At 43.2% G+C, this 71,489-nt stretch overlaps 3 protein-coding genes, 1 long non-coding RNA gene and 2 pseudogenes across 5 annotated transcripts; 5 read left to right on the plus strand and 1 right to left on the minus strand.

Annotated features, from left to right (window-relative positions):
- Positions 1–6,825: 6,825 nt before the first annotated feature.
- LOC136486442 (protein TRANSPARENT TESTA 9-like) lies at positions 6,826–10,618 on the plus strand (annotated as a pseudogene).
- A 3,628-nt stretch (positions 10,619–14,246) lies between these two features.
- On the plus strand, positions 14,247–18,345 carry LOC136489930 (fatty acyl-CoA reductase 1-like). The gene is made up of 9 exons (XM_066486443.1): positions 14,247–14,393; positions 14,521–14,624; positions 15,693–15,892; positions 15,978–16,078; positions 16,224–16,416; positions 16,676–16,837; positions 17,268–17,349; positions 17,456–17,862; positions 18,000–18,345. The coding sequence occupies exons 1-9, from the start codon at positions 14,303–14,305 to the stop codon at positions 18,169–18,171; spliced, it is 1,512 nt and encodes a 503-aa protein (XP_066342540.1). The 5' UTR covers positions 14,247–14,302; the 3' UTR covers positions 18,172–18,345.
- Positions 18,346–19,839: 1,494 nt separating this feature from the next.
- LOC136490140 (cysteine-rich receptor-like protein kinase 10) lies at positions 19,840–22,223 on the plus strand. The gene is made up of 6 exons (XM_066486622.1): positions 19,840–19,891; positions 20,126–20,367; positions 20,467–20,722; positions 20,871–21,093; positions 21,199–21,319; positions 21,845–22,223. Exons 3-6 carry the CDS (start codon positions 20,521–20,523, stop codon positions 22,061–22,063), a joined length of 765 nt encoding a protein of 254 aa, XP_066342719.1. The 5' UTR covers positions 19,840–19,891; positions 20,126–20,367; positions 20,467–20,520; the 3' UTR covers positions 22,064–22,223.
- Positions 22,224–25,232: 3,009 nt separating this feature from the next.
- On the plus strand, positions 25,233–47,167 carry LOC136486444 (uncharacterized; annotated as a pseudogene).
- On the plus strand, positions 41,877–42,327 carry LOC136487451 (uncharacterized). Its single transcript, XR_010767261.1, has 3 exons — positions 41,877–41,957; positions 42,052–42,132; positions 42,214–42,327. It is a non-coding gene; the product is annotated as an uncharacterized lncRNA (long non-coding RNA).
- A 410-nt stretch (positions 47,168–47,577) lies between the features above and the next one.
- On the minus strand, positions 47,578–52,853 carry LOC136486443 (F-box/WD-40 repeat-containing protein At3g52030-like). Of its 2 annotated transcripts, XM_066483336.1 has the most exons (9): positions 52,560–52,853; positions 51,574–51,759; positions 51,326–51,380; positions 50,822–50,920; positions 50,365–50,468; positions 50,044–50,133; positions 49,601–49,743; positions 48,798–48,882; positions 47,587–48,190 (listed from the first exon to the last, which is right to left on the minus strand). In XM_066483336.1, the coding sequence occupies exons 1-9, from the start codon at positions 52,742–52,744 to the stop codon at positions 47,818–47,820; spliced, it is 1,320 nt and encodes a 439-aa protein (XP_066339433.1). In that variant the 5' UTR covers positions 52,745–52,853; the 3' UTR covers positions 47,587–47,817. The 2 variants fall into 2 exon arrangements, with proteins under 2 accessions (XP_066339434.1, XP_066339433.1); XM_066483337.1 differs by lacking the exon at positions 50,044–50,133 and having other exon boundaries at positions 47,578–48,190.
- Positions 52,854–71,489: the final 18,636 nt, after the last annotated feature.

A 71,489-nucleotide genomic window follows, 5' to 3' on the forward strand; every position in this document is an offset into this window, starting at 1 on the left:
AAATGTAAATCCAATGATCTCATACCATTGGTACTTAAGCAATGTACTCTAAGGTCCCTTGGCTAAGATATCCAGTTGATTACCCAATATTGTTCCAATCAAGTGGTATCGCAACCAGCTGACAAATTCCTCATGTTTTTTTTATCAAGACAAGCCTACAACCTGTTCGGATACAATGTTTGCAGTGATTGCCTATGCTCATCAATGTATGACATGACATCCTCTACTTGCTGGAGAACAGCGTACTGTGCCTGTCTGAAAGAAACGGGGTCATCTACTATGATAGATTTCTCCCCGATCATTCCTTTGCCACCTAGTCTTCCCTCGTGACGAGATTCTAGAACTCCAACCCTATTGATGTCCAAATAATATGTGCAGAACTCAATGGCCTCCTTCATTGACCATCCTTCAACCATGGCCCCTTCTGGCATGAATCTGTTCCTAACATACCTCCTGAAAACATTCATCAACCTTTCAAAATGGGACATATAATGCAGGTACATTAGGCTAAGGGCTCTAATTTGGTCAACAAGATGAACGAGTAGATGCACTGAGATATCAAAGTAACTCGGCGAGAAATGTATCTCAAGTCTAACGAGAGTTTTGGCTATGTCCCGCTGCAGCTAGTCCAGCGTGGACACATTAATGACCTTTTTTGAGAACGCGTTGAAGAACAAGCATAGCTTTATGATTAGGGCGCTAACCTTTGGGGGAGGATACCATGCAGGGCAACAGGGAGCAGCTGAGTCATAATGACATGACAGTCATGGGCCTTCAGAGTGCCATAGTTGAACTTGAGTTCTCTCATGTTCACTAGCCTCTTCGGGTTCACACAGTAGCCCGTCGGGACTTTGAGTTCATTGAAGAAAGAAATAAGAGCATGTTTTTCTTCCTTCTTCAAGGTCCATGACGCAACCGGAAGTTCGAACTAGCCATTCTCTACCGCCATGGAATGCAGCTCCTTCCTGATTCCCAAATGTTGCATCTCCAAGCGTGTGGCTAGTGAATCCTTCGATGCCCCCCGGTGTCCATCAAGGTGTTAAGCGCATTACCTTATATGTTTTTAGTAATGTGCAAGGGATCAAGACAGTGGCGTACACTCACCACTGGCCAGTAAGGTAGTTTCCAGAAAACTAATTTTTTCTTACAAATGCTCCCATCAGGCGCTGCTACTGCATTGTCCCCCATCCCAAGGACAACCTATAGATCCGTCTTGATATTTTGGAGGTAAGCATTTCTTAATAGTCCCGTCAAAATCTTTTCTATTCCTACGGTAAGGGTGATCCTTAGGTAGGAACCTACGGTGTCCTATATAAACTATCTTTGAGTTATTTGGCAGATGTACCGCATCGATATCGTTTAAGCACTCAACACATCTAGTATAGCCTTTTGTCTTCTCTCCGAACAAGCAACCTCGACCTGGCAGGTCGGTGATTGTAGCGATAAGTACTGCCTTGATCGTGATATGTTACTTTTTGTACTCGTCCCAAACATCCTCCACACCCTTTTCAAACATCTCCACTAGTTCACCGATCACTGGTTCTAGAAACACATCAATGTCATTCCCAGGTTGTCATGGCCCTTGGATCAGTAGTGGCATCTAGATGTATGACCGCTTCATATAGAGCCAAGGTGGAAGGTTGTATATACATGGCGTCCCTGGCCAGGTGCTATGATTGCTTCTAACCTAGTCAAAAGGATTCATTACATCTGTGCTCAAATCAAACCAAAGGTGCCTTACCTCTCCACCGATGTTCTTATAGAACATAGTATTGACAGTCCTCCAGTCCTTCCCATTGGTGGAGTGCCTCATCATTGTATCTTTCTTACGCTCTTCACCATGCCAGCGCAATAGCTTGGCTGACATTGCACATGCAAATAGCCTATACACCCGGGGAGCTATAGGGAAATACCAAACGACCTTTACGGGGCCCTTTCTTGTACTGTGGAGCTTCACACTTGGGGCACGCATCCAAGTCTTTGTATTTGTCACCACAATACAATACGCAATCATTGGAACACGCTTGGATTTTTTCAATCTCGAGGCCGATGGGACAGACCATTTGCTTGACCAAGTATGTCTTTTCTGGCAACTCATTTTTTTCTAGGAGCATTTTCCTTATTATACCTAACAACTGATCGAAGCCATTATCGCTCAATCTATTTGTTGATTTTAATTCTAACAGCATGATGTCGGTTTCTAGTTTGCTCATTGGACAATTCTTATACAATGGAGTTTTGTCATCTTATCTCATTTTCTCTAGCTTTCTCAGCTGTCTTTCACTAAGACATCCGATCTCTACATTATGTAGCAGCTAAGAAATACCATCGTTATCCTCGGTGTCTTCTGCTAGCGTGTTCCTAAACACATCATTAACTGTGGCCATAGGTTCTGTGTTGACACCGGGTTCCTCGTCAGCATCGTGGATGGCTATTTCAAGCATGGCCACATCAGGCATGGCCACATCATCATCGTTTTCCTGCAAAACATTCACACCAACCTCGTCATGCATAGTCCATATCATATAGTTTGGCATGAACCCCCTGGTAATCAAGTGCGATCATATAGGCCTAGTTTTCTGCCATTTCCTTTGATTCATGCAATCTTTGCATGTGCAGAAGATAGTGTTCCCATTTTCAGCATGGGCTTTGGCATCAGTGATACATTGCTGATGCCATGCATGTACCGCTTGTCCGTTTGGAACAGATGCATCCACTCCCAATCCATCTTTGCACAAAAAAATATTGAGATAATAATTACAGCAAAATTAATAAGAAGTTGAGCTTCATGAACAACAATTGTAACTCAAAAGTACCATTTATTCTACACTTATTTGATTTAGTCACCCTATTTTTGGAAAACATTATTGTACACTAATTATTAAAAAATTGAAATTGGTAGCCCCGACCATATAAATGGAAAATTGTAGCCCCATAAAAAACAATTATTTCACAATAATGAAGAACAATTATTCTACTCCATGCCACATAAAAATGGAGACACTAATTTAAAAAAAGACTAAAATTGGAGACATGATCATGAACAGCAATGTAGCTCCAAACAACGCGTTGTTAGGTGACATGGATTAATTTGCTCATCAAAAGTGTAAAAGAATCTACCCTACTCCTAAGAACTAATTATAGCATCACATACTAACAATGATGATCTTGACCACCATGTAATAATTAGCTAGGAATTTAAATGTGTTTATATACACCAACCTTTTGGATGATGGATTCACCACAATTTGCATGGAAGCCTTGCACAAAGTCCATTTGAAAAAAGTGCTCTCTAAAATAGAGAAAGAACTAGAATAAGAATCAAGTAATATAGCAATCAAAACAACGCTAATTAAGCAAGAAAATCAAATAAGTGGATGCTTGTTACAAACCATAAAGCAAAAAGATCAAGCCATTCTTCCAAATCCACGGTGAAGAGCGGCCACAACAATGGAGGGAGCGGCCCAAACGCGCGCCTCTGTGCTTGGGATGGAAGAGAGGAGGAAGGAGAGGACGGCACCAGCTTTTTGTACTATTATTTTGTCACCGTCGGTTCTTGGCTAGAACTGACAGTGGTAGCACCAAATCACTGTCGGTTCTTGGCTAGAACTGGCAGTGATAAGTGGCCGCCAACTCACTGCTGATGCAAGCCACAAACCGTCAGTGATGTGGTCCTTCACTGTCGGTTTTAGCCCAGCCCTAATCATTTTCTCATTTTCAAGCTCAGAACCGACAGTGAAGGTACATCACTACCGGTTCTCACAAATCCGGCAGTGATGAGGCCGGCAGTGATGTCCAATTCTGTAGTAGTCTAGGCCTTCCTGGGACCTGCAGCTAGCCTCTGCGCGTAAGGGTTTCCTTGGTTGATGGGCCCTTCGGGACTATTGTTGGTCGCTTATCGCTTTCTGCCACATGGGTTGGGTTGGGGACTTGGGGCGTCTTCTTATGGCTGCACATGGTGGCGTTTGGTGTTGGTGGAGACGGCTGTGTGATCACCGAATTTTTCTTTGAGACAGACTTCATTAGCGGGGGCCTTCGAAAGGCTATAGGAGCTAGGTTGCTTGAGGTTAGGGCAAAAGACTAGACGATGACGTCTACAAACACCGCATCATTCTTGAAGTCGTCCTCTTCTTTTGTCTTCTCCTAACATGCTAGAACTGCAGGTGAAAACCTTTCCATGACGGGCTAGCTTTGTCGGTGCCTTTGGTGTCATTTTCTTCTTGGAGGCATCGCTAGGCTTTCCAGCTCCATTGTTGCATTATGGTTGTCGGGCTGTGGCGGTGCTCCAAGTTGTGTTTATGGTGGTGCTCGTCAATTCATCATGTTTGTTAGTTGTGCTTGGTTCTGGTTGACAGAGAGTTGTCGCCAGTTTGGTTCTTGAGAGTTGAGTTGTTCGGAGTTGCTTTAGTTGTTAGCTAGATGTCAATGCAGTTGAGAAGCTAGTTGGGTCGTTTTCGACCAAGTTGGCTCAAGTGAGCAAGTAGTGGGGCAAAGTTGTTAGTTGTTTGGATGGTGTTCCAAAGTTTGGCAGGATGAGTGGCTCCCATTTATGTGGCTTTGGGCTCAGTTTCCACTCAAAAAACTGGGCTGACACTCATATTTTTATTTTCTCCGTCTAATAAAAATCACGGCAAAGCTTTTGCCATTTCTTTGAACAACGATAGTACTAGCGCGCGGATGTCCTGATGGACACCCGTGACTGCATTCCATTTCGCGTGCCCCATGCGGGGTCACACCGCCCGAACGTCACCAGCATCGAGAAGAGGGGAGGGGGCGGCACCCGCCTATGCCTCTGGTTCGAAAGGACACGCAGTGTGCGCCAGCCACGACGTCTTATCGGATGCCCAGCCAACGTCGGGAGGAGGGACAACGAGGCGAGACAACAGAAGGCTTGGAGGGAGATGCAACACCCGATTTACTTTTGAAACATCAATATGCAACCCTTGCAACATACGTCTGAAGACAGATGAAACAATTGAAACATCCATAATTCACTTTGTTTCACTATGTTTGTCCACACCCTCAGGGGAATTGTTGCTGTAGTATTTGTTGATGGATTGGGAATATCACGAATATAATATAGTTATTGCAAAATTTCCACTGCATGCCTCTAACTAAGTGCATTACAAGAAGAGAAGTGTATCATCTTATTTAATAAGGTCAGTCTCAGTGGGGTTTTATCAGAGTTTTATGGACATTAAATAAGCTAGCATGACATAGCATAAGTAAGAAGAGAGCTGATTAAAATTTCATGTGATGAAATAAGTTTCATGAAGATAAAACTTGCCTACACCATTTAGAACACACTGGAGTCTTGAAAACAGTGCCATGAAAATCCATTGAGACTGGCCTAAGGATACCATTTCATACTGCCTTTTTTTCTCCTAGCTCGATCACACTTCAATTCATCACTGTCCATCATATATGCTATGGATAATCATATCAATGGATAAAGAAGTAGAAAATCACACGAATAGCTAGTATAAAGATCTATATTGCATCATGATCATAATTGTGGAAAACAACTGCGTGTGGGCTGCTGAACCTACGTGGGGGATGGCCAAATCCCCGCTCTCCCATGCCAGATTCGTCCAGCTCCGTCGGGAGGCGGCGAGTGTGGCTCCCAATCGGGTCAGTCTCTCGGTAGCAGCGTGGCTACTCCGGACCCATTGGTGAGGCTCCAGCGTCCTCATGAGGTGGTGTTCCTATCGGCCATGGGGGCGCCATCCTGCTGGCTTGGGGCGTCGGCGCCGTGCCAAGCCTTCCTAGGACCAGTGGTTGGCCTCTGCACGCAAGGGTTTCTTGGGTCAACGGGCTCTTCGTGACTGCTGCTAGTCCCTCAACGCATCCCACCATATTGGTTAGGTATGGGGCGTGTTCCTGTGGTTGCGCGTGCAGGGACACCTTTAGCGCACGTGCTGGCGTTTGGTGTCGGCGGGAATGCCTGTGTGATCACCGGCATTTTTCTTCAAGACAGACTTTGTCTGCAGGGGCTTCGGTAGGTTGCGGAAGGTGGGTTGCTTGAGGTCAGGGCAAAAGATTGAAGGACGACGTCTGCGCACGCCTCATCTTTCTTGGAGGCATCCTCTTCGTTCCTCTTCTCCTACCGTGTTGTGATTGCAGGTGAAAATCTTTCCATGACGGGATAGCTTGTCGGCGCCTTTGCCATTGTTTCCTTCTTGGAGGCATGGCTAGGTTCTCTAGCTCCACTGTTGCACTCTAGTCATCTTGCCATTGCTTTGCTCCAAGTTGTGTTTATGGTGGTGCTCGACAATTCGTTGTGGTTGTTAGTTGTGCTCTGTTCTGATTGACAGAGAGTGGTTGATTGAGAGTTGTTGCTAGTTTGGTTCTTGGGTTGAGTTGTTCTGAGTTGTTAGCTAGATGTCAATGCAGTTGAGTTGCTAGCTAGTTGGGTCGTTTTTGACCAAGTTGGCACAGGTTGAGCAAAGTTGTTAGTTGTTTGGATGATGTTCCAGAGTTTGGGAGGACGAGTGGCTCCCTGTTGTGTGGGTTCTAGGTCCAATTTTCACATAAAAATTGGACTCACACATATTTTTATTTTCCCTGTCCAATAAAAATCGCGGTAAAGCTTTCAAGGGAAAACTTTTGGTGCGTCTGAAAATGGAGCAAGACGCTCTTGAAAACATTCGTAAACACAACACCTGCAACATGTGCCTGAAGCACCTGCAACATGCTCTCGAAAACACTTGAAACAATTGAAACATAGGATTGCAACATAGTCTTTTAGAGCAACATCTCCTTGCAACACAACACCTATAACATGCACTTAAAGCACCTGCAACATGCACTTGAAACACCTGAAACATTCAAAATATAGGCTTACATCATACACTTTTCAGAGCAACATCTCCTTCTGGTTGGACAAACGGAGGCGCGCATCGGCACGCAGAGCTCGACGGTGGTGTGTGGAACTCGCCTGTGGCGCAGATCTCGGTGGCGTGGAGCTCGCCGGCAATGCAAATCTCGATGGCGTGGAGTAGCCGGCGGTGCAGAGCTCGGCGGCGCACAGAAGGCGATGCCACACGAGCCACCCAAAGCTTGACGACAGCGCGCAGAGGGCAGGGTGGGCCGGACACGACGACGCAGAGGACGGGTGGGGGCAGAGGCGGCGGTGTGCAGAGAGTGGGGTGGGCTACGGCGACGATACAGAGGAGCACGACAACAGCGCTCAGACAACACAGGCATTTCGGAACGGAACGGTGTGTCCGTTCGGACAATCAGGCCGTATCATTATCAAATTGTTTTCTCTATAAACTTGGGTAGGTTGACTTAGTTCAAATGAAAAGAGTAGCTTTTAAGATCTGAGATTTTAAAAAGATTGAAGAAATCTAATAAATATGCTTCTAATTTGTTTTCGTGAATTGAAAAATTTATTGACTCACCAATTGCTTTTTTAACTGTCGGAGATCCTCTGACACGCTGATGCCGACTGAACTTCGACTATCTAATCGATTCCGGCCGTTCCTCGTTTCGTTGGCTACCGTTCATTGCTTTGCCCCCAGGGCCCACCAATTGCGGAAAAGAAAATTCGCCAACGAAGCAAACCCGGGGCCTTGTTTAGATCACTTCCGAATTTTAAGTTTTTTCACTCTCTCTCCATCACATCAATTTTTGAACGCATACATAGAGCATTAAATATAGATAAAAAAAATAACTAATTGTACAGTTTGGTTGTAAATCACGAGACAAATCTTTTGAACCTAGTTAGTCCATAATCGAACAAAGTTTGTCAAATACAAACAAAACGTGCTGCAGTATCCGAATTGCAAAAATTTGCAATCTAAACAAGGCCGGGCGCCGAAAAGGATAGCGGAAGTGAGAAACAGCGAAACCCAACAGCGAGGAGAGGAGGAAAAAAAAAGGAACGAGCCCCCTCGACCCGCGATCCCCGCGCACCGGCCGCCGGCGATCGCCGCCGCCGCGGATGCGACGCGCTCCCCCTCCGGCGGCGGCAGCGTGGTGGCCTGCGCACGTTCGTGAAGGGCCCCTCCGCCACGCGCCCCATCTCCTGTGGCTCCGAGTCCGAGCTCGCTCACCGCGCCCGCGCCGATATCGCCCTCCTCGCGCCCCGCGCCCCGCGCCCCGCGCCTGCGCCATCGCCCTCCTCGCGCCCGCGCCCGCGCGGATAGAGTCCAAGCTCGCTCCCGCGCCATCGCCTCGGGGCGGAGCTGATCCGGATCCACCACCATGTGGCTTTTCTGGCGCACTAGGAACCGCTTCTCCGTTGAGGAGCTCCGGTATCTGACAGATCAGCTGCAAAAGGTTCATGTCGTCAACGAAGCTAATCAGGATTTCGTGATTGAAGCATTGAGATCAATTGCGGAGCTTATGATATACGGGGACCAGCATGATCCTTCAATTTTTGAGTATTTTATGGAGAAACAGATCATGGGTGAATTCGCTCGTATCCTAAGGATCTCTAATCTGTCAAGAGTGTTACTCCAGTTGCTGCAGACAATGGGCATCATGGTCCAAAATCTGAGAGATGAACATTCAGTTCATTACATCCTTAGCAGTGAGCACATCAACTTCTTCATCACGTACCCGTTCGATTTCCGGATCGATGAGATGTTATCCTACTACATATCCTTTCTGCGGGCGATAAGTGGGAAGCTGAACAAGGATACAATTTCTTTGCTGGCGAAGACGGAAGACGATGAGGTCACTTCCTTTCCTCTCTATGTGGAGGCTTTGAAGTTTGCCTTTCACCAGGATAGCATGATTCGAGTTGCTATTCGTACCTTGACACTCAATGTCTATCACGTTGGAGATGAATCTGTTAACAGATTCGTTTCCCGTGTGCCTCTGTCAGACTATTTTTCTCACATGGTCCAGCATTTTCAGAAGCAGTGCATTGACTTGGATAAGTCGGTCGCACGCTCCTCGCGAGTTGCAGATTCTTCTCTGCCGGTGTCTTGTGTTGAAGATGCGATTGTGCAGATTGAGGACACGCTGTATTATTTCAGTGATGTTATGTCTTCTGGTATTCCTTATCTTGAAAGGTTCATCACTGACAATATCTTGCAAGCTCTGGTGTTTCGGTTATTGCTCCCGTCATTGCAGAGGCAGAGCGCAGATTTGGACATAAGTGTCACTACATCCATGTATCTGCTTTGTTGTATACTGCACATTTTGAAGAATAAGGATATGGCAAGTACTGTCGCTGCTGCACTTTTCCATCAACCTGATTGCCCTGATGATATGAAGCGAAGGACACCTCCTAATGGGTATACATCTGAGCATGATGATTGCAAGTCTGAGAATCATTACACCACTGCCTCTGCTGTCGAGCAATCAAATGAGGATGAGCCAAATTCTGTCTTCTGTTAGTTGGAAATGCTTGCCCAACCATTCACCGCCAAGTGATTGCTGCCATGGCAACACACCAAGGGAACACTTGCTGTCCTATATCACAGAAGGAGATGATTCACAAGCTTTGGGTTCATTGTGCTTATTCGCTACATTATTGCAGACGAAAGAACTTGACGAATCAATGCTGGATGCACTTGGCATCCTCCCTCAAAGAAAGCAGCATAAGAAGCTTATGTTACAAGCTTTAGTAGGTGAAGACCTTGCTGAAGGACAATTATTTTCATCAAGCAGTGGTCTAAATGATGACAGCATTCACAGTGATTTTGATATTTATGTAAGGAAGCTTCAGGATAAATATGGGCTACAGTGTCACCATCCACAGGCACGGCAAATGACTTCCAAAGCTCACAGATATCAGGTGCTCGATGCTTTAGTCAACCTTTTCTGCAGATCAAAGGTTTCTGCAGATGTTCGCTTAGTTGGTGGCTGGCTTTTCCGGCAACTGCTGCCCCATGGAGAGGAAGAATTCACTGCTTTTCATCTAAGACGACTAAAGGATTCACACAAGGATTGTAGCTCAAAGCTTTCAGAGGAATCTGGAGGATGCTGGTGCGACATGCTTCTTCCTATCATTAAAGAGGCTTGGAGGAACTGCAAGAAAGAAATTGAGGCATCTTCTGTTGCCATTGCAGAGGGAGTCTATGAGATAGTTAAGCATTGCATTCTTGCTAGTTGTAGAATTACGAAAGCTGATGAAGACTGCCCAGAGGGAAGCCCAACAAAATACTTAGAATACCCTCCATGCATCTCCAAGGACATAGAAACATTTTGCTGGTGCAAGCAACCAATGGGGGAAGAAGAGATCGATACTGGCAGAATGGAGGAATATTCACACAGCTACACTGAACCGCTGATGTTGACTGATGACACGAAGGGAGGTTGTAGAAGGGAAACTTTCAGCAGCTATAAGCTTCAACTGCTTACCGTGCTGAACAATTGCTATAAACTGCAACAGCTTAACATGCTGAACACTTGAGTTGAACATTTGTAAAGCTTACAGAAGAGGATCGGGTTGCTTGGCCAATTGCCATATACTAGGGGCTGCTTCATTCAGGACTATGGATTCAACTGTGCTTCAGTGTTTTTTCTTTGGATAATTCGAATCACTTTGATTGATTTGAATGTGAAATAAGATCAACCCTATATTACCTCAGAAAAAAAAAGACACAAAATTCGCCACCGGCCCTCGTCATCAGTCTCTTGGGCCACTGTGTGTGAGACTGAGTTAGGCAACGTTACCTGATCGATGTGATTCCATGTATAAGTGAAGTCTTGATTACTGCAAGACTATATATACAAGAAAAGAAAAATAAATAAGGCTATGTTTGAATGCAAAATATTTTGAGTTTTTTTTAAAAAAAATACCATGATTTTCTAAAATACTTTGGTTTGATTTGAGAGTGTTATGTGATGTTTGGATGCAACAAATCTTATGGTTTTGAAAACCATAATACTACAACATCAAGATAGGGCCTGAACTTTTGTTGACATGCCTATATTCTATAGAGATGTCAAATCACTCGTACATGCGAAATGCTCTATATATACTATATACATGAACGTTGCACCTAACTATTTTCAATTTATGGTTTAGTGGTTATTTTATAAACATATGCATGTGGGCTCAAACGAGCCACACATAGAGAACTAGAGAACAGTAACGCGCCCATGATATTCGAGAGATTGGTTAACTGATGCAAATAAAATAGTTTTGAGACCATGGGGGTGGATTGGTGTCTTCAACTACTGCAGCCTACTAGGTAGCCTTTGGATGAGAAGATGAGGAGGGACGGGACGGGATGGAACCGGGACGAGCGCCGTTTGGTTTAGAGGCAACCGGGGCGAGGACGTCCCACGAGCGAATATTCGCCCAAGTTCCGGGCTCGCCTCGCCCCCAGAAAAACAACGGACGAGCCGCACACGCGCGTGAGAAGAAACGAGGACAGGAGCGGGTGCTTTGCCACAGTTGGGGAAGAAGGACGGAGCAGGACTCACCGGAGTTGCTGGAGTCGAGGAAGAAGCGGTGCGCGGCCATGGGGGCACGAGCTCCGCCCCTGGCGCCGTCTTGCCTGGCCCCGGCGAGCGGCCATTGGAGCACGGGATCCGCCCCTGGCACCGTTGTGCCCAGCCCCGGCGAGATCCGCCCCTGGCGTCGTCGTGCCCGGCCACGGCGAGCACCGCCCCCGGCGAACCGCGAAGAGGTCCTCGGCGCGAGCTCTGGGGCCGGCCCTGCCGTCGCCGCGAGAGCTCCAACCCCACCGGCGGAGGAGGCTCGGGGCGCCTCGGGGAGGAAGCCCGGGGCAGCGCGCGTCCGGGCTGTGGCGGAGGAGGCGCGGGGCAGCCCTGCTGCGAGCCGCCAGCGGGCTGCTGCTCTGACGCGCGGAGGAATCGCGGCCTCACGGGAGGTTGCGTGGAAAGCGACGGAAGGAAGGGATAAGGAGAGAAAAAGAAAAAAAGAAAAAAAAATTGACAAATGGACTCTACCTATTATTCACTAATCCAACTTTTAATGTTTCCGAAAAAAAAAACAGGTTGGTCCAACCAAACAAAAAATAGAGTTGTTCCATCCCACTTATTAGATACGAGACCATACCATCCCACCTCAACCAAACGCTACTTAGAGTACGCTAGAGGTTAGTCGAGTCAAGTTCACAAATTTGTCTTTTACACGCTATATATTGGTTGATGTACGATTAATGTAAATTTCTGCCGGGAGCAGATTACGTGGCATATAGAAACATGATTAAGCAAACTTCAGTTAGGTAGGATCTTTTAGATAGAATCTACACCTACCTGACTTCGAGCATTTTACGGTATCATATTTATGACTACTTATTTATTTAGTGGTAACCAACACATATACTCCCTCGATTCTAAAATATAAGACATTTTAGTTTTTTAATATATACAATTCTTACTCTGCACTCAGATATACACAATATCTAGATATATAGTAAAAATAACTATATAGAAAAGCTAAAATATTTTATAATTTGAAAATGAAGGAATATTAGTTTATAATGAGGCACTTATTGCATAGAGACTTTGTCGATCACAATTCTCAAGGTACGTTGGTAAAGTCCTTTGAGGCGCTCGTAGTCACAGTGAACGTATATAGTGCCTACATCTATACTATATTGAAAAGGGAGATTTTAATGTTCCAACCAAACAACCTCAAGGGACCGAGCCGTAGCTCGGTTGGTGTCCGCTCCGGGTGCGGACGCCATCGGTCGCGTGTTGGAGCCTTGCTCGGCGCGTGACTTTCCACCGAGGTTTTTCGCCAAAATAAATATCAGCAGCTTCTCTCGCATGGAGCCACAATGGGATTGCGACGTACTCATCGTCTACGAAGCCATGGATGATTTCGGTGATCCCAAGAAGGACGCAGTTGTTATCTGTGTGTAGTTGTAGGTCTAGTAGTGCACAAGTGGTGTGTGTGGTGGTGTGCGTGCGTAGCGTGGGTGTGTGTATCTGTGCATGAACAGATGCTACAGCTGTACCCATGAACAGATGCTACAGCTGTACCCATGAACAGATGCAGATGAGAGGCTGTCAAAAAAAACCAAACAACCTCAAATAACTACATCTGAATTACTCTTTGTTCTAAATTACAGTAGGTGAGTACATGTTGCAATTGTATGGTTCATGCGTTTCAGATGTATGTTGCATATGTTACATCTGCATGTTGTAAAAGTAGATCTGGTGTTGCATATGCTGCAATGGCTATACACGTATGTTGCAAGTGTATGTTCCAAATGTTTCGACTGTTTTAGACGTATATTGCAAGTGCTTTATCTGAATGTTGCAGTGACTATACACATATGTTGCAAATGTGTATTCCAAATGTTTCATCTTTTCCAAACGTATGTTGTAGCAAGTGCTTCATATTGCAAGTGTTTCATGAGAGCAGGCGCGGGAAGCGAGCGCAGGCGGTCCCCATGTGCGCGCGGGAAGTGAAGCGGGTGCGGGCCGTCCCCACAGAGCGGCGTGGACGCGGGCTGGCGAGCAGGCGGGTGAGTAGGCGCAACAGGCAGCCCTGGGCAAGTGCAACAGGCCAACAGGCGCGGACGTCCGTTTGAACGTCTGGACGCTAGCCACAACGAAGTGTTCCCATTGGGTGACATGGAACATGCATGATGGGTGGCTCACCTAAAATTTATCATGGGAAGGCACCGTATATATTTCACCATGTCCAAATTTCTAAAAGTGATCGGTCACCATGTGCCACTATATCGCCCCTGTTCGCTGGACTTATAAGCCATATTTTTTTAGCCAACGAACAATATTTTTCTCTCACAATAAATCAAACAACAGTACTTTCAGCCATGACTTATCAGCCAAGTGAAGAGGGCATATATATTTATTATATATATATGATCATTGAGCACTCACATGGAAATCAATGCTCCAGTTCTAGCAGGGTACTACATGTCAACAAAGTGGTTGATGAAGTGAAACAATTGACCGTCGACAGTCAAAAAAAATTTTGACCGTCTTTTGAAATAAAATACTGTATAATATCATGATTCATGACTTTTAATTATCATCTTGCCAATCAACGCAGGGCTAGAACAAAAATATATATATATATATATATATATACTTCATTCAAACTGACGTCAGCACGTCAGTCAACAACCGTGTATAGCTAGCTAATCCAAATGAAGAGCTCACCAACACGGACGACGCTTTGCTTTGTCCATAATCAATTAGCTCCTCTATTTGTTTACTGCAGCAACCATCCTGCAGGTTCCTGCTGCCCGGCCACTGAAACACATCTCTCTTCCTGCCTATAAATACATGGTCTGTTTCTCTGTAGGATCCCAAAGCTAACATCCCAGAGCATAATACATCTCATCAGAAACTCTTAGACCGACACACGGGCCACATACTGCTTGCACATTCGAAGATGATAGGTGAACTGGATTCAGATGTTGTTGTACGCTACTTCAGAGGCAAGAGCATCCTGATCACCGGTTCAACTGGCTTCCTGGGGAAAGGTACGGTACCTCTTCATGCATGCATGAACTCGTCCACAGCTAGTACTCTTTCAGGGTGTCTGCACAATGCATGGCTGGCTGATCATCTCAGGGGGTGCTTGTTTTCTGCATTTTCGTCTCTTCGTAGTGCTTCTGGAGAAGATACTGAGGGTTCAGCCGGATGTCAAGAAGCTCCTCCTGCTCATTCGAGCCGCCGATGTCGAGTCTGCGAAGCAGCGGGTCGAGACTGAGGTGAAAACAAAATATTTCTCTATTCTTCCTTCCACATCTTATTTTCTGAAGTTGTATCCAATGGCCCAGTCTGAACTTTTTCCGTCACATGCAAATATTTTTCTGGAAACCATTTCTCCGTACAAAGACAGATGAATCATTTTTTTTCCCGAAGGGTGGGCAAGAGCTTTGCCGAAATATATTAGTAGGAGAAAGAAAAATTATACAGAAAAGTTACTCACCCGAAGGAAAAAAAACCAACAAGAGACCACTGTCATGGAAAAAACTTGCTCCGACAACAGAGGAAAATCATGTATGAATCTTTTAAGTACGCAAATTTGATGTCCTCTCTATCTTTACCTGTGCTCGTGCAACTCATGCAAGATGCATGCACCACCCAAAATCCCAAATCTTGCTCACGCAATATTAGTAAAGGAAACAAGAGCACTATACAAATTTGTTCTTATATCTGAAGAGCAAACTATTTGTTTTGCAGCTATGTCTAACCATCCATTACCTTATCACCCACTCAGCAAAATATGCCCTCCAATCCGACTTCAATATAATATGTCCTGTTGTACAGCAGAAGTACGTAACTGTGTGGCTATACTGTGCAGTAACCATCAACAACATGAAGACCAGAACAATACTCAAATATGTTTTTCCTTGAACAAATCTGTGACCAAAGCAGAATAGATCCCTTTAATAGAAGAAGACAGTGATGGGTCGGTAGAGGTGGCAGTTGCGGCAAAAGCTTTTGAGAAATGAATAGTAGCATAGCACAGATATGGAAGTAAGAGACATAGTGACCCCTTGCAATAGCTGATGGGGACCAAGTTCTGAAAGCGCAACTCTGCAGGTTTGCTGAGTCAGAATGTCTCCTGATGAATTTGCTAGCTGCATTCAGTCTGAAATATATTTTCTTCTGACCAAAATTAGTGGCCAATGCATAGGTCATTGAATGTTTGAAGCAAGAAGTACTATATACCGAATAACTGTTGCCACTAATAATATCAGTCTTATGGTAATCTTTCTATGCAGACTCTGTTTTTTTAACGAAATATGCAAACTCTGTTTCGTTATCGCTAGGTGACAGGAAGGGAGATCTTTAAAATTTTGAAAGAAAAGCATGGCAATGGGTTTGAAGGTTTCATCCAAGAAAAAATATGCCCTTTGCCAGGAGACGTCATTTATGAGAACTTGGGCCTAGCCCCTGCCAAACTGAGAGAACTATGGAAAGAAATAGACATCATTGTCAATGGAGCTGCAACTACAAATTTCTACGAAAGGTCTGAGCTTATTTCTGTTAACAAATTATTTCCGATGGCATGAATATTGTGGAAATATTTGTTCAATTATCTGGCCAAACTGCAGGTATGATGTGGCTTTCGACACAAACGTCATGGGTGCCAAGCACATCTGTGAGTTTGCAAAGAGGTGCAGTAAACTCAAGATGCTGCTACACGTTTCAACAGGTAGGAAAGCAACAGTCCTGTGTTCCTTTGTGGCCAAATTTGGAACCATCCATTTTCTTCAATTAAGGGGTACAATATAAGTACAACTAAAAAAACTATCAGCAATCTGAATCCATATATATAATGATGACACTTTCATGAGCAGCTTATGTAGCCGGTGAACAAGAAGGGATAGTGCTAGAGAAGCCATTCCATTTGGGTGAAACCCTGAGGGAAGGCACACAGCTGGACATCAAATCCGAACTGAATCTGATAAAAGAGACAAGGAGAGAACTGAAAGCCAACTGTTCTTCGGAAAAGGCTGAGAGAAGAATCATGAAGGAGCTTGGCCTCAACAGGTGAGTGAGAACTAGAGAACTCATTACTACAAAAGTACATTTGCCCTGTTAATTATGTATCATTGGCCCCGTTCGCTTCGCTGAAAAAACAAGCCGAAACACTGTTCCGGCTGATTTGTTGTGAGAGAAAAACATTGTTTCGGCTAAAAAAACAAGCTGAAAAAAACGGATTATAAGATAAGCGAACAGGGCTTACTACTACCTACTAATACTTTCCAAATAATCACAAGCACATGACATGTCTCTGTCAATGATGAAGGGCAAGGGAGTTCGGGTGGCCAAACACCTATGTGTTCACCAAAGCAATGGGGGAGATGCTGCTGGGGCACCTTCGAGGAGATCTCTCGGTCGTCATCGTCCGGCCTAGCATCATAACCAGCATCCTGAACGAGCCGTTGCCTGGATGGATGGAAGGGATCAGGTAGGTGACCAAAAGGACAAGAAATAATTCACAAGATGTGCAGACATGTGTCAGGTACTGCCTGTCATGTGGGCCCAAGCCAGGCTAGCACATGGGGGCTCTAGCTACATAAAGGGGATCAGGAGGCCAAAGCAAGGCATCAACCAAATCATCAGAAATCATATTACCTTCCCTAGTTTATTACGAGTACTTTACTGTTTTTCTTCCCCAACTCTCCCTATCTCTCTTGTACCCGGACTCCTATCTCCAGTTCCTTCTAGAGCCTTCTAGATACTGTTGGTGTGAGATTTAGCTGCCCAGGATTGGGGTTCCTAACAACATGCTTCCAATAATTCTCCATTGATTTCTTCATGGCAGCAAGCAATGCAGTCAGCAGTATATATGCACAGTGAATGAAAAACAAAATGCATGGTTGCCTTCAATTTTGCAGGACAATTGACTCGTTCATCATCGGCTACGCCAAGCAGGCTCTGTCAATCTTCTTAGTTGATCTCGACTTGATAATGGACGTGGTGAGTTTCCGATCGAACGCAGCATCAAATTTAGAGAAATGTATGTATGTACTGTATCTATCAAGCAGCAAACCAACAAGGACGCACGTATTCTGATTTCTGACAGATTCCTGGGGACATGGTGGTGAACGGCATGATGGTGGCAATGGCGGCGCACTCGGAGGAACAGGGACAGCAGCAGAGCATCTACCACCTGACGTCGTCGGTGCGGCACCCGGCGTCCTACGCCGTCCTCGCGGAGTGCGTCCACCGCTACTTCCTGCACAATCCACTGAGGTCCGGGGGCAAGAACAGCGAACCCGTGCGGCCTAGCAGGATGCGCTTCTTCCGCACGCTCCCTAGGTTCCGCGCGTACATGGCCGTCAAGTTCAGGCTTCCCCTCGAGATCCTTCGCCTGCTGAACATTGCCCTGTGCGGCGCTTTCTCCCGGCGCTACGACGAGCTCAGCCGGAAGTACAGATACGTCATGCATATTGCAGAGCTGTACGCGCCATACGCCTTGTTCAGAGGATGGTAAGGAATCAGCCGACCAAAGGCTTCTTCTTCTTTTCTTTTTTTTTTTTTTTTTTTTTTTTTTTTTTTTTTTTTTTTTTTGCATTTTGGGATGCATGGCCGGCAGCTCACCGTTGTTCTTTGGGTTTGGTCGAAAGCTTCGATGACTCCAAGACGGAGAGGCTGAGGGCGGCCATGGCGAACAACAACGGGCAAGGCAAGAGGAGCAAGGGATATGACGACTTTGGTTTCGATCCTAAGTGCATAGACTGGGACGACTACTTCTACAGGGTTCACATCCCCGGTGTTGTCAAGTACCTGTGTGATTAGTAGAGAGAGAGCTAAATGTATCTCGTGTGTTTTAAACTCTTAATACACAAGTATGCCGGTGTGTGCGGTGTGTTGTGCTGCAAATATTAAGTCAGAGTGTCAGAGAGCTACATTTGCAGATTCTTTTCCCTAGCATTCTTTGTTCAGTCATTCTTGTTCAGTGGCTATAATGAAAGCAAGTCATTAGATTTCTCATGTTGCCAGATTCTTTTTAAGAATGATGGTACAGGTTTTCCTTTATTTGGTTTTTTTTTTTTTTTGAAACTGGTTTTCCTTTGGTCTTATGCCACCGAAAGGTGTCTTACTTATGTTAGGAGCTTGGTTGCAATGGGTGAACAAAGAAAAAACCTTATCTACCAAAGTTTGGTTGAGGCAAGGACTCAGGTACACTTACACTTACATAAGCCAGAATTCTTTAAGCCAAAAAACTCAATACTTTAATAATAATATAACACATGCCAAATTAATTTTTTAAAAAAACTAGCTATTTTCACCGCCAAGGGATATAGCGTGGCAAATACTAGAAGTATACCCCGCGCGTTGCCGCGGGATTTTATTAAAAATAAATCTGCTATATACATAGCATTACTATATGGTATTCTTTATAGTATGTATACATATATGATATATATAAATTTGACGTGCATGTTATTTTATTATATCAAATCTGGTAAAAAATCGGTAAGCTAATAAAAGAAAAACCAATAGAATATTTGATTACATTATAGAGGAATAGGTGATGAAACAGATCTGGTAAAAAATCGGTAAGCTAATAGAAGAAAAACCTATAGAATATTTGATTACATTATAAAGAAATAGGTGATGAAACAAATAGCGGGTCCCATAGGTGATTACGTCTCTTCAGCGAGTATGAATCTTCAGAGAATCAGAGGTGGTTTTTATCGTAATCAATTTGGGTACGTCTCAGAGCCCAACGTTTTTCATTCTTCCGATGAATAAAAAAATATAGACCTTATAACTAAAATATCAGGTTTACACCTTATTCTTTTTATGAAATTGACTAAAATTAGTTGGAGATAATTTCATATGATTGTCCACTACTTTAGGTTGATCGGTGTGACTAGATATATAAGTGAATCTCATATCCGAAGCCGGACCGTAAAATTAAAACCCTTATGTTTGTACCTTAAAATTTTAGCAAAATATATTGAACTTTTTTTGTAGTTAGACTAATATATATGTGAGTCCCACGTCAAAAGCCGTATCCTAAACTTTAAAATATAATGTTCACACTTAATTTTAGTGACATTGGCCGGAATTTTTTAGAGATGATTTAATATAATTGTTGGGTACTTTGTACATATCTATGTAAGTGGACAAATATATATTGGCCCCGTGTTATAAACTTAAAACTAGTATATCAAAAGCTCGTGTACCTCTAAGTAGTCAAGTTCACCTAAATCAAATATGGACACCAATTTTTTGAGTTAATATCCGATGATTATAAACATCCCAATCTGAATAGATTCCATCCAAGTCCATTCAAATCAACTAAAGTCCAATTATACTTTGGATTATCCAAATCCATAACCACCTCTGCTCGCAACAGGCCGCTAGAGTTATATAACGACCGGGGTCCGTCCGTACATCTCCAGCTAGCCAATCTTCAGCGGTAGCTTCCCTTCTTATCTTCAATCATCTCTCACCGTTGAAGGCGAGTCCCTGCTAATTTGCAATTGCAACCTCCATCTTCATTCAGGTTAGTGATCGATTCCGCTAATGATTTCTCTACGCCACTGACCAATAGCGTCCTAGTTCCTTTTCCTACTAACCAGCTGCTAGTTCATCTGCGTTTAAACCCGAGTGTCATCATAATCAATGAGTCAATCTTTCGAGTGTCATTTTTTCAATTTTTTCAGCATAGACGGGCTTGGCGGTTTGCCCCTTAAACCCAGTTACTCCCTCATGTCGGTGAACATGTTGTTTCCCGCAGGAGAAACAGGCCAGCGAAAACCAAAAATTTTGACCGGAGGATTGCAGGACAGGACATTGTGAAGCTAGAGAAACAGTAGTTGTTGTTTTGGTCTGACGGTTTGCCTGTGTCTTTAGGTCAGGACATTAATGATTAGTTCTGCAAATTCATTTCCGCATTTGCTGTAACTAAAATGGATTGTGAAGCTAGTGTGCACAATCTCTTGGAACGCATGATAGTTGATGAAAGCATAGAGCCGACAGGTCTGCCATTAGCACTTCTGAAAGCCATCACCAATAATTTCGCAGGAAATCTTCATATTTGCTCATGCATGTTGACACGGCAATGTGTTGTGACTGCAGGCACAGCTTCAGGGTGGCACAATCGCTGTGAAAAGACTGTCCCCAGAACTTGATATGGACGAAAAGAACTTCAAGCATGAGATTAGCAGTCTCATAAAGGTGAAGCACAAAAACATAGTAAGGTTCCTAGGATATTGTTCCGACACACAAGGGAAAGTAGAGACGTACGAGGGGAAGAGGGTCATGGCTGACGTACGACAAAGGTTGCTCTGCTTTGAGTTCCTGCCAAATGGGAGTCTTGATCGATATATTACTGGTATGTCTGTGTCCATCTCATATTTTGACGAATGAGGTCCATATGCTCCCTTTAGGTCCCATTTTTTTTTTGTCAATTACGGGTCGTCTGTTCGGATTATGATACTGTTCCTGTTCCATTCCCCTTTTTTTCATGAACGGATGAGCAGATGCATCTCGTGGACTCGAATGGAGGATACGCTATCAAATAATAAAGGGAATATGCGAGGGTTTACATTATCTGCACCAAAACAAAATAGTTCATTTAGATCTCAAACCTGCAAACATACTGTTGACCTACAATATGGTGCCCAAAATTGCTGATTTTGGTCTCTCAAGATGCTTTGATGAAAACCAAAGCCATGCTATAGCTTCAAAACTGGTTGGAACATTGTAAGCTATCTATGCATCTTGAAATCAAAGCTTATTGATGAGAACATTTTTTTTCATTTCTTAATTTGCTTCTTAATTCCTCTGGCCACAAACTTTGTCATGCAGGGGATATTTGGCACCAGAATCCTATAGTAGAGTAATCACATTCAAGTTAGACATATACAGCCTTGGTGTTATAATCATGGAGATATTGACAGGAAAGAAGGGGTATTCTGAGATTGAGAATGTAAGAATATTGCACATGACCAATCCAAGACAAGGCTACAATGTTAAGAAAATTTCCAATTATCAAACAATATGGTTTTGTGCAATATACAATTGTAACCCTAATACAATATATTTTTCCAACAATTCTTAAGCAAGCCAGTGAAATTTGTTTTACTTATTCTACAGATGTAATAAGTCTAGTTAACTATCTAAATGTTACAACCTAGCAGCACCAAAGTAAACACTGCAGAGCGCCAAAGTATTTGGCATGCTTTACTTTGTTTGTATATCTTATGTCTGTATTGGCATATTTTTTTTCTTTTTTTTTAGCTGTATGCCTATCCTTTAGGCAGAGGCTGGGAGCATTTCGTCCCCAAGCCGTGTATCAACTCGGTGTACTGCTTCTGGGATGCAATAAAATCTTCCATTTCCAAAAAAAAGGATTTATACATCAGAAGTCTTTACAATATTTTATTTACTTGCACATGCTATAATTTCCAAATCTATGATAAACCCTAACTCATGGTTACTTGCAATGTTTTAGGTACTTGAAAGTTGGAGTAATAGGTTCGAAACATTAAATCAAGACACAGAACTGAACCAGGTAAGGGTATGCGCCAAGATAGGGGTAGAGTGCAGTGACTTCAACCCAGCGAAGAGACCAGTTACACAGTATATAATTGAGACACTTTATGAAATGGAGAAGACATATGGTTTTATTGAAACCGACCTCTGTATTCCATCAACAACACATGTAAGTTAACTCATGACACACATAGAATCCTTTAACTTCCAAGAATGGCTTTTTAGAGCTTGGGCACAGCACCGTTTTCAGTTTCTTGCTTCGATTTGGCGGATAAATTAAGTGAAGTCAGCTTGAAAAGGAGTCTTCTACTGAGCTGGAGAAAGTTAAACGTAAGGTACCACGAGAGATGAAAATCAAAGTATATATTCAGTATTTTTCAACATCTGATATTTGTTGCATAAAGCCAATAGTAGTTTCTATGACATTGATAGACAGTAAAGGGAATTGCGGCAAAGGCCAGACACGGCACACTCGCCATTTATAGATAACATCCAGCACTCCAGCCTCTGATTATTCTACTGGAATCCATGATCACAGGATTGATTAGTTACCCAATATAAAAAATCTAGGGAATCAGCTGTACTAGGCAACATATATAGACAAAGTACGACATACAAGGCTGATATTGTTAATATACTCATCCACAGTTGTAATGGTTGCCCGAGATCAGCAACTAAGAGCACCATCAAAAGCGGAGAGCTTGGCCTACCACGGGGTTGGAGCAGAGTGCTACAAGCACAAAGCAGAGTGATACTCTGCAATGCTCCTTCCGTTGGGCTTTTGGGAGTTGTTTTTCTTTCAAAAAAAAAAAGCCAGCCAAAGGGATATAAATCAGAAGCTGTTTTTTTTTTCAGAAGTAACTGTTTTTGGATAGTACAGTTTTGAAAGTACCTTTTTTTTAGAAAGAGTTTTGAAAGTACTCATCAACATAGAGGAGCAACAGTGTTCCAAATAGATGCAATGAATGGCAATGTGGCTACGTAGGAGGCAAACCACTGGTACCAAGCCGGTGGTGCCTGCTTGAGGCTAAATGAATTCTTGAGGAGACACACATAATGATGGACTGAGGAATCAATAAATCCTGGAGGCTGAATGTAGGAGAAATGTATTTATAACATTCAATTGGTGAATGGGCCATCTATGTGTGGTGGTGATGCTAAAAGCAACCCAAATTGTCAAAGGTTTCACAATCGAATTCAAGGTTCCATCATAATCTAGACCAGGATGCTAATAATTTCCATAGGCTATCCATCAAGCCTTTTAAGACCGAGTCCAGGATCCTTCATACTTTAGCTGCCTTTTTAGACCGAGTCCATGTGCTTCAAGTCAAGGTGCTTTAGTTTATCTTCACGCATCTTCAAAAACCTCAACCATTTTTGACCGAGAAATTTGCTCACGGTAGTGAAAGTGCGAGTGTGGAGGGACTTATTTATAAGCCCTTACTAATCCAAGGTTGTTTGGTAATTGGTAATTGACTCTGATGGAGCATTAATTTTTGTAGTACCTGATGGCAGAGCAGCGTCGAGAGATAGACCCTCTGATTAACCGAAACAGATACTTTTTAGGAGCTACCTCGAGGAAGGCATCCAAAGAAGAATGCCTATGTTAATCAACTATTTACAGCGGCGGTCGTGTTAGAACGTCCACCTCTGTTAATCAATTAATAGACTCTGACTTCTTAAAATGCCCGTTCTATAAAAATTGCTATTAACCGAGGCAGATAATTATATGGGTCCACCTTTAGAAAAAATCGGTTAATAGAGGTGGCATGCTTAAGAGACTTACTTCTAGAAAAAGTTATCTCATAAATTCATAACATTTTTTAACCAAAATTGTAGAGCTCGATGCAATCTACAAATTGTAGTCGATAAGTTTTTCTATTCATAACTGTTTAGAGTCCCAATAATTCATTTAACTTCTTAGATTTGGAAATTTAAAGTTTAGTATTTTTAAACGACCTCGGATGTTGGCATGGTTTATACGGAGCTTGTCTATCAAGGAGGGTGTCCCCTCGTCTCCCACACACCAAGTCGTCGTCGCTTCACACCAAGCTCAGAGGGGTGGGACCAGAAGGTCACCAAGGCCTTCACCAAAATGTCAAAAAGACCTCAAGTGCTTCTATTCATCAAGATTATAAGGACACAACAACCCAATATTCAATCTATAATGCATCACTACAACAACAACACTTTTTAGAGACAGGCTCTAAGCCTCTCCAGAGGCTAACATAGAGACCGACTCTCCTACAAGGTCTTCAAAAAGCATTGATTTGCAGAGCTGACCACGAAGACCGACTCTGAAATTAAACAACGAGAGGTGGATGCTTAAAACGCCTATCTCAAACAATCAATTAAAAAATTTAAAATACAACAATAGCTTACGGACCACCGCAAGAATGAACATCAAGAATGAACACGTTTCTATGGAAACTATTTCAGACACGGGTATAGTCTTATTATTATTAGTTCTATATATAATGGTGCAACAATAATTTGTTTCTAGATAAATCTTTATCTAATTTGTATTACGTGCAGCCATTCAATGACGGCATGACAAATGATGCATTCCAATGCAGCACTTGCAAGGTTGATATACAGGCCCGTTCGACTTACCTTATAATCCGCACTATTCAGCTTGTTTTTTCAGCCGGAACAATATTTTTCTCTCACAACAATTCAGCTAGAACAGTGTTTTCAGCCAATTCAGCCAAGTTTCAGCAAGCCGAACGGGGCCACAAGGTGGTCCTGTCAACCCCCAATCTCATGGACCTAAGTACAATCTCAAGTTGTACATGCACCAAACCATGGATGGACCAAACCATAACCAAGTAAACATAGCAGATCCACAGCAGCCACATATGTTTGGTTACACCAATGTTCATGACTATCCCATATATGATGGCCTCGGACCCAGTGCAAAGATTGTTGCACGTGCACAAGGCCTGCATACAGAGACTTGTATGGACGACGATGACTGGTTCCATTGGAGCAGCATAGTGTTTAGCAATGAAAGGTTTGGTGTTTGATCTTAAATAAGTTAAACGTCGCCCTTCTATATAGGATTGTTCTTTCTACATGTTAATTATTGTATACTAAAATAAATACTAGTAACAACAATAACAATTTATTATGTCATGCACATAACTAGTCGCTGGACTTCATTTTGTTGACTGCCTCTGCTGCAAGATTACTTGTTTGTTTGATATTCCTGAATTAGGTTTGGGGGGTCCAGGTTTAAGGCAATAGGAAATCAAAATAAACTCCAAGGCGAATGGGCTATTGTTGGTGGGACTGGACTGTTTACTTTTGCAGAGGGCACGATATCTATCAACAGAATCGAAGGAGGTGGGTTCACAACCATCTATGGAATTCAAGTCAGTGCACTTTGCCGCACAACATAGACGACTGATACAGAGGTAACGATAATATTTTTTTGAGTAAAATTCACCGGCGGTCCCTAAACTTAGCCGGCGATGTCATCCTAGTACCTAAACTTCTATACTGATATCTGCGGGTCCCTAAATTTAGCCAACCATGTCATCCTAGTCCCTGAACTTTTAAGGTCATCACCGTCTGTCTCTAAACTTGGACCGTGGTTTCATTTCGGACCCTAAACTTGATTTTGAGTCTCATCTGGGTCAAAACAGGGCGATCTACAAACTTTATATCAAAAAATAATTCATAATTTTTTCATATAAACTCTAATGAAGTCAAACTTTATATTAAAATCATAGCCCTCGACATGATCTACAACTTTGCACTTGAAAAGTTTTTGAATTAAAACTGCTTAGGGTCCCAAAATATTGTTGTAAGTTTATAGATTTTGAAATTTAAAATTTAAAATTATCAAACAATCTTGGATATTGACATCTTCTATATGAAAGTTATAGTTCAGTTGCTTTCTATTTGTCGATTCGTTCTCTCAATCAATGTCCGAGGCAATGGATCTAAGGGAGCACATGTGACAGAGGTCATAAGAGTTTGACAGAAGAAAATTTTGCTTTTTAATATTAGATACTGATTAGTCACCAATCATGGGAATATAACTTAAAAAGTTTCTCCGAGTACAATATTCTTCGGAAATAGGGATGGTATCGAATATGAGTAGCTAGTGTATAGCATGTTTCTAATATGAGTATCTAGTACAATGTTCTTTTGAAATATTAGTATATATTATTTTTCTTCTAATTATAATATGTGTAGCTACTAGTTTCTTGTCAATGGGATAAGCTCAAATTTAGACAACTCCGCACCAAACACCGTGCAGATCACACTTTTCCATGGATACTTATTGAACAGTGCTCTGTTTTTGTATAGTTCTATAACGATATAAAAAATACGCTTCAGGGAATTTTTTTCTTATTCAATGTGATTGAAACGTACAAATTCAATATGGCAGTAGTAGTTCATGAAACCTCAATAACATACCTCCACGTCACAATTAAGAAAAGGAGGCGGATCCATCAGCACTTGTACGTTATACCTATCGTTTGCGAAAGGGTTTCCAGCTGAGTTGGTCACGTAATCTGAGTAACAATCCTCAAAGGTCCTAGCTCGAGGGGAGGGTGAATAGCCTATTAAAAAATTCTACAACAACACTAAGCCAAATGGTTAAACAAAAATGAAGCGAAGCAAGTTTTGCGCTAGCCTACTAAAAATACAAGCCACATACCATAATTCTAGTAGCTATAATCTCTATGTCACACACAAAGGGCTAAGTCACTAACTTACACCAAGGCGAACAAGCTAGCAAGAGAGCTTACAACTAAAGGGCTACACTAACTAGCTACAACTACCACAAGCACCACACAAGGTAAAGGCACAATGTAATACAAGAGAGTGATAAAGAGGTATACCGCCATGGCAAGTGATCAAACAATGAATACCAAGGAGACAAATGATGACACAATCAATTTTTCCTCCGAGGTTCCCTTACTTTCCGGCAAGCTTGTCCCCGTTGTGGCGATTCACTCATTTGGAGCTTCACACGCTAATAAGCATCACATGTTTAACCCGCAACCGGGTGCCGTACAACCAACACAAGATGAGGATCCACAAGCCATGCGCAATCCACTAGAGTTGCCTTTGACGCTCCGCCGGGGAAGGCACAAGAACCCCTCACAATCACAATGATCGGAGCCGGAGACAATCACCTTCCTCCGCTCGATGATCCACCAATCACCGGGCCGTCTAGGCGTCGGCAAACACCAAGAGTAACAAGATCTCCACCAGCTCAAATCGCCCAACTAGTACCACAAGATGCTAGATCACTAAGCAATGCACTAGAGGCTCTCCAATCTCACTCAAGATGATAAAATCAAGTGTGCAAGTGAGTGAAGTAGTGTGCTCAACTCTCAAAGGGTGTATGCAGTTGTTAGAAGTGCCAAGAGGGTGGCCAAGGCCGGCCACTACCTCTATTTATAAGCCACAAGCAAATAGAGCCGTTACCCCTTTGAGTCAGCTTCTGCAGGGGCACCGGACATGGGTGGCGGTGCCCCTCCAATGGTCATCCAACAACTAGTTTTACTAACTAGCTGTTAGGGCACCGGACAGGCGGCGGTGGCACCACCCCTAGGGTGGCGGTGACCACCCAACCAGCTGCCCGAGAACCCTAGCCTCTGGAATTTTATGGCGGTGCACCGCCCTAGGGACGGCGGTGCCCACAGCGGTGACCATCTCCAAATCATCCAGTCTCTAGATAATTATGGTGGTGGCACCGCCCTGCCTACGGCGGTGACCCGGCGATGCACCGCCCTCACGGCGGTGGTGCACACCGGACGCACCGGTGCCGCCTCCTTCTCTGCTGTGCCTCGGCCAGGCTCAGGTGGGCACCGCCCTAGTGGTGGCGGTGCCACCGAATAGGGTGGCGGTGCCCCACCAGAGCACCCCACTCTCAGCCTTCTCTGCCGATCACCACCACAGGGGTGGCGGTGCACCGGACAGGGCATGGCGGTGCCCCCGTAGCAGCACCCCGAGCCCGACAATGCCTCCTTTTCTTCACCTTTTTCACCACATTTGCAAATGTGCTAACACTCCAAATGTTTCACCATCACGTGCAAGTGTGTTAGCATTTTCATAATCATTTTTCAAAGGTTAATCACTTTCTCACTGATTGTGCACTAGGCCTAAAATGCATGTGTATGTTTTCCAACACCTAGTGACACTAGTTGATCGAGTTGTCCAATAAGAGCTCCACTCTTAATAGTACGACCATCTATCCTAAATGTGATCACACTCTGTATAGTGTCTTGATCACCGAAAACAAAATGGCCCTATGGATATCACCTTAGCCTTGAGCCCATTTTGTTTTTCTCTTTCTTTTTTTCCAAGCCCGAGCACTTGATCATCTCCATGGACTCCACTATCACCATGATCTTCTCCATTTGCCCCATCACTTGGAATGTGCTACCTATCTCATAATCACTAGAGTAATAGGTTAGCACTTTAGGGTTTCATCAATTTACCAAAACCAAACTAGAGCTTTCAACACCTCAGTCCTGAGTTCGATTCCTTGTGGAAGCGAATTTCAGTCTGGGGTTAAAAAAAATCCCCACGTCTGTTCCATGCCAAAGCACAGGTCTAAGGCCCAGCCCCGGTCGTGGTCGTTCTCACATGGGCTATGGTGCCGCTATGTAGGGAGGGGTAGGGGTTCGGGGTTTTCTCTGTGAGAAAGTTAAAAACTCCCCTCGTGTCGAGTTTCTTTTGTTATACCTGTCGACATGTAATATGCCAATTATTTTTAATGTAGCTGCCTTATTTCTGCTGAGATTCAGTGAGTCAATAGCCACTTTTAACAATTGACTTGTGTTAACATTTGTTTTTTTGGTGAAAAGACTTGTATTGACATTATAGAAGAGGAGTATATATTGCTTTGCTGTAGCGTATCCTATTAGTATAATTTTAATATACACAGGATATTTCTATCGAACACTATGATGAACAACTCTTCGTTCATTTGTTTGCAGGCTTCCAACGATGGACCTGATTACAGTTTCATTTTGTACATGCACCAAACTGTCGAGGGACCCAACCATAACCAAGTAAATATAGCAGACCCAAAGCAACCTCAAATGTTTGGTTACACCAATGTTCATGACTACCCAATATATGATGGTCTTGCTCTCAGCGCAAAGATTGTTGCTCGTGCACAAGGTCTACATACTAAGACAAATATGAACGACGATGACTGGTTCCACTAGAGCAGCATTGTGTTTAGCGATGAAAGGTTTGGCCATACTTTAAACACCGCCCTTCTACAAATTTTCTCTTCTATATATGCACTGTTACATTATTCCATTATGTTTAATTGCTATGGTCCGGTTATAATGGTAACTATATTGATTTCAGTACATAGCTTTCACAACTCAAAACCTACTTTTAGGCACTACGTAAAAACGATTTTTAGCAACGGTTCGAATTGTTTGTAGGAGCGGCTGGTGACGGAGCCGCTCCTACAGTGACGTGCTCGGGTGCCTAGACACTAGCCGCCCTTACAAATGGAACAGCAGGGGTGGCTAGTGATACAAGTCGCTCCTACAAATGGGGTCTGATTTGTAGGGGTGGCTCACTCACCAGCTGCCCCCGGCGTTGCTATTTGTAGGGGTGGCTGGTGATTGAGCCGCCCCTACAAATGCCCCCGTATAAATAGCTCCGATTTGTAGGGGCGGCTCAATCACCAGCCGTCCCTACAAATGACCCACATACAAAACAGCTGCAGCACCTTCTTCCTCATCGGGTCACTCACTCCAACCCGTGAAAGAAAGGTGGAGAGGCCTTGGACACTTCCCAAAAATTGCTCTACTAAGGGGGGAAGGTTTTGGTCTCAAATCCTTTGGTGAAGAGGTTGTAGAAGGTAAAAAAATGCTATTCCACACTTTTTTTGAAGTTTTAATGGTTGGTTAGTGAGTAATTAGAGTTTTGTTTTTCTCTCTCTTCTATGGTGCTTGAGCTACTTATGAAGCAAATTAGACCTGAGTTTTGAATGTACTAGGGTAAATTAGGGAGGGGAACAAGATCATACCATTATTTTGTCCTTATTTCTTGATTTTAGTAAACAATTAGTTAGTTTTATGGATGTTTCATATGCGTGTGGATCTAGATCTAGGGTTTGGTTTTTTTATTAATTTTGTTTTTGTAAATTTATGTTTGATGAAATTGGACTAGGGTTTGTATGAAAGATATTGGGTAAAGTATAATTGTTGCTAATTGTTGTCTTTGAAATTGTTTATTGTAATCAATAAATATGTATTTTAATTATTTATGGATAAATGGGCCATTAATTAATTTTCCTCTACCATGGTGTGTTTATATGCTTCATGTAATTATATTAGATTTATATTCATATATATCTGAAGTATATACAATTATTCTCAAGTAATTATTAATTTGATTCATTTTTATATATATCTGAATAAGTAGTCCTTTAATGTTTGTTTTGTTATTGTTGTAAAAGATAGAGTACAGAAACTCTTGGATGTATGGTTCGTTAAGGTTCAAGGCAGGTTTCCGTAAAGAGGTGGATAAATTTATTGAAGCCGCAAAGAAGCATGCAACGACATTGAAAAAGAATAAGGATACAATTATTTGCCCCTATAAAGATTGCAAGAACCATATGGCATGGATAGATGTGACTATCATCAGATCACATTTGATTATGCGAGGATTTGTTGAGGACTACACAGTGTGGATTCATCATGGTGAAACAGTTATTGTTAACGACGAGGATGAGGAGAAATACGACGATGAAGCCATAGAATCCCTGTCCCAATATTCAGTAGAGCTTGATGCACGAATATATTTTGAGTTTGGCAATGAACAAGGTGGTGATACTGGTGGTTGGGATGGTAATGACGAAGGTGGTGCCAATAATGATGGTGGAGCACGTGTCGGGGATGAAGATAATTTAGAGGACATGATTCGAGCCCTTGGACCAAAGATTTTACTAAATAGCCGGAAAGGTCTAGAAAATTTGGAAAGTGTGACAAAAGCATCGAAGGAGACTATGTATGGTATTGAAAAGGGTTGTCCGACACATTGGACATTGCTACATTTTGTGCTTGAGCTGCTCATCCTGAAAGCTAAGTACGACTGGTCAGACTATAGTTTCAATGATCTATTGCATCTCCTGTCATGGTGCTGCCACAACCAAACTCAGTTCCCGCCAACACATACCAAGCGAAGAAGGTCATAAGTCTATTAACAATGGGGGTTGAAAAAAATCCATGCATGCCCCAAGCATTGTATACTTTTTCGTGGCAAAACGTTCAAGTCACTAAACAAATGTCCCTGGTGTGGGGCTAGCCAATACAAGAACAATGACCTTTACGGTGGGGACAAAGCCTCCACGGGGAAAAAGAGGAATAAGAAGGGTATAAAAAAGGTGGTACAAGAATCTCAGCCCCCAGAGGACACTCCATTAGGCAACGATGCAAAGCAGAGAAGAATTCATGCCTTGGTAATGTGGTACCTGCTAGTGACCGACCGCTTGAGACGTATCTTCCTAAACCCTAAAGAAGCCACACTCATGACATGGTGGGATGATGAGCGCAAGGTGGATGATGATAAGATTGCACACCCGGCTGATTGTAGTCAGTGGCAAAGGTTTGATGAGAAGCACAAAGAATTCAGCGATAACCCAAGGAATGTATAGTTTGGCTTGAGCACCGATGAAATAAATCCGTTCAATGAGAGGATGAGCGACCATAGCACATGGCCAGTGATCTTGACCATGTACAACATCCCAATATGGTTGTGTCAGAAGAGAAAGTACCTTCTCCTTACTATTCTTATTTCTTGCCCTAAACAACCAGGCATTGATATAGATGTGTTCCTCGAGCCTTTGATACAAGAAATGGAGAGGCTGTGGAGGCATGGGGAGCAGATGTACGATGCATTCTGAAAGGAGGACTTCATATGTAGAGCAATAATATTTGTTACTACCAATGATTACCCCACGCTATTTGCTTTGTCTGGACAGATCAAAGGAAAGACGGGATGCTTGGTTTGCTTGGATGGTACTACATGGGTGTACCTGGATGCATCCAAGAAGATAGTTTACTTAAGGAACTGATGCTTCTTAAAGACAAGTCACAAGTACGCAACAAATTGTTCTTTAGATTTTATGACAACTCCCTAGAGATTGAACCCCCTCTGGAGAGACGTCATAACGAAGAACACGTGTACAGAATGGTGAAAAACATACGCGTCGTCTATGGAAAGAAGAATCCAGATGGGACGAACAAAGATAGAAGCACACCTCCTGTCGATGGCGTACCTTTCAAGAAACAATCAATCTTCTTTCAGTATCTGCCTTATTGGCCAGACTTGGAGGTCCCCCATGCCATTGATGCTATGCACGTGCAGAAGAATGTGTTTGAGAGTCTCATTGCTACCTTGATGGATATAGGCAAGTCAAAGGATGGTCTGAAAGCACGGAAAGACATGGTGCAGCTAAACGTAATGCCACAGCTTCACCCGGTACCTGAGGCTAATGAAAAATACACTCTACTCGCGGTGTGCTTCAACCTAACACCAGATGAGAAGAGAGCTATATGCACTTTCCTGAGGGGGATCAAAGTCCTGACTGGGTTTTTGGCAAATGTGAAGAAGCTAGTGTCGATGAAGGACTTGTCAATAACACACTACAAGGCTCACGATTGCCATGTGATGCTGATAGTGTTTCTACCTATTGCAATCAGGGCTATAAAGCCAGAGTTCTTGAAAATGGCCATCACCCGCAAGTGCTACTTCTTTTTGAAGATCTCATAGAAGACGATTGGTAAGCAAGAGCTGAGTGACCTACATGAATTTGTGGTGGAGACACAAAACCAACTGGAGATGTGTTTACCTCCTGCTTTTTTTTGATATAATGCCACATCTCATGATTCACATGGTTCATCAGATACAGGCGTTGGGCCCTTGCTACTTGCATGAAATATGGTCCTATGAGCAGTTCATGTCGGTTCTAAGTCAATACGTGCATAATCGAGTATACCCAGAGGGCTCCATGATAGAGGGTTACAGTACTGAAGAAGTCATCGAGTGCTGTCAAGAGTACCTAAAAGTACAGAAAGGGATTGGTAAACTCGATTCTCGTCACAAGGGTAGGCTGGCTAGGAAGGGCATTAGTGAAAGAAAAGTGTTCATCGACCATGATTACAAAGAGATGAGTCGGGCGCATTACAGTGTCTTGCAGAGTACACAACTAATGCAACCGTACATTGATGAACACTTGGCTATCATTATGGCGAAGAGAAATGGCCGTTCGGATGATTGGATCATGAAACAACACAAGCAATGACTAACTACATGGTTGAAGGACCAAAACATACTGCCTGGACAAAACCATAGACTCTATTACCATCAGTAGGTTGGCGAAGGGGCCATCGAGATAAGTGACATCTTGTAATGCTTATGACATCAATGGGTATACGTACTATACTCATGCAAAGGATAGTAAATATGTAGACCAAAACAGCGGCGTTCGAATAGAGGCTCTCGATGGATTGGAGCGAAAGATCTAATACTTTGGTATCATTGAAGACATATGGGAACTTGACTATGGAAGGGATATAATGGTGGCCCTGTTTTGATGCCGCTGGATCAAACAACACCAACTGAACGAGATCGGATTGAGAGTCCTGGACCTCAAGAATCTAGGCTACCAAGATGACCCTTGGGTGCTCGCTTCACATGTCGCACAAATTTCTATATGTCTAACCCACAAAGTAACCTCCCCCCAAAGAAGAAGACAAAGCACATGGTTGCCTTCGGGAAACAACACATTATTGGAGTTGATGGCATGGACGATGTTGAAGCTTACAATAACTAGGATGAGATGCCGCTATTCACAGACTTTCCTAAGAAGATAAGTGTTGTGGAAAAGAACCTTCCCAAAGACATATTACCATAGGAACGAAAAGGTGTCAAGGGGAAAGTCGTTACAGTGGGCTAGCTAGTTGTTGAACGTGGAGTGTTTGTGTAAGTGTGTGTTTGTAAGACTTCATTTATGCATGCGTGTGAGACTATATATTTATGTACGTGTGTAAGACTACATATTTTTGTATGTGTGTGAGACTACATTTATGCATATGTGTGAGACTATCCTTTGCAACATCCAGATGACTCTATTTGAACATCCACTCTATTACTACTAAAACTTTATGAAATCACTGAACACTTCAAATTTGTAACTAGTCTTTCTCCCTCATACTAACTCCAAATGTGATGATTTTTTCCTAAAATTTTCTAAAATCTTGCCCTATCAAGTTAGTGTGTTGATTTGGTCATTCTTTTTATTTGACAAAGTTTGAGCACTTCAAATTTTCAAATTAAAAAATGACAAGTTCGAATGAGATTTTCAACCATTAAATGATTTCAGCTGAAAAAGTGATGAGTACCAAAGTTGTATAACTCATCAAGATCTACAACTTTTATTTTGATCATTTCTTCATCTGACAAAGTGATAGTAAACATTGTTCACAAATCAACATGTTTCTCGTATAGTTCATGAAACTATGAGTCATATGTGAATTTATGAACAATGTTTACTAATACTTTGTCACATGAAGAAGTGACCAAAATAAAAGTTGTAGATAGTGATGAGTTCAACAACTTTTATGTTCACGACTTTTATTGTTGAAATCATTTAAGGTTTTAAAATCTTGTTTGAAGTTGTCATTTATTGAAATTCAAAATTTCAACTGTTCAAATTTGGTCAAATGAAAATATGATCAAAATAAAAGTTGTACATATTGATGAGTTCTACAACTTTGGTATTCATGAGTTTTTCATCTGTAATCATTTACTCTTTCAAAATATTGTTTCAAGTTGAAATTGTTTGAATTTCAAAATTTGAATCGTTCAAACAAAGTCACATGACAAGATGACCAAAATAAAAGTTATACATGTCGATGAGTTATACAACTTTTATGTTTACAACAATTCCATTTTATTTCATTTAATGTCATAAAATTGTAGTCGAAGTTTTAAAATTCAAAATTTTAATTTTTTTTGTTTTCTATATTGCTTTGACTACAATTGTTTATATATATATTTCTTCATATATAGAATAATACAAAATATTATATTTGTGCATATACACAATTATTTTTATATTACTTTGTGTTTTTATGATATAAAAATATAGAATTAATAATTTAAAAAAATAGAAAATATTTGTAGGGGCGGTTGGATCAGAAACCGCCCCTACAAATGCATTTGTAGGGGCGGCTGGATCAGGAACCGCCCCTAGAAATCATCCCGAGTATAAATTCAAGGGTGCACGGGTGTTAGCCTGTTGGGCGCTCTCTTCTTCCTCCGACGCCGTCAGGCTGCCCCATTGACACCGCCTCCCGGACATGTCCCGACGCCCGCGCCCCCCTCCCCGGACCCGCGTGCCCCCTCCCCGTACCCGCGCGCCTGCTCCCCGCCCTAGGGTTTCCGACCGGCCGGCGGCGCTAGGGTTTCCGACCGGCCAGCGGCACGAAGACGAGGGCCACATCCCCGTGCTTGGGCACAGCCGCGGCGCGACTCCGCTGCTTGGGTACGGCCGCGGTACTGGAGGAGAGCGGTGCGAAGACGTGGGCCGCGGCCCTTTCGCTGGAGGAGTGGAGGAGATGGCATCGAGTTCTCACCTGCATGGTCAGGTCAGTATCCAGTGTTGGAGTGCTCCTTTTTCTGCTATAACTTATGCACAGCTGATTGTATTTCTTGCAAAAATAGAACATGAATGCTACTTGTTTTGTAGAGCTTATCATGCTAGTCTCTTTTCCGTTTTGATTCAGCTAATGCTTCAGATTAACTATGCCATCACTATTTTTTCTTATATATTAGAAATACTCATGGGTGCAAAGATAATTCTTTATTCTTTGTGAAACATAATATACTAGTTATAGGAACTAGAAAGCAATGGATCGGATATCACACTGAGCTGATCATGGAAGCATGTTTGTTCGCATTGGCACCTGCCATGCTGTGCCATGTTTATTTGTATTGGCACCTGCCATACTTTCACAACTCATAGCATCCTGCTTGCCCATTTTCAATGAAATTATGATACCTTTTTTTTTTGTGGTGTACTGACCAAGAGTTTGGTTACCAATTTTGTAAGTTATTTACTTCTACCCATATTTCATGAAAATTTCTGTCAGTTCAAGTTGTGTTACTGAATTTACGTCCTGGTCTTCTTAATATTTTCACTGGCAAACAACTACTAATGAGGTGGTTGTGTGAGACATGCCTGGGCAGTTTCCTGCAGTAGGTATCTATTTTGGTTTATTGGCCGTAGTGCTTCATTAGCAGTGGTGGCAGCTCTGCCTTCAAGATGTAGTAGCAGTTTGTGTTGCCTGGACAGCATGACCTTGTAGTGCTCTTAAACAATGAAAAGCTTTGCTGCATTTCTGGTGTGAGGCTCACAATGATGGTGTATGCTTTATTTAGATAATGCCTTTGCATTTAGCCATGTGCTAGAATTAATGCTTTTTGGTCAAATATGATTTTCTTGACTGGGTTTGTCTGGTCTTATCATTTTAATGATGCATGAGAGCATGAGTTTTTATCTACTCAACAAAGTACTCTTGGGATGGAATCTATATGTCATATGACAAATGATTTTGTGCTAATGCTTTTTACAAAAAAAGAACAATTCAAGTTCCAAGAGGGTGTTCAGGTAGATGGCACTTAAGCCCTGATTATTTACAAATTTAGTGCATAGTTAAAATAAGTAACCTGTTTAGGTCATGCACACATTCAGTGATTCAGTATGCATCCTGTATGGTTCATTTCAGCATTTTTCACATGAGTTGTGTGCCTATCCGCTTCATCTAGTGTTGCAACTAAGTATGCTTGAAGGCAGAGCTACCACCACTACTAGTAGTTATGGACTTTGTAGCTGTAGGAATACTAGTGGTTATAGTGGTAATCTAATTTCTCTTTTCAGCCATGTGTATGTGTAATGTATCTCTGCAGTTATCTCAAATAGAACATATGGGTATAATCTTATCATTTTTTTGTTCTCTAATTGACTAATTGATAATATCTCCGCAGTTATTTCAAATAGCCTTGTTGTGTATAGGACCAACTAAGAACTTTTTATGCTTCATTACACCTAGCTGAAACATTATTGATGTCTAGCAGTTCTAGAGTTAATGTTAGTTTATTCAGGGTACATGCCATCTCATGCTTACTCCATTAATAGTGTACATGGCAACACTTTCTAAAAATAGATGGAGGTTGAGTTGTATGTGGTTTATATTCCCCTTAGGATGGGATTTAGGTTCTATTTGTCACATCTTTTCACACAGTCATATTTAGTTAGCCACAGATCATTGCATCACATATACCCTATAGGTACTGTCTTGCTGCATTTCTTTAATTTTTTGTGGTCATCCAGTTCCCAGTCTTGCTACATTTTTTTCAATTTTTTTTAATTTTTTGTGGTCATCTAGTTGCCTTTATTGTGTTTTCCCTGGATGGTACTCAGACAAATCAATTTATTGTATATTGTTACTGATTTTCTCGTAAATAAAATTGTTTTTTAGGCTGTTCATAATCAAGGGATTATGTTGTTTGCATCCTAGCAAACTGAGCGGAGCATGAGATTATTTCTTACTACTCCTGAATTTTTGTACCATCTTTTGCCAGGATTCTCCTGTTTTGTGGCACCCTTTGACCTCAAATTAGAAATCTCTGGTCATGTTTTCTAGTTCCATTTTTCATTATATAATCTGAAATCATCTTGCACCGAGTTCTCTGTCATGTTTAATGGAACTACTAGTGCAACTTTAGCAGTCGCCTATATCTCTATTCAAGTAATTTATAAAACTCATGCAACCCCTTCCTCCTGTTCGACGAGTTCTTGGGTCTGAGGAAGAGGAACCTTGACTGATTTCTGCCCAAAATTCTAGTCTTTTGCAAATTGCATTGCCAAATCTTCGTCAACTACTTCTACTACTTTCCTACTACTACTGTCTACTACTTCTACTTCTGTCTTCTGTCAACTACTTCTACATCTATCAACTACTTCTACTACTTCCCTACTACTACTATCTACTACTTCTGTCTTCTGTCAACTACTTCTATTTCTGTCTACTACTTCCCTACTACTACTGTCTACTACTTCTATCTTCTCTCAACTACTTCTACTACTTCATTACTAATACTATCTACTACTTCTACTACTTCTATCTTCTGTCAACTACTTCTACTTCTGTCTACTACTTCCCTACTACTAATGTCTAATACTTCTATTACTTCTGTCTTCCCTACTACTTCTGTCTACTACTTCCCTACTACTACTTCTGGTCTTCTGTCTACTACTTCTACTACTTCTATGTTTGGCAGCAGCTACTCTATTTTTTTTGGCAACCAATAGCTACCTTTTTTTTTTGGCAAACTCTCACCTCCTCTCTCCTCTTTTTCCTATGATGAAATTTCCAACTCCATATGTTTTGCCAAATCTCCCCTCTCCTCTCCTCTCCTTTGTTTTGCCGATGATGAAATTGTCCCAGTCCATACATTATATGGAATATGAGCTGATGATCAAGAACTTGTGAGGAACTTGGCATCATTAGCAGCCGCCCCTACATTATCTTCTCCTCTCTTCTCTATTATGATGCCTTGATGCTCCAAGTTCATGATCAAATGATGATTGACATGTTTCTTGGGGCTCTACTACTGCTACTACTCATTTTTTTATATATTGTTGTTTTATAGGACTACTTTGGTTTATAGACTTTTTTTATTTCTTATACCTAGAAGTGGTCTAGAAGTGATGCTTACTCAGGAGCAAGCACTAGAGGACCAGCTAACTTAGGAGCAGTTCGATAACGAGTTAGAAAAGGATCTAGAAGTGATGCTTACTTAGGAGCAGTGTGACGAGGAGGAAGGGGGAGCAGAAGGAAGAGCAGGAGAGGCTGCTGAAGGTGAAGAAGAAGAGGATGATGATGATGATGACTCAGAAGAGGGATATGAAAGTCCCGAGTATCCTTTCCCACATGAAGCCAGAAGGAGGCCAACGGAGGAAGATTTGGACAAGGATTTTGACCCAAACGAGGAGGTAGAGAAAAAGCCTTAGCATATAAATTATGCTAAAGCTTTGGCTGTGTTACCTCTGCTAACACTTTTACCTGTTGTATATATAGGTCCCTCCTGAAACTCAGAAAAGACGATGTCAACGTCCATGACATCTCGCTGGACAAGACGGAGTAGAGGAAAGGAGAGCAGAGGCAACAGCCACAGAGACGGATCATGATGCCTCTGCTCCACAACCTCAAGACACAACCATGACTACCAAGCCTAAGAGGAAATGAGGGGATAGAAAAGGAAATCTATATCTAGATAAGGCATGCTGTGTGATAACGGAGGTCGGGCCAGCAGGTGAGATCCTTGAGCCGAAGGAATTAAGAGGACGATTCCGTAATGCAATCGGGGCCCTAGTAAGAGATAAATTGAACCCAGCAATCCCTAACTAGAAAGAGGTACCAGAGAACAAAAAGAATGAACTATGGGATAGGCAACTGAAGCTCAATTTTAGATTTCCGGAGGGTAAGCACGAACTGGTAAAAATGCTTTCAGGATGATGGGAGAGTCACTCCGACGTTGGAGGTCAGAGCTCAACATGAAGTATATCCAAAAGAGGTTAACTCCCTTCAACGAGTTCAGCAAAATAACTCCTAGTCAATAGGAGGAACTCGTGGCTAAGAAGACTTCACCGAAGGCATTGGAGCTCAGTGCCCGTAACACCGAGCTGGCGAAGAGGAACAAACACCACCATCATCTAGGCCCCGGTGGCTACTATGCCAAGGAAGAGCAGTTTAGGAAGATGGACGAAGAGGCCGCAGCTGCTGGGATTATCGATGTGATGAATTTGAAGGTACGCTCAAGGAATTGGATATATGCGAGGAGTATAGAATCATCCGACGGTAATCTTAAGTTTGATAAGCCGGAGACCCAAGAGGCAGTATCAAGGATACTGAAATATGCTGAAGATAAGGAGAAGGGCTCATTCAATCCTTCTAGAGAGAGGGACGAGCTTAGCCTTGGCTTGGGAAACAAGGAGCACATAGGCCACACCAGGGGGGCTAGGGAAAAGAATGACCTAGAAGCAAGGATTCGAAGAGGACAGACACATGTACAAGAAACATGGTAGAGACCGGGAGACTAGTCTTGAGCTCCAAGTGAAGGCTCTAGTTGCGAAGGTGCTGGAGGAGCAAGGACTGTCTATGAAGCCACGGATATTAGTGACGCCGCCGAGAGAACTGGCATTAGTTGATAGCCCTCCGAAAGTTCCTAGCAACCAAGGTTCCACTACAGCCACAACCCCCGTCGATCGCATATGGGAACCAACTAGTTGCACCTTGGTGTTTCTCAGCGGCTGGCAGAACACTACGATGGAGGTGGCAACGGGTGTGGCATGTCCTCCTGGTTGCTTACACCACAATAATAAGATACCGCCAGACTACACTAGGGTCAAGGTGCATACAGTGAAGCCCGAGTTCATGAAGTGGAGGATAGACTACGCAACTCCCGAGGGGCTGGTGTTACTCGGAGATGTTATGGGGCAGTTCATCCTCTGGCACAAACAGGACATTATATTGACTGCTTCTTCGCCGCCTCCCCCTCTCCCAAATTTGGAGCGAGTTGTTGAGGTCGGGGAGATATTTTCACCGTCTTGTGACCACCACATTCCTGAGATGTCACATTCTTCCCTGCCTCCTAGCGAGCATATGCCTAATGAGATGCCACTACCTTCTCCAGCTCATACCGAGCAAGTGCATGATGAGATGCCACAGTGTTCTCAACAAGCACAGCCGATACATGAACAACGAGTGCCTCCTGAAGAAGATGATGCACAAGAAGATGAGGACATGCCTGAATACGAACTTCGAAAGAAGCATCCAATCACCATAAGGCCAGTTTATGTTCCGATGAAAGACGTCTCATCGGTGTCCAAGTGGTTTTTCCATGACCAGTTCAAGCCTGAGAACCAAGTTCAAAAAGTCCCATCACGGGGTTTTGAGGAGGCCATCACTAGCAAACTCCACCAAATTGCAAAGCAGTATCCAAATGTTGATGCCATCAAATGGTCAAAGGATTGCCCGAAAATATATGAAAGAGGCAAGCCCTTTCTACCAAACTAGGACATCCAGCACCTACCACTTGGAATGAGAAGGTTCCATGATTGGTACTTGCGTGTTCTCCCAACGAGCATAGATCTCATACAAGCATGCTTCCCCACCGGTACATTTGAAAGCCTAGCTGGGAAAATTGTCTTTGACTTTAATGACATGCACACATGCTTTCACCTGGGAGAAATGGAGATAAATCTAATTCGCACGTGGTGCCTGTAAGTCCTTGTCCTCCCGATATGATATAAATATAATCTTTGAATTTTGTTGTAACTAACCCACGCCGTGATTTGTAGAATGCAAGTGCACATTGTCAAACAAATGCCAAGTGTGAAAGCTAGGTTTCTAGACCCTCAAGCTATAGCCCAAACAAATTTTAATTACCCTAAACAGTGGACACTGGATACCAAAGAGCTAGCTGCTGCAAAGACTCTTCGGGAGAAAGAGCGCATTCGTACGGCAAAACTAAGGAAAGAGTCCCTTAAGGTTGCGGCATACATTGCCCTGGCTTTCAAAACTCTCCAACAACACTCTAATATATGGCTACCATACAACTTCGAGTAAGTTCAACTCTATACTTAAAGCTTTGTTCGATATATTTTATTCGATGCAAAGGAGCTTATCTAGTTCTATGATTAAATCCATGCAGCACTGGATTTGTATAGCCGTCGATGTCAGGAGGAGCATGGCATGGGTCTTTGATTCAATAGATAGGGACCCGGTGACATACAAAGACTTCATATTGATTCTCAAGACGTATACATATCGACAATCCTCATTAGCTTATATGTTTGTATATGTACTTGTAACGTTCACTTTTGGATACTAACAAGTTGTATTTGCTAAAATAATTCGAACAGGGCATTTAGGTTCTATGTCACTAATCATCACGGAAGGCATAGTCCAGCAAGGAAGGAAAAGCTGGCTATAAAAACACTATGTTCGGTAAGTGTAACTTACTTCTTCAGTACTCCGTTACATGACTGTCAAAAGCATTACTTAACATTTTCATATGCAAAACACACAATGCCCCAAGCAGAAGCCTGGAAGTATACATTGTGGATACTATATATGTTCTATGATGAGTAACACCGGTGCCTACAGGAGACACCCCTTAAGGGTAAGTTTGAACCTCTTCACCCGTAGTATAAAAACTTCGTACATGGTATGAAATACTAAACCGAAACTTGTTCTCTTGTAGTGGAGAGAAGAGAAAGGAATGAAAAGAGACCCATACAAGGATGACCAACTCTTAGAGCTCATCGGCGACCTTTGCAACTTCATATTGGACCAGATTGTACACATCAAAGGCACCTACCATGACTGAGAGTCTGAGTTAGGTACAAATCCTCAGTACCAACACCTTCGTGAGACTGAAAGGCTAGCTCTAGGATGTTGATAACAATGTATATGGAATTTGTATATTTAATGATGGATTGTATATATTCTTGTGAATTGAACTTGTAATTGTAGTTTATATAATACTCTTGTGCTTGTAGTCGCTGTCGCGGGGCGTTCAGCAACGCGAACACGGTTCGGAACGCTGGTCGCGGGGCATTCAGCAACGCAAACGCGGTTTGAAACGTTGGTCGCGGGGCATTCGGCAACGCGATTTTGAATTGTAAATTTGAAAAAAAAATTGCGGGAAAATATACTGTAGGGGCGGTTTTAGATTGAACCGCCCCTACAAATAGGTCGCCCCTACAAATCGATATGTAGGGGCGGCCTGGGAACCGCCCCTACAAATGCATGATTTGTAGAGACGGTTTGGTAGGGGCGGCTGGCCAAACCGCCCCTACAAAGGGTTACAAGCCGCCCCTAAAAATTGATTCTGTAGTAGTGAGGGGGCACATCCGAGCGATTTCGAGAGGCAAGTAAGGCAACTGCCTCCGCCCAAAGGCCTTTCTTGAGATTGGTCATTGTCACTCAAACCTAGAGCTTTCTTGATCAACACTAGAAAAAAAAACACAAAATGTGCACTTTAGGTATTCCTAGTTTACTCTATGTAACCACAAAAAATTTTACAACCTAGAGACAACCTTATCTCAACTAGCCTATCCTAATATTTAGGAAAGGTAAATGTTACAAAGTCAAACACAATGTGGAAGGTTAAATGTAGATCATAGCTAGATGAATGGTAACGATTGCCAAAACACCACCCCTAGTCCATGATGGAGCTCCACCAAGATCATCATTTAACTTGCTACAAAGGCTTGTGCAACCTAGAAAAAAGTGTTGCAAGCCACTAAGGCTCACCATAGTTGTCTAACTCTTCCATCCGATCACCTTGGCGCCACCTGCTACAGAGCTTGTCCATCAATGAGGATGTTCCTTATCTCCCGCACACCAAGTCATCGTTGCTTCACACCAAGCTCGGAGGGGTAGAACCAGAAGGTCACCAAGACCTTCACCAAATTGTCAACAAGACCTCAAGTGCTTCAGTTCATCAAGATTATAAGGACACAACAATCCAATATTCAATCTATAAACTATAAAGCATCACTACCACAACAACACTTTTTAGAGACAGACTCTAAGCCTCTCCACAGGCAGACATAGAGACCGACTCTCTTACAAGGTATCTATAAAGCACTGATTTGCAGAGGTGACCATGAAGACTGACTCTAAAATTAAACACTAGAGGTGGATTCTTAAAACGCCTATCATACATACAAGTAGGAGTCCTACTTCTAATAGAATTCTACTCTCAAGTCCTAGTAGAACTAGAAGTCCAAATAGCACACCTCTATTGAGTCCTATTACAGGTAGGATTTGAATCACCATATACAACAATCTCAACCTTGACTCTAATCATTTGAAGTCATCGTGCTCCACCAAGAAATCGCTCTAAATCAGCTCCTTTTTTTTATTTATGCTCCTACCTTGAGTGCCCCCACCACAGGGGCTCATGCACATTACCACAATGTGCTAACAATTCCAAGCTGTAGTGCCTCAAGCTTCCACCTGAGATCTCCTTTGTTGTATAGTTTGGTTAACCACACCACCTTCTCCTATCACCCTCCGTGCCACAGTTTTGTACTGCCTCCAAGCCCCACCTGCTTGCTGGTACCACATGGTTGGTCCCACCATGTCTTCCTTTTTCCAATAGCTTGTGGCTTCACCTCACAACTGTAAGATTTTGCAACCGTCTTTGCAACTTTACACTTGACCGCAATTGAGATTTGAGTACCTATCATTGATGAGACGACTTCTTTCTCCAGATCAAGATTTTTACCAAATCTCCCCAAGGTGCACCACCCATAAAATTTCCTATCACTCGGTATCCTCCATTAATCTAGATGCTTTTCATAATTATCTTCCCTTTGCAACTAATTCGCATGACTCCACCTTGAAGCGATAAGCCACAACCTTAAAGTTCTAGCGATCACACAGATGTTAGATTCTTCTTCAAGCCCAGGATACACCAAACTCCCATTAGTGTGCATTGTGTTGCATCATGCATCTCCAATATAGTTGTTCCCACCTCAGTGACTACATACTCCTTGCAATCTGCTAAGTGAACAGTTCCATTCCCTGGGTGTAGAGATCCTTCATCAAACATCTCCCTCACTGAACATATATATATGGAAGCAACTTCTTGAATCTAATATCCAATCATGAATAGTGCCTGGTTGACTAACGATAAGTACATCACTTTAATCCTGACATGCCATGAGCATGCTCCACTCATAATCTTCAAACTTTGACTATCATTTATCATGTGACCCTCCTTGTCACATAGGTAGCATGTACGTTGTCCCTTGCTCTTGCCTTTCTTCTTCCCATGATTCTTGACTTTTCTTGCTCCACCTAAAACAGTCAAAGCTTTATCACCAGAGAATGAATATTCCTACAACTTCTTCAAGGACTCCACCTCTAATAGGTATGCAACTGTCTCATTGAAGTTGAGAGTAGTTTTTCTGATGAGAATATTCATCACTAACTGCTCCCATGATGGTGGTAATGATGAAGCCAGTATGACAACCTTATCATTTTCCTCAATTTTCTCATCCACACTAACTAGCTACGTGACAAGCTTGTTGAAGACATTTAGACGATGGTCGACAAATCATGTACCTTCATGAGTAACCTGAATAGTTTACGCTTCAGTACCCACCGATTTGTTAGCAACTTTGCCCTATACAACTCTTCTAGGCTCTTCCATAATTTCTTTTATGAATTCTCCATGATTACCAAGTACTTTACCTCATCGAAGAGACATAGTCAAATTGTACTGGCAGCCTTCCACTCCATCACCTTCCATTCTTCATCAGTTGTGTTGTTTACTTTGGTGCCCTCAAGAGCATCAATCAATTATTGTTGGACAAGAGCACATCTTTTACCACACATTGCCACACACTGAAATTTCCTTTGCATCAAATTTCTCTACTTGATTTCACATCCCTGACATCGTCTTAATTTTGTGCTTCCGCTCTGTCAACCTTCTCACAAAGTTAAATCAATCTAACATTGGCTCCAATACCACTTGTTAGAATTTGATAACCCTAGTTATGCGCAGCAACCCTCGGATCTTTGAAAGGATGTTGCGAGTATGACACAAGCTTGCACCACCGTATCAAGAACAATTTAGCCGAATCGTGTTGAAAACTCTAAATGGCGATGTTGAAGCAACCACGACAAGATATTAGAATTTTGGCAAAGCCGATCGCAAATTCTATTAGCACAACTCCAAAAAGAGTATAAGTGATTGTCGCTCTCTCACAACCCTACTTGACCCTCTAGGACCCACTGATCCTTGCCCTATACAAGAATATAGTGCGATAGAACTACTAGCCTAATCCTCTTAGCATTCCTAATTGCTCCTTATATGCCTTGGATGAGACCCCTGTGTTGGTTTGGTTGATCATGTGGCCTCTACACCTTGTTTATATTGTGCCCTCCAAGGCCCCCCATATATGCAAGTAGTAGCCTACTCCTAGTAGGATTCTACACTCAAGTTTTAGTAGAACTAGAAGTCCTAATAGCACACATCTATTGACTCCTATTACAAGTAAGATTTGAGTCACCATACAACACTAAAAAATTGTAATGTTGTTAAGTATTGCTAGAACAATTGCAAGATTATTGATTGTTGGTTTCATATTAATGCATTAGATTCCAGGGATCCAGTTTCAAGGCAATAGGAAATCAGAATAAGATCGAAGGCGACTGGGCTATTGTTGGTGGAACTGGAGTGTTTACTTTTGCACAGGGTAATATTTCCACCCGCATAATACATGGAGATTGGTGCTCAAACATCAAGGAGATTCGTATCAGTGCATTTTGTTGCACGCCACAGAACATTCCAACTGATACAAAGGTGACCATAACCTTTTTTTTTTGTCTTGATATATGTATTTCCTAACTAGACTCATGGTGGAGAAACATTAAAGATGGATTTTGTAGTATTAAAATATTTATATTAGCACTGACAATAGTTAATCCATCACTTTGTAGCTTTCCAGGGCTAATGCTATAAATCCTGTCACCACACAGTCCCTTGAGTATAATCGGAACTTGTACATGCACCAGACCATCGATGGACCATACCACAACCAAGTAAATATAGCAGATCCAGAGCAGCCTCTTTTGTTTGGTTACACCAATGTTCATGACTATCCCATGTATGATGGTCTTGGCCCGAGTGCAAAGATTGTTACACGTGCACAAGGCCTGCATACAGAGACTTGTATGGACGACGATGACTGGTTCCACTGGAGCAGCATAGTTTTTACCGATAAAAGGTTTGTACTAAATGTGCTCATCTTACTTCAAGCATAATTTTCAACATATTTCTGTTTTATTTCTATGCACTGTTCTATGTCACTTATTTTTTGTTACTAAAATCCAGATTAGTACATTTTGTGGCATGCACATGGCTTGTTATGGACTTGATTTTATTTGGTGCATCTGTTAAACGCTTAACTTTATTGTTTCATGTGTTCCTGAATTATTAGGTTCGGGGGGTCTAGTTTAAAGGCGATAGGAAATCAAAATAAGGTTCAAGGTGAATGGGCTATTGTCGGAGGAACTGGTGTGTTTACGTTTGCACGGGGCACTATCTCCATATATAGAATCCAAGGAGATTGGTTCTCAAACATCAAGGAAATTCGAATCAGTGCATTTTGCCCAAAAATAGGCTAGCAGTATTACCGAGAAAAAGGTGATATACACTATGTCTGAATACATAGTAAAAGCAATGTATCTAAAAAAAATCAAAATACCTTATAATTTGGAATGGATATAGTATATCTCACTAAGGGAATGACAATTAATTTCCTACCCATGTCAAAAGGTCGATCTATATTAATCTCGAAGTAAATGTGCAGCACATTTTGAAAAAAAAATCATAACTTGTACATATAAACTCAAATACAATTACAATTTATACACAAATTTTGATCTTGATGAGTCTACGCCTTGATAGTTTTATCAATGTTTTCCTTTAATAAAGTACTAATCCTGTTGCCGTCAATAATCAATGTATGGACAAGTTCAGGTTCGGACTACAATGGCTTGAATATGTTGCTTAAGACAAATTCAGTTATCAGCATGCATTAGCTTACCAGGTTACTTTACCAGCCGTAAGCTGAGTACAAAAGTTTTTTTTTTCTCATACAGCCATGTATTAAAAAAAACGAGTACAAACGTTTTTTAACTGCTATCTTATCTTAAGAGAAAGAGTACAAGTGTACAACGACCTATGTTTCAGGCTATTCTTATAAATGCAGGTGACACACCACACCAGTACAGGGTTACAAACAGTGGGCTACCAGATAACTAGATTACCGACAACTGCCCCTTTTCACGAGCTTTTCGGGCGAAACTTCCAAACCCGGATGTAGTTTTCGCCATGCGTGGTCACAATCTTCTTCATACCAACCGACAGGCTGGTAATCTGAGGGCGCAAGCGTCTCGGGATGCTGTCAACCTGTGCATCAGGGTCAATCCTGCGAACAGGTTTCTTCTCTATTTGCTGCCTAGATCTAGATGCGGCTTCTGCTGGGCGATCAGCGTCCACGACAAGACATCGAATGGTTTCACCGGTTCTTTGGCACATAACACGAAGCACGCCGTCGATGCCTCCAACTACCAGCGTTGCCGTGTCACCAGGCAAATGACATGTGCTGTAGATGACGTTTGGACTGACTCTTTTTTCCCAGAGAGGCCTCAAAGTCCTGAGCAAGAACAACTGGGAATTAATGAACAGCTATGATGAAACTACAGTAATATTTTGCTTGACTCTGCACTGGCAGTTCAGCAAATGGATGTGTTGCAAACGTTCTTGTTGGCAGCATTTGTACTCTAAAAGTAACTTTTTCCCAAACATTTGTTAGATTGATAAGAAAAAACAAACCATCATTTACAATGAGCAACTTGCTAACATGAATGGTTGTCCAATAGAAGTTCAATACAAATAGTAGTTAGGTAATGGAAAAACTCTATCAGTCAAGTAAACTCAACAAAACATATAATTGAACTGTAATTCTGTAAAGTAATATGACCTTTTATAATACTTCAAAGTACTATCACTCACAGGGGAATTAAATCCTTTCTATCAAAAGCTGCAACAAAAATTTAATCTATAATTACTGGCAACTGTTTATCCAATTATGCAAACTTCAAAGTGAGAGGGAATTGTAATTCAATTGGACAAACAGATATGTAATTCGTTTCTTTTGGGATGACTGCAGAAACAATGCTGAAATGTCCATGGTTCATTGATATTTGATACAGCCTTATATATTGGCAAACTGACAACCAATGAGTATCATTGTTACTAACCTTAAGTCCCAGCAATGAGCATAACCAGCCGATGACCCAGCAAATATCATGTGTGAATTTGTGCAGAAAGATAGGGATCTTATTGCTGAAATAATGAAAAAGAAAACCAAAACTTAGTTGTTGAATTCACAACATTATGTTACCATGAGTTTTGATTAGTTACACTTCAAAATATCCAATGAATGATAACCAACTGCCACTAAAAAAATTGATCTACCAAACCAAGATTAGATGATCTGTATTTTTAGACAATTAAAAATTAAAATAACATAAGTAAGAGAATACAGATTAGGCATATATACAACATCACTACTTAATAAATGAAAGAACATTTATATAGGCACACAGCAGTTCTCAAAAGTAAAAATACCGTCACTGTTTCTTTGGTTTGACATTTGGGACACAAGCAATGTTGTATAGGAAAGCCAAGAGAAAAATGGTATATGTTAAATTGTTGAGCTTTGAAATAATATATTCTTTTGACATCTAACCATAAATATATCTTTTACCTCTTAACAAATTGCATATTGTGATTAAAATTTTGATGTCCTATAAACGGCCAGCAATCAGAAAAGTTCTGCTGTTACCTTGAAATGAAACAAGGGAATGAGACAAGCATCATAGGAATTTGTTTTAAGTTAACAAGTAACATCTACGGGATCAGGGCTATGGCTAGAAGGAACACCTTAAATGGTGTTACAAAAGTTCCATATTATTTGGGTGTGGAAAATTCTAGGCCTTAGTCATTGCTCATCCTTAAGAGTCATCAACTAATAACCATGCTTACGTAGTTGAATGCTTACCCAATGGTGCATAAGCTGATTTCAGAACACCTAACTTCTGCCCTGAGGTTTGATCTGCGATAGCTACAGTTCCAAATGTCGAACCACCAACAATCAGCTGGTCATCTGTTAATGCCAAGCATGTCACAGGAGAGGAATGAAGCCTGTAGTACAAATATTAAACAGGCATCAATTCCACGACACAGTAATATACAAAACAGAACTATACATTAACTTCGAGATACAAAATTTCTTTATGTAGAAATATTAATAATTTCTTTGTTTTCACTACTCTTACAATTACAGCTATTTGATTATTCTCAACTTTAATGGTGTGGAAAATAAAGTTCGCACAAGTTTTAAAATTACTCAAATCTACATATTTGCAATACTGCCAGCTGAATGAACTGAAGCTTGTTCTCATGAAACATAAATGCTAACAGTTTAAAAGGAATAACACTTGCCGATAAATGCTTGAGCAACTCCTGCTGTACATATCATATACAAAGGCTCGACCATCCTCACAACCAATTACAACCTCTGGATCAGCATAACTACACCAGGAAATGACATGAGGTACATAAATGCTAATTAAAAAATAAAAACATCATTTTCTAGGCTAATCAAATAAAGGTGGGATTTGCTAAAGCTTATGCATGACTCCTCCAGTGCAACTGGATACTTTCAAGCACAACTTCAAAAAATTGGTAATAGGTGGCTAGCAGCTAACACCCAATCTTGTAATTAATCTGAAAAAGTGAAACAAATCAAACAAGTCTCCTCACCTCATGCATAACCCATGATTGAATGAGGCTCCACCAGATTGAAATATGCTTCTTGGTTCACTGCGTCTCCATATGCAAATCTGGGAGCTAGTTAAACCTACAATCTTCACAGAGCATTCAAAACAAATTTGTAGTAGGTAAATAAGGAGTTAACACTTTATTAGAAAAGACATGATATGGCTGAAAATTTTAAAACAAAGCTACTTCAATAAAAACATCAGTGTTCAGTACATCTTCCATTCACAAAATAAAAGTCTGGATGGTATGCTACAACAAATGGAAATACAAACTCACCCAGTTTACATGTTATACTATTTGTTCTTTTGGAAGAACAGATGAAGATTGCGACATATAAATAGGTGATGCACAGGTAACGTTGGGTCTTGCAATCAAACACAAAGACCACAGCATGTGATACCCAAATAACAGAAACTGGAAGCACACCAACAGTGATTACCTTATTTTCATCAAAATCGAAGTCGACTAATGTTTTAGAATTTGGCACATTGTATTCATTCATAAATTTGCAGCTTTCAGCAGACCAAAGTCGGAGAATCTGGCAAAAAATCATGTATATATATTCTTAAAACTATGAACCATTGGTGATGAGAAAAAGATTAGGGACTGAGAGAAGAAAATGATCAATTGAAGTCATAGTCAATTATCGAAACTTTGATTGATCAATAGGGCAAGCCAACTATGCCATCCACAATAGCATAATCATGTTATGTGTAGTTATGGTATTGTCTGGTAGAGCCATATTTTACACCATTACTTCAAAAAGAATTTTCTAGGCATCCTACATGTAGACATTTCTAAATATAGATGGGTTGTTGCAATGTCTACAGTGTCTAGCTCAATAATAATAATTAAACAATAACTGTAATTTACTTACCATAACTCCAAATTAAATTTGATACTCATGTTGATGAAAACTATTAAGAACATGATATGTACCCACCTTATCTCCAACTCCAGTTAAAATTGAACCAGCCTTCATACGGCACAAGGTAGCCCTGAAATAAAAAATAAGAAACTGAAAGAAAACAAATATAAATATTGAGCCACTACTCATATGATGTACAGTACATCAGAAATATAGTGTGATTTGTCATAGTAGAGAATATAAAGACATGATGTTTGATGACCTAATGAATGGGAACCCCTGTCATTTTACACAATTATATGAGGTATAACATGAGTGTTTACCGTATTGGGTGCCCAATCCACTGAAAAGCTTCAGCAGGTCCTCTAGAGAAAGAGGATGCATGCTCATCCATGGCAAGCATCTCAAAGTAACTTTTTACAGAAACGTTAGAGCTTGAACCTCTTGCTGATGGATTCCTTTTGTAATACAGATCCCTCATGAGATGAGCTGTTTCAATTATCCTATTCCTATAAAACCATGGAGAAAAACATACTGCAAATGTTAATCAACACAGATACATAGCCTCAGAGTTTTGCGAACACTCATGCAACAATCGAAACAGGAGAAATGCATGAAACAGAAAAGGTCAAACAAAAAACATGGTCTATAATACTCTATCGCAAAAAATTATGGTATAAAAATTGGTACCAAGAATCAGAAATAGCATCCTTATTAATACATAACACAAGTTAACCTCCTCAAGGTATCATGGTTCAGATCAGGATCTGAAATAAACGGTGAGACCAAAACACATCTCGGAGAGCCACAAGCCTATGGCTACACCAACTTTGTAGCACAAGAGACCTAATATAATGGTTCAGGTGTGTTCTATTGCAGCAAATAGGTTACATCATAATAGCACATAAAACACAGATAGAAAGTAGTCCAGCGTGGTGAGTAGCAAATAATTCCAATAAAATAAAATAACAAATCTTTGTCTATCATGAGTAGCAAATAATCACACTAAAATAACAAACCTCCGTCTATGATGAGTAGCAAATAATTCCACTAAAATTACCCAGCTTCCTGGTGAAAATGGTACCCCTTTTACCATCAAAATTAGTCTTTTTCCCACTCCAAAGAAGATAGAACTGGAGTAGAACAGAAACCCCCGAATGAATTCACTAACAGCAGGCACACAGATTTACAGTCAAAATTATGAATGAACTCGAAACAAGATGTCGTATAACGAAGGGACCTGATTGCAGCAACCAGGCCGACCACTGAAGGGAAAGGAAAAGGGAAAGGGGGAGGAGGAGGAGCTCACCATGAGCCGCACACGGCGGAGCAGCGAGCGAGGTCGAAGTGGTTGTCCAGCCGGGAGAAGACGGACCGGAGGGCGTCGTCGTTCAGCGACTGCGCCGTCGACTCAGAGCCAGTAGCCGCGCCGACGCCTCTGCGGCGCTTGGGGACCGCGCTCCCGCTCCGGCCCCGACTGCCGCTCGCCTCCATGGCTGGTGTACTGCGGCGCTTGGGGACCGCGCTCCCGCTCTGTATCTCTTTCCAGCCGGTTGGAGACCGGATCAGAGAGGACTTGTGGACAGGACAGCCGGTGGCTGGAGCCGCCGCTTTGAGCAGTTCAGCTTCAGCTGTTTTATATTGGGCCCTTGCTGGGTTTGGTAGACTCTCGTCACGCATTGAATATTAAATATAGATTAATTATAAAATTAAATGTATAGATTAAAATTAATTTATAAGACGAATTTATTAAACATAATTAATTTATGATTTAACAATGTTGTGCTATAGTAATATGTGTTATTGATGGATTAATTACGCTTAATAAATTCGTGTTGCGGATTACTGACGGATTCTGTAATTTATTTTTTTTATTAGTATCCGAACATCACATACAACACCACATGTAACATCCGATGTGACACCTCTTAACTTTAACCCCTGCATCCAAACACCCTTTCAAAAGGAAAAATAAAGAAGGTTTCTCCTCCGAGTAACTCCTAGAGCTTTGTAAAAAAAAACACACACACTAGGTAAACCAATAATTTTTAGTAAGTTAATAAAATATAAGTAGCAACTTTAATTTATCCTACTCTCTAGTTGTTTTATGTACTAACTTATAGTAAAAAAACAAAAAAAGAGGATCCCACAACTTTCTTTTTACATCAACCCACCTATTTGCGTGTCATCGCCATCCCTAGATTGCCCTGTCGCTAGCCCATGAAGCCAGGAGTGGCCGCCCCTAACCACCCACCGTCGGCCTTCATGTGACTAAAAACGAACCACGGCTGACCAGGCGACCCCCGGCCACTATCAGCCAGCCCTAGCCAGGCCAATGACATCCTCGACTTGGCCAATGCTAGTTGTGCCCGATCATTGGTGGCTATCTGTCCACATATCAAACTACAAATCATCAAACAACAAACTATTTCATATGCAAAGCAAATTGCAGTAGAAACTGAGAGCTTCATAGACCAAAACATGTATACATGTGTCGGTGTTTCGTGGACCGACCAGTAAATTTAGCGCTGTGTTGCTCTGAGAGTCGATGGTAGCACTTGAGACATGGGGAAATTATACTAGTTCAGGATAGAGCCCTACGTCCAGTCTCAGAGGGGTTCGAGTTCGTGTTCCTCGGTTCAAATGCCCTAAAGGCTTACAACAGGGGCGCTCGTAAGCGTGGATGCGGGAGTCAGAGGATTCAAGATAGCAGAAATTCTATCCTCCCGAGAGTCCTATGTAGAATGAAGGCCCGACTCCCCTTATATACTCTTTGGGGGCCAGGTGATAGTCGAGAGGGAAAGGTGCTCCCGACCTGAGTGGTCGAGAGCCCGAGGGGAGGGTGGTTGGCTAGCTTGGTCTGTGGGCCCTCTACGTCCTGTTCCTGCTTCTGTTGCACATTCGAGTATCGTCATGTGTTCTTGCTCCCCACATTAAGGTATGGTGTGCCATAGCGACACATGTGAAACGTGGGTCCATAGTGCGTGCATCGTGGCCTTCGTCCTGGCACCCGCCATCCCGTGTGAGGCGTTGTGGCACCAGCGCGTGAACAGAGCAGCCGTCCAATGCTGATCGTCGGCCTCTCCAGTCGTGGTGATGCCTCTCCCGGCCACATGCGATCGGGTCGGGGGTCCTCTGGCCTAACTGGTTCTGAGGAGACTAGCTCCTAGTTATGAGACTAAAAGCCCTAGTTTAGTTTTGGATAATTGATAAAACTTATTTGGACTAACCCTATGCTCTAAGTGTGGATGTGAGATAGGTTGGTCCAACCCAAGTGATGGAGCTAAGTGGCACTTGTCGATGTTTTACCACCGATAGCCTGCCACGGGGGTACCCGGGGCAGTATGTTCGGGCTTCGACGTGTGCCGAACTCGATGGTTAACGCAAGACACAGTCGATTTATCCTGGTTCAGGCCCTCGATCGTAGATCGAGTAATAACCTTACGTCCAGTCGGCCTTAGCCTTTGCGTTGGATTGATTGTCAAGAGTTGTGTTATACAATGGTCGTCCTATCTTAGGAGCCCTGCCCTCCTTTATATAGTTAGGAGGCCAGAGTCCTAGTCGGTTTATAATGAGGCTTCCTAGTAGGATTACTTAATAGTTATACTACTAAGATTACATGGGAAGAATCCTAGTTGGACTAGATCTTCTCTCTCTCTTGTGGGGTATCCTATGGGTCCCGCATCGACAAGCCCCCGAGCACTTCATGGTTGAGCTCTGAAAGTCTCGCTCTGCTCCTTCGAAGTCTTGTTGGGTAGGAACAAAATGTCATCCGAGTGCTTTCTGGAGTGAAACCTTGTAGCGCTTCTTGGGATCTTTGAGTCGCGAGTGCTTTTTTGAAGAAAAAATACATCTATCTGGTTGTAGCCCCCGAGCCTCTTGCTATTTGGAACAAGGAGCTGGAGGATCTTGTCTTGAAGTTGCTCTGATTGTTCGTTGAAGTTTTATTAAAAGAACTCGAATATGGATCGTTCCGGGTTCTTTTGTCGTAATGTCTTGAAGTGGTGAGTGTAGCCCCCGAGCCTCTTGCTATTTGGAACAAAAAGTTGGAGGGTCTTGATCCTTTATGTTGTTTGAAAATTTGTGTTCTGAAGTAGTCCCCGAGACTTGGATTATTTCGTTATCCGAGTAGTTTCGCGGCATGCAGCTTCTGAGCTTATGTCCGGGTTCTTTTGTTTCAGGAAGAACTCAGATGCGAGGTCTTGGCGTATTCTTTGATAGTCTGCTGTTGCCAGATGTAGTTGTATGGTGGTGGTTGAGCGTAAATGCCTTTTGTTCACGGGTTGTACTATGCTGGTATATTCTTCCGAATATGCCCGTCTTCGAGTACTTTTTCTTCTCGCCTGAGTCATCTATTATTGAGTCCTATCTTTTCACTGTGTCCTTTGTTGGGCGTATTTCGTTGGTACTCCTGGTCCATGTGCGCCGATCCTTTGGCCTATAAATACTGTCCCGGAGTGCTTGCTTTCATCCATTGGACATTCTGTTGAAACCTTCTTGGCTGTGAACATGGTAGTTTGTGAAGTAGAGCAGCCCCGGGCGTATTTTGTAGTTCCTGTATGTCTTGTCATAGCTGGAGGAAGTCTTGTGATAGGGATTAGAGGTAGGCTAATCCCGCGACAGCATTGTGCCAGGATGTACGTGGTGGTAGTTGGAGGAAGTCTTATGATGTGGGCTTCGTTCCTTCATCCGGCAGTTCTGGGTTGATCCTCGTCGCCTGTCTTAAGACCGTCCGGTGCAGATCAACACCATATCCAGCATCACATCGGTCTTGGTAGACAGATGCCCGCCGGCCTTCTCTGCTCCATGTTGCCTTGCCGTGCTGCCGATTTCCGCCTTGGATGCACTGCGTTTGTCCTTTGAAGAAAACAGTGTAGCTAATGGCGGTCTGTCCTTCCGAGTAGCAATTTGGGACACGTAGTCGTTCCAGAGCCTAGTCGTGTCCATGTTCCTCTTTGCTACTTTGCTTTTCGTGATGCCGAGTTCGTTGGGTCTTGTAGGGTTTGTAATCTTCTATTTTTGAAGTCGATTGTAATGTAACGAATCTTGTCTTCTGAGTTGTCTTTGACTCTTCTGTTGTGATCCCTGTCATTCATGAGACTACCGAGTTCTTTCTTATATAACCGGGTTCCTTTGTTACTTGTGAGGTAGCCCTTTCTTTCTTCTTGGTTCAACGAGTTGTTCCTGTGGTCATCTGATAACCCTGCTGTGTTGCTGCGGATAAGTCTGATATCTACCCGTTGGTTCGTACCGTTGTGTGGATTCGTGCCCTCCATCGTTTTAGCTGCGTCGGTAAATGGACCGTTGCTTTCCCACGATGTGCTTTAACGGGCCTTATGGGCCGTTTGTATTACTGAGAAATCTATTTAAAGACCTTTTATCTTCTTTCCCTTGTCACCCAGCTCTTTCCTTTAAACCCTAGTTCTCAGAAAACCGCCGCCGTCATTGTCGTTATCGCCCGAGCACCTTCATTCTAGCTTCATCCTCCTTAGCGCCTTTGTTGCTTCCGCCAATTCATGGGAAAGAAGAAGACCGCAAGCAAATCTCAGGCGACCTTTGTGGACGAGGAGTCGTCGCTTGTCTTTGATTGAAAACCAGGAGTTCGTGGCCATGAGGGCAGCTCAGAAGGTTTGGCCGGCTCCAACAACCAGCGAAGACCAGCTGCGCGAGCTCGTTAGTGATGGCTTGATCCAGGACAAAGTCATCGCTGAATGGAGAGTTCCGAGCGAGCATCGGGTTCCGGCCCTGGGTCCTGGTGAGATTGTCCTTTTTGTCTCTTTTGTTCGCGCTGGTCTCTGTCTTCCTGCTTCCGTCTTCCTTCATCAGTTTCTTGGGTATTTCGGGGTTAGTTTGAACCATCTAACCCCCATGCCCGTTCTCCATCTTTCTGTTTTTGTCCATCTTTGTGAAGCCTTCCTTGGGATTCTCCTTCTCTATCTCTTTTTCGTTTTTTCTTTCGCCTGAAACCTCAACCCCGCCGCGAGGAAACCAGTGTTCTTGGCGGTTGCGGGATTCAGTTTCACCAGGGTCTCAAAATCAAGTTTTTTGATTATGACCTGGTCGATTCTGTCAAGGATTGGCGCGCCGAGTGGTTTTACGCTGCCAATTTGATCCCTTCTCTTGTTGTCCACTCCGGATCCGGTCCTGTGGCAAACGACCGGTGGGACAAAAAGCTTGAGTCTCCTGCTGAGATTCAAGCGATCCAACCTCTCCTTGATAGGATTAGTACGCTGAAACAGCAAGGATTGACCGGCTTTGGTATTGTCTCAAGTTTTCTTCGTCGTCGGGTTCAGCCCTTGAAAGAGCGGGGACATCTCGGCTTTGAGTATTCTGGGCCGAGGATTCTTCACGCATGGTCCCAGCTCTTGAGCTGACCGGTGAGGAGGTACTCGAGCGTCTCCAGAAAATGCTGAAAGGAGGTGAGCGTCATTCCTCCTGCCGTCCCTGAGTACTCGGCCAACAACCCGCCCCCAGCTGTGAGTTGTCTATCCTCCTTTTTCTTTTTACTTGAGTTCTTTATGTACTCTTTCTGCGTCCGTTCTTGCTTAGTTTTTCCTTGTCTTGGTGTTTTGTCTTTTTTCGTAGGTGCTTGGGCGGAACTTTGCTGATCCGATCCGCCTTGATGTTCTCCCTGCTGTGGCGGAGGCTGGGGATCATCTAGCCGGTACTTCTGTAATTAGTAAGTCTCAAACTTTTACAGCCCTTCCTGGGGTATCTTTTAGATTTGATGATGTATATGAAGAGTATGTTCCTCGTCTAGTCCCTCGCGGTCCTCGCAGTGTCCCGAAGAGGGGGCGAATGGACGGGTCTTCATCTGGCTTGCCTGTCTCCAAGAAGCCTCGCAAACCAAGTACTCCTTCAGGTACTCTAGTTGTTGCTAGCATGCTCTTAGGTGAGCACATTTAGTAATCTTTGTTCTTTTATTTCATGTTTTTCTCTTGACTCGAGTACTTTTCATCTCTTTTTCAGCGGGTGCTCTGGTTTCGCTGGCTGAGGAAGAAGAGGACGATGAAGTTCCCCTTATCATGCGGCGGTGAGTTGTTTTTCATATTCTTGTCGCATTGAATTTTTCCTCTTTGTTTTTAATCTTAGTCTTGAACTTTTTTGAAGTAATCGGAGGTCGGGTGTGAGTTCTTCCGATGCTCTCGCGCCGACTTCTTCCGAAGCTCCGGGGTCGAGTTCTTTGGTTTCCTCTGCCCCGAGCTGTACTGCTCCTCTGGTGCGGAGTTCTTCCATGGCTCCAGCTCCGGCTTCTTCCGTGGCTCCGTTGTCGGCTGTCCCGCTCCCGTTGCTGGGTGACAGGGACGTCTTCGCCGTCGTGGTTCCCCCTGCGAGGCCTTCTCTTGGCTTCGCAAAGAAAAAAGTAGTCGGGTGAGTAGATTCTTGCTTCATCTTTTTGGCTTTTATCTTTCTTCCTCTGGCTCTTATTGGTGCTTCCTTTTATCACTTTTTAGTGCTTCGTCTTCTCTAATTTCTCCATCGACTTCTTCTCTGCTTCCCACTGCGCCAACGAGTTCTGAGCCTCGAGACTCATAACATTCTGTTGATGAAGTCGCGGCGGGGGCTTCAGAGCTACCTGGCGGAGTTGCGGGCTTGGTTGCTCCGGAGGTAACTGTGGCCGTTGCGCCGGGTTCTTCTGGGGATTTGGCTCCGGCTTCCCTGGAGGTTGCTCTGGTCGCTCCTGCTTCGCCCCAGCCGGCTTCTCTTTCCCCTTCTTTTGCCTCCGGCGGCCCTTCCCTGTCCGATGACGTGGTGCAACAGTTCGATGCCACTCATCGGTTATCGGAGCTGACCGCAGCCTGGGGGAGCTTGTCGACCCTCGCGACTTCTTTTGGTGAAAAGCTCCAGGTAAATTTTACTGCCACTTTTCTTTTGCATGCTTGTTTTTCTTCTATCCTTACGCCCTGTTTCTCTTTGCCTCTTCCCGCTCAGTCTTTTTCTCGTGATCATTCTGGCTTCTTTTTCTCATCTGAAAATGAGAGGAAGTTGTCTTCGGAGGTGGACGCTCTGAAAGCCGATCTTGACCTTCTCCGGGCCGAGTTGGAGACGGAGCGTCAATTGCACCAAAAGGAGGAGAAAGCCCTTCGCGCCCGGGGTAGTGGAAACGGAGAAACAGAGAGATGCTTGCGGTGGAGTCCGCGAAGAATGAAAGCAAAGGTGCCGCGGGTTCTGCCTGTTTTTTCTTGTACTTTGACTTCTTTTTCCGCTGACTTGTTCTTTGGTGTTCTGTTCTAGCTCTCTGAGTTGAGAAACAAAAGCTCTCGGAGAGTATTGATGAAATGAAAGCCCTTGTCTGTTCTAGTCATAATAGAGCTGAGGAGGTAAATACTCACGCTGAGGAAGAACTCGCCCTTGCTAGGCTGATTAGGCGTGGAGCTGACAGAGATCTTGTGCAGGCCCAAAAAACCATTGAAGGCCTGTCTGGGAAGCTGGCGACGGCTACCGAGAATTGGAATGCCTTGTGGAAATCTTTTCGTTCGGTAGCCGACGTCCTCTAGACTTCGGCGGATGACGGGCAATCTTGGGCGCAGTTCATTCCCCGAATTCCGACTCGTTTCCAAGAGTTCGCGAAGAGGTGTGCCCAAGTATGTACCAAAAATGTGCTGGCCCAGGTCCGGGTCCTTGCTCCGGAGGCACCTCTCTTCAAGATAGCGGAAGAAGCTGAAAGCCAAGAATATCTTGACGCCGTTGAAAAGATGGAGCCTGAGGTCGAAGATCTAGCCAGTAGGATTGTAGATGGTCTAAATATTGACATTTCCCCTTCTGATGACAACGCCTGACTCGATTGAGCATCTCCTTGTAATATTACACTCCTTTTTAAATGAAGATTCTTTATTCTTGTTGATGTACTCTTTGCTTGGGTGCGGTTGAAGTTATTTGACTTGTTGAGTACCTTGTTTTGTTCCCGTCTCTGCTCCGCAAAACAACTCTGTGTGTCATTCTTACGAGGCCCCTCGATTTGTCGAATACTTTTCTTTTATTCTTCCTTTGTGATTCGTCGAGTGCTTTGTCCGTGTTATGACTTTGTTAGATGTAGATCTTTGCGTTAGCAACCTTTTGCCCGCACTATGTAAAACGACTCGGCATAGAATGTAGCTTCGATAAACTTCGGCATCCGAGTGCTTTCTTGAGTGGTGCTTGTGCTTTTTTGAAGAAAAAGTACATCCATCCGGTTGTAGCCCCCGAGCCTCTTGTTCTTCGGAACGAAGTGCTGGAGGGTCTTTTGAAGTTAGACTTCGGTCGACTTGGCCAATTTGCTTTTTGTTTCGGGTGTTTAGCTTTTAGCTACCCTCATCGGCGAGCTCAAGCTTCTTTTCAGCTATTTTGCTTTCGGCCGGGATGCTCAGGCATGTTTTCAGCCATTTTGCTTTTTTGTTTCGGGTGTTAGCTTTTAGCTACCCTCATTGGCGAGCTCAAGCGTCTTTTCAGCTATTTTGCTCTCGGCCGGGATGCTCAGGCATGTTTTCAGCCATTTTGCTTTTTTTTTGTTTCGGGTGTTAGCTTTTAGCTACCCTCATCGGCGGGCTCAAGCGTCTTTTCAGCTATTTTGCTCTCGGCCGGGATGCTCAGGCATGTTTTCAGCCATTTTGCTTTTTTGTTTCGGGTGTTAGCTTTTAGCTACCCTCATCGGCGAGCTCAAGCGTCTTTTCAGCTATTTTGCTCTCGGCCGGGATGCTCAGGCATGTTTTCAGCCATTTTGCTTTTTTGTTTCGGGTGTTAGCTTTTAGCTACCCTCATCGGCGAGCTCAAGCGTTTTTTCAGCTATTTTGCTCTCGGCCGGGATGCTCAGGCATGTTTTCAGCCATTTTGCTTTTTTGTTTCGGGTGTTAGCTTTTAGCTACCCTCATCGGCGGGCTCAAGCGTCTTTTCAGCTATTTTGCTCTCGGCCGGGATGCTCAGGCATGTTTTCAGCCATTTTGCTTTTTTGTTTTGTGAAAACAACTCGTTGGAAGTCATGACAAGACATGCTGTGGATGAATATCATCTTTATTGATCATGAGTATAAACTAATACATATGTTTTTGAAGAGTATTGTCTTTCGTTGATTGTGAACGTAGGTCCCTTGTGGCTTGCATGTCTGTTTTTTCCTGAGTTGTTTTTACGCATGGAATCTTCTTAGCTGGCTGATGTGCCATGTATTGCTGACTTCTTTTCCATCTTCGGTCATTAACTTGTATGTGCCGGGTCCGGTGACTTTTGTGACAATGAACGGGCCTTCCCAAGGACTGAGTAGCTTATGTCGTCCATCAGTCTTTTGTATCCTTCTTAGCACTAAGTCTCCAACTTGTAGTGATCGAGGTTGGGTACTCTTGTTGTAGTGCCGTCTTAAACCTTGTAGGTATCTAGCTGATTGGAGGGTAGCGTTTATTCTGACTTCTTCTGAGCTATCGAGTTCTAATCTTCTTGTGTGTTCTGCTTCTCCTTCATCATATTGTTCTATTTTTGGGGATGTCCAGATCAAGTCGGCGGGTAGTACGACTTCTGACCCATAAACTAGGAAGAAAGGTGAGTGGCCTGTTGCTCTGCTTATTTGAGTTCGTAGCCCCCCCACACTACTTTCGGTAGTTCTTCAATCCATTTGGACCCATAGTCCATTAGTTCTTCGTATAACCTTGGTTTTAATCCGGCTAGTATGAGTCCATTAGCTCTTTCTACTTGTCCGTTGGCTTCTGGATGTGCAACAGACGCATAGTCTATACTGAAACCACAGTCTTGTGCCCAGCTTTTGAATTCTGTAGCTGTGAAGGGTGAGCCTAGATCTGTGATGATTCGATTTGGCATGCCGAAGCGGTGCATAATGTCTTGGATGAACTCGACTGCTTTGGTTGCGCTGTATTTCGCGAGTGGTTTGTATTCAATCCACTTGGTAAACTTGTCGATTGCCACAAAGATGTACTCGAAGCCGCCTTTTGCTTTTTTCAGAGGTCCTACTTGATCTAGCCCCCAGCAGGAAAAAGGCCAAGCGGGTGGGATGCAGATAAGATTGTGAGCTGGTACATGGGCTTGTCTTGCAAACATTTGGCAACCTTTGCATTTTCTAACAAGCTCTTCTGCGTCTTTCAAAGCGGTTGGCCAGTAGAATCCGGTGCGAAATGCTTTGCCAACCAGTGTCCTTGAAGCGGCATGATTTCCACAGCATCCTGAGTGTATTTCGTCTAGGATCTCTTTACCTTCTTGAAACGAGACACATTTTAGGAGTACTCCTGATGATGCTGCTCTTCTGTAAAGTTTATCTCCTACTAGAACGTAGTTTTTGCTTCTGCGAACAACTTGGGTGGCTTCTGCCTTATCTGGTGGTAATTTGTTTTCTTTGATATAGTCGATGAAAACTTGAGTCCATGAAGTGTTGATTATCAATATCTGAACACCTTTAGCCTGAATTTCATGTGTTGTTTCACCGAGTTGTTTGATAGAGGGGACTGATAGCTCTTCTATGAATACGCCGGGTGGAACCTTTGCTCTGTCTGATCCGAGCTTGGCAAGGACATCTGCTGCAATGTTGGAATCGCGTAGAACGTGTAAAATTTCTAATCCTTGGAAGTGTTTTTCAAGTTTCCGTATTTCAGCACAATAAGCACCCATGTTTTCTTTGGTGCAGTCCCAATCTTTGTTGACTTGGTTGATGACCACTGCTGAGTCGCCGTATACGAGTAATCTTTTTATTCCGAGGGTAATCGCGACTCGTAGCCCGTGGATGAGGGCTTCATATTCTGCTTCGTTATTTGTAGCTTGCCATAATATCTGAAGGACGTACTTGAGTTGTTTTCCTTCTGGAGAAATGAGGAGAACGCCTGCACCGGCCCCGCCTAGTTTGAGTGATCCATCAAAGTACATCTTCCAATGGTCGAGGATTGTATCTGATAAGGGCTGTTGAATCTCTGTCCATTCGGCCACGAAATCGGCGAGGGCTTGAGATTTGATTGCTTTCCGCGGGGTGAAATTGATGTCCAGAGCTCCGATTTCAACTGCCCATTTGGATATGCGCCCTGTGGCGTCTTTATTGTGTAGGATGTCTCCGAGTGGAAAATCTGTCGCTACGGTAATCTTGTGGCTTTCGAAATAGTGGCGAAGCTTCCGAGAGGTAATGAGTAAAGCGTAGAGTAGTTTTTGTACATGTGGGTACCGGATTTCGGATTCTGACAGTACTTCGCTGATGTAGTATACTGGACGTTGCACTTTATACGCGCGCCCTTGTTCTTCTCTTTCTATGACTATTGCTGTGCTGATTACGGTGGGAGTTGCCGCGATATATAGTATCATATCTTCATCTTTCTTTGGAGGTGTCAGGATAGGCGATGAAGTGAGGTATTCTTTAAGTTTTTTGAAAGCTTCATCGGCTTCTATTGTCCACTTGAACTTGTCTGTCTTCTTTAGTAGTTTAAAGAAAGGTAACCCCTTTTCGCCGAGTCTTGATATGAAACGGTTGAGGGCCGCCATGCATCCTGTTAGTTTCTGCACATCTTTGACACTTCTAGGTGGGCCCATTTCTGTTATGGCTCGAATTTGCTTGGTGCTGGCTTCAATCCCGCGCTAACTGACCAAAAATCCGAGTAGTTGTCCTGAGGGAACTCCAAATACACATTTATTTGGATTCAATTTCCATCTCCATTTCTTCAAGTTTTCGAAAGTTTGCTTTAAATCTTCAATTAGAGTGTCTGGGCTTTTTGTTTTCACCACCACATCGTCCACGTATGCCTCCACATTTTCACCGATTTGATTCCCAAGGCAAGTCTGGATAGCTCTTTGGTACGTGGCGCCAGCATTTTTTAGTCCAAACGACATGGTCTTGTAGCAGTAGGCACCAAACGGGGTGATGAAAGATGTCTTGCTCTGGTCTTCTTCTTTTAGTGCGATCTGGTGATACCCTGAATAGCAATCGAGAAAAGATAATAACGCAGATCCTGCTGTTGAGTCAACTATCTGGTCAATGCGTGGTAGCCCGAACGGATCTTTTGGGCAATGTTTGTTGAGATCTGTGTAATCGACGCACATACGCCACTCGTCCGTGTTTTTCTTCTGTACAAGGACTGGGTTTGCTAGCCAGTCTGGATGTAGGATCTCCTTGATGAATCCGGCTGCCATCAGTTTTGTTATTTCCTTTTTAATTGCTGCCTTCTTGTCGGGTGAGAATCGTCGTAGCCGTTGTTTTACCGGTTTGGAGCTTTTGTTAACATCAATTCTGTGCTCAGCCAACTCTCTTGGGACTCCTGGCATGTCGGCTGGCTTCCAAGCGAAGATATCTTTGTTGTCCCGAAGAAAGTTGGTGAGCGCGAGTTCCTATTTTTCCGAGAGGTGAGCACTGATAGTTGCTGTCTTGGAGGTGTCGCCCGTGCCTAAGTCGATTTGCTTGATGTCGGCTTCTTTTGGTGGTGCGATGATACTGGGTTTTTTAGCTGGTATTTCTAATTCTTCTTGGCTTGTTTCTGCCGCGATTGTGGCTATTTCTTTTCTTCCATTGTCAGCTTGTGCTTTGGCTGCAATTTGGATCGCCTAAACGTCGCAGTCAAAAGCGCGCTTTAGATCGCTTCGAAGAGAAAGGATACCGTGGGGTCCTGGCATCTTAAGCAGTAAGTACGGATAATGTGGTATTGCCATGAATTTGGCCAGTGCTGGACGTCCTAGGATTGCATGATATGATGAATCGAAGTCGGCGACTTCGAATTTGATAAACTCTGTTCGGTAGTTTGAAGGAGTTCCAAAGGTAACAGGTAAAGTAATTTGTTCGAGTGGCATGGCTGCTTTGCCGGGTACTATTCCATAAAAAGGTGTGCTTGTTGGTGTAATCATCCCGGCGAGTTGTAGTCCCATTTTCCTTAGAGTTTCTGAAAAGATGATGTTAAGCCCAGCTCCTCCATCGATTAGTACTTTGGTGACGGTCATACCAGCTATAGTCGGATCCAGAACCAATGGATAATGGCCTGCGTTTCCCACGCTAGTCCATTGGTCTTCCCTGGTGAATTGGATAGGATACTGTGACCAATTGAGGTATCTGGGTGTAGCCGGTTCTGCCGTCATAATGGTCCGCAGTGCTAGTTTTTCTTGATGTTTGCTTCTGCAATCCGGAGCCCCTGAGAAAATCACTGCTACCGTTCCCCTAGGTTTTTGGAATCCTTTGTCTTCATGGTTGTCTTCTTCTCTTTTCTGATTGTCCTCTTTGGTGTCTTCCTTACTTTTTTTCTTGTGTATCGATCTTTGAAAGTATAGCAATTTCCAATGGTGTGCCTCCCACTAGGGTGCAATGGGCAACGTATGTTTTCAATGTCATCATATCTTCTGGGTTTGGTAAACTTCTTTGATTTGTCGGCCATTGCCACAGTATTGTCTGGTCTACGTTTTCTTTCTTGATGTCTGCTATTTCGATGATTTTGCTTGTCCGAGTTGTCCTGGTTGTTTCTGTCCGAGAACCTTTCTTGGGTTTTTTCTTCTGCAGTAATCATCTTTTCTACTGTTCGTCTGAATTCTTCATTGTTTCTCGGATTTTCTTTGCAGAAGTCTTGGAATTGCCACCTAGCCATGATTCCGTGAGAGAAAGCTTCAATTACTTCTCTTTCGGTTATGTCATGCACTTGAGCTCGTAGTTCGCCGAATCGTCGATAGTAATTTCTGAGACTTTCACCTCCCTTTTGCTTGAGTCCTTTTAATTCTGCATGGGTGATTGGATGTGTAATGATTCCTACAAAATTCTCACAAAAAGCTCTTTGCAAATCCTCCCAATTTCTGATAGATCCTGGGTTCAGTTTGTCGAACCATTGGAGAGGCATGGCTTCCAGTGCCATGGGAAAGAACAGGGTTTTGATATCGTCATCTCCTCCGGCTAGTTCAATTGATTGTGAATATATTCTGAGCCATTGCCTTGGTTCAGTTTTGCCATCATACTTGGAGTGGTTAGACGGTTTGAATTTGTGAGGTAATCGTACCAATGCAAGCCTGTTCGCGAAACAGGGGAATCTGTCGTGCGTCTTGGTTTCTTTGAATTCGGATTCGGCACCTTCTTCTGGCCAACTGCCATTCTGACGGGAATAATCTTGCGAGATTGTCTGGGTAGGTACCCTACTCCTGGTCTTCTTTGGTGGTTCAAATCGGTGGCCTTGATTATGTTCCTTCCTACTTCCTTCGTCATGGCTTCCACCCGGCCCAAGTCTTTCGAAAGCGGATTTCCTTTGATTTTGATCTTCTTGCCTGTGGGTTGTTGATCTGGCGGGTAGTCTTGATCGAGCTCTCTCTTCATGTGTTTTCGGGATCGTTGGTCGGAGCAAGTCCTGGAGCTGTTCATACTTCTCACTGGGATGTGAAGTTTTTCCGAGTTCTTCTAATGCTTCTCGAATCTTATCGTAAGGTGTATTCGCCGTGCGTCTCCCCTCGACTTCTCGTTGCGATTTTCTTTTGTCATACTCAGCCAATTCTGACTCGTACCTAATCCAAGCTTCCCTGCGCTGCCTAGCACGGTGTTGACGTCCTTGCTTTAACTTGTTTTTTCTTTCTCTAGCTTGTTTCTGACTATCTGTTTCTCCGTCGTAGCCTTGGGCAAAAGGTGATATGTTGGATTCTGATTCATCTGATGATCTGACATCGGGTGCTTCTGGGGGATTTAATGGTGACCGCGGTCGTCGAACCATGAGCACTTCTCGCGCATGAGTCGTTCTGTTATTGGCGTTAGTTTTTATGCTGTCGGAGTTGCTAATAACTTTAGCGGATGCCTCGGTGTCGTAGATCGAGTCTCCTTCTTGGTAGGGTAGAATTGCTGTCGTCGTCGTGCCGACTAGTTGGGTACTGCTGTCCTCAGGAACAGAACCCGGCCAGTGGATGATGCAGTCTTGGGATGTTATTGTTAGCACGAGGCCTTCCTGAGCTCCTGTCAGTGGTATCCCGCATCTTGGATTGAAAGATCTTTTGAACTGTCCTTGATAGGATTTTGCCATGTTGTCGAGCCCAAATGGAAAAGAACTCGACTTCTTGGAAGAACTCTGAGGGTAATCCGAGTTGTTTTGGGATGTGCTCTGGAATCTTGCCAAAAAAGAACTCGGTTTCTTAAAAGCACTCGGATAAAACTTCGCCTTGATGTTTGAATTCGAATCGGATACGAGTGGCCGTGAAATCTGATTTGAATCGGATACTGTGAGCTGTGCGAATCTTCTGGTGAGCTGATCCGTTGTATTTGGTGAAATATGAAATTCTTTATGATGATCTGGATCTTTGAGGAGATGGCCCTGAAGCTTGCCGTTGTTGTCTACCTCGCAGGTCCATGAGCCGAAGATGAAAGTTGATCCCGTCGAGAAGATTATGTTGTCGAGGTCCATCGAGTTCTCGGATGCAAAGTCGCCGAAATCCCCTACCTGGCGCGCCAGCTGTCGATGTTTTACCACCGATAGCCTGCCACGGGGGTACCCGGGGCAGTATGTTCGGGCTTCGGCGTGTGCCGAACTCGATGGTTAACGCAAGACATAGTCGATTTATCCTGGTTCAGGCCCTCGATCGTAGATCGAGTAATAACCTTACGTCTAGTCGGCCTTAGCCTTTGCGTTGGATTGATTGTCAAGAGTTGTGTTGTACAATGGTCGTCCTATCTTAGGAGCCCTGCCCTCCTTTATATAGTTAGGAGGCCAGAGTCCTAGTCGGTTTATAATGAGGCTTCCTAGTAGGATTACTTAATAGTTATACTACTAAGATTACATGGGAAGAATCCTAGTTGGACTAGATCTTCTCTCTCTCTTGCGGGGTATCCTATGGGTCCCGCATCGACAGCACTCATGGATGGAGATGGCCACATGAAATGAAGATCATGGTGATGGTGTTGACACATGTTTTGTTGATCAAGACACTTAGAGAGTGTGATCACATTTAGGATAAATGGTCGTACTATTAAGAGGAGAGCTCTTATCGGACAACTCGATCATCTAGTGCCATTAGGTGTTGGAAAACTTGCATATGCATTTTAGGCCAAGTGCACAATCTGTGAGAAGTGATTAACTTTTGAAAAATGATTGTGAAAATGCTAACACACTTGCACTTGATGGTGAAACACTTGGAGTGTTAGCACATTTGCAAAGGTGGTGACAAAGGTGAAGAAAAGGAGATGAAACCGAGTGTGAAGTGGTGCCCTGGGGGTACTGCCACCCTCATCTGGTGGCATCGCCACCCCTAGGGCGGTGCCTACCTGGCAGTGTCCCAAGAAGCAGCGTGGGCGCGGTCACCGCCATGTCCGGTGTTCACTGCCTCGGCGAGGGCGGTGCACCTCCTGGTCACCACCACTTTTATCCAAAGAGCAAGGGAACCGGGGATGGTCACCAGACAGGGCACCGCCACCCTATGTCTGGTGCCACCGTCCTATTTTTCAGAGAGGGGGTCTCAGGTGACTTGGTCACCGCCCTCCCTAGGGCGGTGCCACCACCGCCTGTCCGGTGCCCGCTCTGCCAGTCAAACTAGCTATTGAGTCGACCGTTGGGGGCACCACCACCCCATGTTCGGTGCCACCACTGTCGTGTCTGGTGGCCTCACAAAAACCAATTCCAAGGGGTAACGGCTCTTTTTTGTTGTGGGGCTTATAAATAGTCCCCTTGGCCAGCCATGGCCACTCTCTTGGAGCCCCAAAGTGCTGAGATTTCATATTGTGAGCAAGCTAACACACTCCACTCACTTCTACACTTGATTTCATCATCTTGAGTGAGATTGAAGAGCCTCTAGTGCATTGCTTAGTGATTTAGCATCTTGTGGCACTAGGTGGGCGATTTAGGCTGGTGGAGTTCTTGTTACTCTTGGTGTTTGCTGAAAGTTAGACGGCCCGGTGATTGGTGGATCATTAAGTGGCTATTGGTGATTGTTGCCAGCTCCGATCATTGAGCTTATGAGGGGTTCTTGTGCCTTCCCCGACGAAGTGCCAAAGACAACTCTAGTGGATTATATGTGGCTTGTGGATCCTCATTTTGTGTTGGTTGTGCGGCACCCGGTTGCGGGTTAGGCATGTGATGCATATTAGCGTGTGAACCTCCAAGTGAGTGAATCGCTACAATGGGGACTAGCTTGCCGGCAAGCAAGTGAACCTCAGAGGAAAAATCATTGTGTCATTATTTGTCTCCTTGGTATTCATTGATTGATCACTTGCCACGGTGGTATATCTCTTCTACCATTCTCTTGCATTACTTTGTGTATTTACCTTGTGTAAAGCTTGTGGTAGTTGTAGCTAGTTGTGTAGCCTAGCTTCTTAGTTGTAATTAGTTCCTAGCTAGCTCAACTAGTGTAGAGAGTAGTGACATAGCCCTTGATTGCCTAGTGATCATAATTGACTAGAATTATTGGTAGGTGGCTTGCATTTTTAGTAGGCTAGTACAACACTTGCTTCGCCTCATAATTATCTAATCTCTTGGCTTAGTGTTGTTGTAGATTTTTTTAATAGGCTATTCACCCCCCTCTAGCCATTAGGACCTTTCAAAGACCCATGCCCGTGGTCGGTATGACCGTACTCCTACTTGTCGAGTCAGGTATGGGTTGGGCGGTCGTGATGTTGCTCTGTCATGGTGTAGTCCTTGACTTAGTGAGGGGGCGGTCCGAGGGGTGACTCTTTACCTCAGGACCCCGTGGGTCCGAAAGGTGGTCGATGCATGCCAAGACCCTGCGGTCCATTGGGTGGTGGTCCTTCTCTGTCCTAGAGGACTGTGTGCGCGTCCTGTCAGGGTAGATATATTTAATGCGCCAACCACCTCTAGTCCTTTTCATACCTAGTTGGTCGAGGCCAGAGGTGGTCAAGGCGGCTGCATGCTATGTGGTTGGGGGAAGAGAGTGGTCGAGACGGGCCACAGATGTTGGACCGTGGCCAGCTAGGCCACCTGAAGTGCTTCGTAGGCCGCGCCATTGGGCACAATGGGTATCGGCCCCCGACAATGTGAATTATTTATATGATATAGTATGAATGCATTGTCCATGCTTAACCCCATCGGATATATAAGAAGGCTATGTTTGACTTGGTGCGATGCTTCCTCCTCCTCAAATAATGGGTCCTCCTTGATGGTCACTGGCATCATCAATGGCGACGTGTTAGATATAGGGTCACGATATCCCAATATAGGTTGGGTTTGGAAGTGAGGGAGTGACGGTGGTACTAAAGGTTGAATCTAGATTTTATCTAATAGAAGAGGCATATGCTCAGTGTGTGGAGAGTTTAGAAGGCAGAAGAGCATAGGAAATATGAAGGTAATTTGGGTGAAGTGTCATTATGACAACGCCTTTCCCCTATAGAGGACAAACAGTACCAAGTGGCGTCACTGGGCCACCCAGAGAAAATTATGAGGATATTCCCCCAAATGGACATAAGCTGGCCTCGAATTACTCGGGAAAACAGATACCACTCAAAATTAATGGTATAACCCCTGTTGGGTCATGAGTCTTATATCACCATCCATTACATAAATTCATGGGATACCACTTGGACTACTATGTTATTAGATCATTTTCCATACTATTCCTACCCCACGAGTGAATATTACATGGCTTATTTTTGTTTTGCGAGTAATCATCATCAAGTCCATCACGGTCTCCTTGCAAGCAAGGAAGAGGGGGGCCTAGGAGTGCATAACTCGGGATACTTTTCCAAGGGAGGAAGATAAAAACACTAGGCTAAGACAGATTCACCAATATATTTGTAGCATGATCTCGAGGGACTCCGGACCTACTAACGATGATAAGATCCCAGTGTATCATCATGGAGGATACATATGGCCTTTTAGACATAGGATGGGCTAGGCTGACTACATGGAATCCAACATATACCTGAGAGTCTCCACCAACATGCTGTACAAGGCATAGACATGCATATACCCTAATATACCTAGATTACATTGTAATAAATTAGGAAACTAATTTGTAAATCGATCAGGATAGGATTTCTCTATGATCCTCCTACCACCAACTATATAAGAAGGGGTAATAAAAGGTCCTAAATGGCTAGAGAGGGGTGAATAGCCTAATTAAAAGTCTACAAATCACTAGAGTAAAATGATTAGAACAACAAATGACGATAGCAAGTTTTGCTCTAGCTCTACCAAGAGATGCAAGCCATCTATTCCAAACAATTCTAGTGAATTATAGTCTCTATGGCACACAAATTACTATGTTGCTTTTCTTCACTAGTGGGCTAGCTAGCACAAGAACTATTACTTCTATCAAGAGAGTAAGCTGGCTAACAATTCTACTCTACACAAGAGCTACTACTACACAAGTATGTAACAATGTAAATACAAGGGAGAGC

The sequence above is a fragment of the Miscanthus floridulus genome, chromosome 10 (assembly GCF_019320115.1).
Source record: "Miscanthus floridulus cultivar M001 chromosome 10, ASM1932011v1, whole genome shotgun sequence".
Classification (NCBI taxonomy): Eukaryota; Viridiplantae; Streptophyta; class Magnoliopsida; order Poales; family Poaceae; genus Miscanthus; species Miscanthus floridulus.

Bases quoted from the DNA above. Each gene is read 5' to 3' on its own strand.
- LOC136489930 (XM_066486443.1), top strand. From the start codon at position 14,303: ATGATAGGTGAACTGGATTCAGATGTTGTTGTACGCTACTTCAGAGGC. The intron at 16,079-16,223 runs GTAGGAAAGCAA...TTTCATGAGCAG, and splicing joins GCTGCTACACGTTTCAACAG to CTTATGTAGCCGGTGAACAA. The intron at 17,863-17,999 runs GTAAGGAATCAG...TTTGGTCGAAAG, and splicing joins TACGCCTTGTTCAGAGGATG to CTTCGATGACTCCAAGACGG.
- LOC136490140 (XM_066486622.1), top strand. From the start codon at position 20,521: ATGGACGAAAAGAACTTCAAGCATGAGATTAGCAGTCTCATAAAGGTG. The intron at 20,723-20,870 runs GTATGTCTGTGT...ACGGATGAGCAG, and splicing joins TCTTGATCGATATATTACTG to ATGCATCTCGTGGACTCGAA. The intron at 21,320-21,844 runs GTAAGAATATTG...GCAATGTTTTAG, and splicing joins GGTATTCTGAGATTGAGAAT to GTACTTGAAAGTTGGAGTAA.
- LOC136486443 (XM_066483336.1), bottom strand. From the start codon at position 52,744: ATGGAGGCGAGCGGCAGTCGGGGCCGGAGCGGGAGCGCGGTCCCCAAG. The intron at 51,381-51,573 runs GTAAACACTCAT...TTTTTATTTCAG, and splicing joins TGGATTGGGCACCCAATACG to GGCTACCTTGTGCCGTATGA. The intron at 48,883-49,600 runs GTAAGCATTCAA...TCATTATTTCAG, and splicing joins ATCAGCTTATGCACCATTGG to CAATAAGATCCCTATCTTTC.